This window comes from Vitis vinifera, chromosome 18, assembly GCF_030704535.1.
Source record: "Vitis vinifera cultivar Pinot Noir 40024 chromosome 18, ASM3070453v1".
NCBI classification, from domain to species: Eukaryota; Viridiplantae; Streptophyta; class Magnoliopsida; order Vitales; family Vitaceae; genus Vitis; species Vitis vinifera.
In genome coordinates this window covers 12422070-12494158 of record NC_081822.1, presented here as the reverse complement: position 1 = coordinate 12494158, position 72089 = coordinate 12422070, and the positions used below count along the sequence as shown (strand labels likewise).

General features: G+C 32.7%; 6 protein-coding genes across 9 annotated transcripts in view; 2 read left to right on the top strand and 4 right to left on the bottom strand.

Annotated features, from left to right (window-relative positions):
- LOC100255871 (DEAD-box ATP-dependent RNA helicase 28) overlaps positions 1 to 14006 on the bottom strand; it is a 20940-nt gene extending 6934 nt beyond the window's left edge. Inside the window, exons 1-12 of the mRNA XM_002273407.5 lie at positions 13578 to 14006; positions 13321 to 13500; positions 13179 to 13247; positions 12918 to 13024; positions 5447 to 5525; positions 4600 to 4773; positions 2161 to 2309; positions 1853 to 1948; positions 1120 to 1222; positions 913 to 975; positions 404 to 465; positions 52 to 148 (exon numbers count right to left, since the gene is read on the bottom strand). Of these exons, the coding sequence (XP_002273443.1) occupies positions 52 to 148; positions 404 to 465; positions 913 to 975; positions 1120 to 1222; positions 1853 to 1948; positions 2161 to 2309; positions 4600 to 4773; positions 5447 to 5525; positions 12918 to 13024; positions 13179 to 13247; positions 13321 to 13500; positions 13578 to 13853 (1455 nt within the window). The 5' untranslated portion in view covers positions 13854 to 14006. The remainder of the gene's footprint in view (positions 1 to 51; positions 149 to 403; positions 466 to 912; positions 976 to 1119; positions 1223 to 1852; positions 1949 to 2160; positions 2310 to 4599; positions 4774 to 5446; positions 5526 to 12917; positions 13025 to 13178; positions 13248 to 13320; positions 13501 to 13577) is intronic.
- Positions 14007 to 19196: 5190 nt separating this feature from the next.
- On the bottom strand, positions 19197 to 25770 carry LOC100250690 (E3 ubiquitin-protein ligase CIP8-like). 4 transcript variants are annotated; one of them, XM_010666532.3, is made up of 2 exons: positions 24468 to 25770; positions 19197 to 19213 (listed from the first exon to the last, which is right to left on the bottom strand). In XM_010666532.3, exon 1 carries the CDS (start codon positions 25479 to 25481, stop codon positions 24477 to 24479), a length of 1005 nt encoding a protein of 334 aa, XP_010664834.1. In that variant the 5' UTR covers positions 25482 to 25770; the 3' UTR covers positions 19197 to 19213; positions 24468 to 24476. The 4 variants fall into 4 exon arrangements, with proteins under 4 accessions (XP_010664834.1, XP_010664833.1, XP_010664835.1 ...); XM_010666531.3 differs by lacking the exon at positions 19197 to 19213 and adding an exon at positions 22410 to 22892; XM_010666533.3 differs by lacking the exon at positions 19197 to 19213 and adding an exon at positions 22410 to 22873.
- A 6492-nt stretch (positions 25771 to 32262) lies between these two features.
- LOC100245337 (uncharacterized) lies at positions 32263 to 33607 on the bottom strand. The gene has a single exon (XM_002273654.4). It carries the CDS (start codon positions 32765 to 32767, stop codon positions 32447 to 32449), a length of 321 nt encoding a protein of 106 aa, XP_002273690.1. The 5' UTR covers positions 32768 to 33607; the 3' UTR covers positions 32263 to 32446.
- A 12192-nt stretch (positions 33608 to 45799) lies between these two features.
- Positions 45800 to 49654, top strand: LOC100262488 (large ribosomal subunit protein bL28m). The gene is made up of 2 exons (XM_002273883.4): positions 45800 to 46221; positions 48831 to 49654. Exons 1-2 carry the CDS (start codon positions 46037 to 46039, stop codon positions 49294 to 49296), a joined length of 651 nt encoding a protein of 216 aa, XP_002273919.1. The 5' UTR covers positions 45800 to 46036; the 3' UTR covers positions 49297 to 49654.
- A 963-nt stretch (positions 49655 to 50617) lies between these two features.
- On the top strand, positions 50618 to 56863 carry LOC100267648 (endoplasmin homolog). Its single transcript, XM_002273749.5, has 15 exons — positions 50618 to 50997; positions 51507 to 51627; positions 51712 to 51865; positions 51942 to 52022; positions 52113 to 52224; positions 52327 to 52453; positions 52561 to 52699; positions 53544 to 53661; positions 53792 to 53976; positions 54093 to 54308; positions 54408 to 54573; positions 54754 to 54895; positions 55008 to 55158; positions 55284 to 55688; positions 56334 to 56863. The coding sequence occupies exons 1-15, from the start codon at positions 50931 to 50933 to the stop codon at positions 56604 to 56606; spliced, it is 2457 nt and encodes an 818-aa protein (XP_002273785.1). The 5' UTR covers positions 50618 to 50930; the 3' UTR covers positions 56607 to 56863.
- Positions 56864 to 67674: 10811 nt separating this feature from the next.
- Positions 67675 to 70225, bottom strand: LOC100242003 (thaumatin-like protein 1). Its single transcript, XM_010666529.3, has 3 exons — positions 69845 to 70225; positions 69088 to 69760; positions 67675 to 68159 (listed from the first exon to the last, which is right to left on the bottom strand). Exons 1-3 carry the CDS (start codon positions 69909 to 69911, stop codon positions 67952 to 67954), a joined length of 948 nt encoding a protein of 315 aa, XP_010664831.1. The 5' UTR covers positions 69912 to 70225; the 3' UTR covers positions 67675 to 67951.
- Between the last annotated feature and the right edge of the window lie 1864 nt (positions 70226 to 72089).

Here is a 72089-nt window from a genome sequence, read left to right as displayed (position 1 = left end):
GAAAGCCTAAGAAATAGATTTGTGGAGAAACTAAGAAAATATGATGCTTACTATAGATTTCAAGAGAGATCTATCATTATCAGTTACAAATGTAACAGCATATCCTTCTCTACCAGCCCTTGCTGTACGACCAACACGATGAACGTAACTGCAAAAATGAGAACAAAAGAAAAAAATAAAGAAATATAAGAACCACTCAAATGCACAGAGTATGACCATTGAACACTCTTATTATATAAGCTGAAAGCTAATAATGAAGCAACATCACTGAAAAAACTGGGTATGCATGCAAAATAGGGGTATGCACATCAACATAACGAATAAATGCAAACAAGTAAATCATTGTTTTAGCAACATATTTAAAAAAACGAAGGAAAAAGGGAAAAAAAGTTAATAAATTTACCTGGTAAGATCACGAGGACATGCATAGTTTATAACTGTTTGAACACCAATTATGTCAAGTCCCTACAGAGAGGCACCAAAAGGTGAGATCTCACCAAAAAAAAAAAAAACATGGTTTATTTTCATCCATTTTATACTGCTGAACTCCTTGTGTATGTCCATGAGAAAAAAAAAAAAAACTTTGATTGGTACTTGTGCCCTAGGCCCCCTCCCTGCAAACCCAAAGCGGAGATAGATACATGCATGGACAAAAACATAATTCTTTCTTCTTCTTCTTCTTTTCTTTCTTTCTTTCTTCTTCATTTTTTTTTTTTTTTTTTTTTTTTTTAAACCTTTTCCAGGTATGGGAAATGTGAGGATAGAAAGCAGGGTATAAATATTATTCATCTACAAACAATTCCCCTTTTTGTCCTCATATTTCATTTTGTTGAAGATTCATCAACAAACAAATTTGGAGAATGATGTACATATAGAAAAATATTCAGGGCATGAACTAAAGTATATCCTTACACGAGCGGCAACATCTGTTGCAATCAAAAAATCAACTTGCTGCTTCCTGAAAAGTTCCAAAGCCTAGCTCAATAAGAAAGGAAGGCAAAGCAAACTTCAATTAGCATTAAATTCACTTTTAGTACCAAATTATAGCACCAAATTTTGGAAAATAGGTATTGTTAAGAACCAAGCATCCAAGCCAAATGAAAGAGTCAAGAAACTCACATCAAGACGCTGGACTTGTGTAAGATTTCCATGAAGCTCAGCAGCCTTAAAGCCAGCCAATCCAAACAAAATCTTCAACCTATGTGCAGCTTGTTTGGTTCCACTGCCAACAAAATGCAAAATCAGTACACTGAAAGCCCAAAATCCATATCAGCAGAAAAGGACAGAATATTAATGATAAATAACCAAACAGAAGTACTTTGACTTAACAAACTTCCTTAAATCATACTTTAATTCTAATTTACAAGTTGCAGGTAGGTAGGTGCCCTCTTTATTAACTCAACTAGTCAAGACATGGCTTCTGATAGAATAGAAATGCAGAATGCTTGAAACTGAAGATGTGACTTCAATTTGATATTTGTGGATGGTAATTGATATTACAATCACAACCCTAGAAACCTCAGCTCCATGAAAATGTAAACAAAAAACACCACAGAAACAAGATGGAATAGAGATGTGGAGTGCAAAAGAAATCAAGATGTAATTTTTTATTGACAGTGATTATGGAAAGGTTTCATCTTCCTAAACAATTCTAACAACCCCAAACCACAAGTTTGAACAAACACCATCCCTTTAATATTCATCACATTGTTATATTCAGGTCAAAAGTGATCCACAATTCTAGATACCTCTTCATCTTTCAAAATAAATTTACATATCCCATAACACAAAAACCAAAAAGTTTCACCACTTCATGAAGCTAATAACTTTGACTTGTATTGAAATAAAAAACCTGAAGATAATCGCTTTTGCTGTGAAGGTCTTGGAGCACAACGCAAGAAGAACTGCCTCCTGATTTACTTCTCTCATTCGCCGTATCCGTACCACCCTACAATAGAGCAACTATAAGTCTGATAGTTGGATCAAAGCTGGTTAAGGTAAAAACTGGACATAAATATAAAAATGATTCACATTATATTTTTTAGAAAAAGGCAATTCAGATTAATGTGCATATTTAAGACAAAAGTAAATTACAACGTAATGAATATTGCTAAAACAAGTCTGAGTCACTAGTAAATGTGCAAGGTCAATTAGAATTACTCTTCTGTCAATGTTGCTGGCCGTTTCGTGGATGGATCAGCAGCAAGGCGCATTGGTTTGGTCATAGAAAGCTTGACTAGCTCATCAACTTCTTCAGTCATCGTAGCTGAAAATAGCATGGTCTGCCTCCGTTTAGGACATAAGCGAACCTGCAAAGTACCGAACCTTGCATTAAAACAAAGAAACAACCAGACACGTGTTTGTTCTTCTTCATTTCCTCTTCAGCTAGAAAAGCCCTGCAGTTAAAAATTATCTGGGCAGTGCACTCTGAAAATTTTGAAAGTGACATGATACAAAAATTCACACAAGAACCATTGATTCCCATGCCAAAATTTTACCATTCTTTTCCTTTTTACCCTGGCGTCTTATCTTATCTATATCTCAAGTCTTATGACTCAGCCAATGGGACACTTCAAAATGAATGAATTAACCATTTACATGGAACCTATCAAACAGGTGCACATGTCCCACACACCTATTCTTAAATAGGCATCCAATAATCAACTTTGACAACAAAAGAAGGAAAAGCATAGTTCACTAGAAGTTTTGTAGGACAACTTATTAATTTGTTCTTTGATCACAAACTATTAGAATAAGTGAAAATAGGCATGACCAGCACACTATAGTGAACACATGTAAATATCATCTTGTCCAAGGGTAAATACAACAAACTTATACATTTGATAATCTAACCATCTCATATATCCAAAAATCTGGAAATTTAGGCATTTGACACCAAGATACAAACTCAACATTTGTGCCTAGCCCATGTAACAGAGTTGTGCTCGCTTATATTTTAACCACAATTTCCCAAATGCAAACATTGTGGCTACACATGTGCATGTATTTGCAGATTTATTGTTAAAATATGCATATATCTTCAACCTTACCAATATCTAGAGACACCCATATAGAATGAAACACGTGAAAAATTTTGTTTTAAAAGGCTATTGAGGTTCGACTCAAGGCGAGACTATGCAAATTAGTCTCGAGGCCATAGCCTTAGTACAAGGTAATCAAGGCTTAAGCCTCAGCCTGTTGAAGCTTATAGCCTTAAGGCTATCGAGCCTTAAACCTCAAATATTCAAAAAGGTTTTAGTGGTTTTGGGGCCTTTATAGACATTTTGTATGGTTTTATAAGAGGTTTAAGCTTCAATATTTATTGGTTTTAATGATTTGCACTTTTACAAGGTTTAGGTGTGGATTTACAAGTTTTTTCATGTATCCAAGACTAGGGTTAAACCCTCTAAAATATAAGGGCTTATTTTATTTGGTTACCAATTAACCCTTTAAATGGAAAGGAAAGATGAGATTGAGAAGAAGAAATAAAGGGATTATTGGTCACTACAGCGGCTAAGCTTATATATAGTCATTATGTTATTATTAATAGAGAAAGGAAAAAAGATTCCTTAATAGAGCAATTGGATATAATTATACTTCATTGGAGGATCCTAATAGTGATGGCAATGGTAGTTTTAAAGATTATTTGATAAAGCCATGAGAGAGAATTGGATTTTAGACGAGACAAGAGAAATGAAAATATAAACTATAATGATAAACAAGTAATTTGATTATTATGAATTGTACAGTTTTCTTATTATTAAATTCTCCAATGACTTTTTTAGAATTTTCTGATTTCTGATATTTTTTTCTTTAGCATTATTATTATTGTTGTTGTTGTTGTTTAAGTTGAAGCTTACACCTTGTTCCACCTCAAGGCTAACACTTCGCCTCATTTGGATAAAACGCCTTAAGACTGCCTTTAGCTTTTAAAACATTGGTCATAGGTCAATACCAAAAGGGTGCAACATGCTTTTCTTCTAATACATTTTTTATGTAAATAAATGTATGCTCCACCCAACACATTGATGGACACAGGTGAAGTCACCATTCAGCCAAAAGATTGATTTTCAAAATTAATCCCAATCCTTAAACTTCACATTTCAAAATCAATCTAATCTTTGAAATATCTTCTATCTTTTGGATCCATGAGAAACTTGGGTGGTTAAGTTTTAGGTGGAGATCAGAAATAAGAGGAGGATGAAGAGGTTACAATTCCAAAGATGTGATCTTAGATCTCACAAAGAAGAAGAGAGGTTGGGAAAAGCAATGCCTGAAGTTAGAAGTAGACTGGGTTGAAGGTGAGTGAACATAGAAGTCAAGTGTATTGAAATGTGATAGGTATAAATAGCAACATCTCTAAGTCAACCATTAATGGGAATAAGAATCCAAAAATCCAATATGTCAAATCACTATTGCATGTTTACTAGTTAAACATGAAAAAGGGTAGTTACTCTGTATGTTAACTGAAACATGCCTTGGATGTGAACCCTTTGGCATAAATTGTTTATTTACCATTGCCTAGTGCATCTAATATATTAAAAAAAACCAAAGCAAAATAAAACAAAACAAAAACAAACAAATGGGGACAAAAGATACCAGTTCACGAATTTCAGCATTAAATCCAAGCTCCAGAAGGCGATCTGCCTCATCAAGGATTAGAACTGCAAGATCTTCCAAATCCACAGACATGGAATTGCGTAAATGATCTATCATCCGTCCCGGGGTAGCCACAACAACATCAGGCATTGATCTCAAAGCTGTCTCTTGCATCTAAAGTAAATGTGCCATCACCATAACAATTTTGATGCAAACAAAACAAGTAAAAAGGTTAATTATATGATGAAGAGGCAATCAACACTTTCAAAATAAATGAACCATCCGAGAAGCACTTTGCATTAGCAGCAATAAATTTCAGTAACTAAAATTCCATCTGCTTTTGCTCCACATTATGCCCTTTAAGAGAAAACAATTAGTACAGTAACTCAGGTTTTTTCTATGTAACAGTAACAGATTTTAGGCTTTTCCACCATGTCCATGTTGAGATGAAATGTAACTGAATAACAGCTGTGAAATATGCTTCTTAGCTCAAAGCTAATGCAAACATGTGTCTTCATTAATCCATCAGAACTTTTTTCTTGAATGTTCAGAATACTGGAATTTGTTAAATACTCACAAAAACAAAAGGTCAAAATGGGAAGATAGCTGAAATTTGCCATTCACAAATTATTCAGATCAAGTATTTCGTGAATGACAAATTTCAGCTATCTTCCCATTTTGACCTTTTGTTTTTATTCGGATCAAGGTGGTAGAGTAGATCAGTTTTTAACTGTAACAGAAAATAGGGAATTGCAAGGAGCATCATATCAAGAAAATGAGTGTAGCACAAAAACTGGGTGTATAACAAGTTAAGCAATTAAGAAAAAAAAACCTTTAAAAACCAAACCTTTGATGAAAGCCCTCCAACTATCAGGCAACATCGGATATCAGTAAATTGAGCGAGTTTTTCCATCATACTATGGACCCTGTAACATAATTGAAACATAAAATGAAATTTTTATCGGTCACTAAATAAAGGAATTAATAAAGGCAAGCCAAGTGGAAAACAAATGGTATATTGCGAACATAATCTCCAAAAAGGATTTCCTCCAAAAATGTATTTGGGGCCTTCCATGAATGAGAAGATGTAATGGGCCATTCTACAGCGCAAAAATAATAATTGATTTATTTCCCAATGAAGCACAAAAACATAAATGGAAAAATTGTTAACATACCTACATTGCATAACTTTGATTTTGTAAATTTCTGTTCCTTACATAATATGCTTTTCCGTCTAACTTATCCTAAGATCCTCACATTCTGAGCATTTCTTCACATGCCTAATTTAATTCACCCTTAGTCTAGACTTCCCATCCAACATTATGATTGACAACCAAGACTCTGAAAGCTACCTATGATTTTTAATCTCAAATCGATGTGCTTGTCCCATAAAAATTAGAAAGAACCAGTCAAATTGGCAACACTAGACATGGATTCCAATGTGTTGAAGCATCTTTCAAAGGATCAAGAGCTTATATTTTTCCTGACATGGTTGGACAGTAAATTACCAATCAGTTCTCCAAAAACAATGCATTAGCATGGCCAGCCCCTCTATTCTTCTTTCTTAAAATATCATTTCCCATCTATATTACATGGTTTCCGTATGGGTGAATGTGTGACAAGATGTTTGATCCTTCACATCTCAAATTCTACAATATAGGAACTCAACCAAAAAATGATACGAATGGTTCTTGGATGTGACAAAGTAAAGGAAAAAATCAATTAGAAGTAAAAAAGTAATATATCTTTCATATATATATATATATATATACACACACACACACATATAAAAAGAAAGAAAGAAAGAAAAATCACTTTCTTTTCTATTTTATCCTTAATTTAAAAAGAAAAAAATCAAAATAGTGAACATCCAAAGCAAAATAAGAACATCCGACAATAATCCCACACCCACCCCTACTTATATCATGTAAGCATGGATACATTGGAAGAAGTTGAAGAGTCCAGGTATCACAGTTCTCCACTACCAATGGTGTTAAATAGAATTATCTGTTTAAGGGAATCTGCCTAACTTGACATATAACTCCAATTGCACAAAAGCAAATGAAACATAACTTGCTTGTTGACCCTTATAAACTTATGAAAATTGACCAGTTTTAAAGTGTGTCAGTGATACTAAAACCTCATAGCATGAAAGTCATACACATGCAACCATATAGAAGTAATTTAAACGTCAAGCTCAATCCTTAAATAGTGTTTGGCAAGGAGATCATAAATGCATACAAGAAGAAACATGCCCTACAAATTCCAAGAAGATAAAAGGGAAGAACCATTTAGAAATATCACACACAAACATTATGCACAAAAGATCCAAATTTAAGAAATAAACTTAACTATAAACCATAAACTACATTTTTTTAAAATATATATAAAATATATATGTATATATATATACACGTTTTTTAAATTTTATCTAGTACCATTCATACAATATCAAGCATGAAAAGATATTTAGAAAAGATTTAACATAACTGAATAGAATAACTCCGATTTAGAAGGTTATGTTTTTTATAATTTATATACTATACTTTCCATCCTACTTATCCTAAGATCCTTACATTCTAAGCACAATTTCACACACCTAATTTAATTCACCCAAGTCTTCTTAGACAACATTACAATTTTTAATCTCACAAAGATGTACTTGTCCCATAACAATCAGAAAGACCCAACTGAATTGACAACCCAAAGATGAATTCCAATTTGTTGAAGCATTTCTCAAAGGGTTTAGAGTTTATATTTTTTCCTGACATGGTTAAATAGTCAATTACCAATAAAGTTTGAAATATCGGTAAACACGGATATATTGGTACTTGGATTTTACGAATATATCGGAAATATCGAAGAAATATTGGTGGATATTTTGACAAAAATATCAATTGAATAGAAATAGTTCAAAATTTATGAAAATGTTTAGAAAACTTTCAAAATATGATAAAATAAGGAAGAATACACACATTAAAATTATTTTGTAAGTGTAATTAACATAAGTATTATTAAAAATAATATTTATCAAATTTTTTTTAGAAAAAATTATCTTAAATTCCTTTGATATATTTATATTCATTTATTTTAAAAATCAAAAATTACTTTTATTAAAACATATTTTATTACATTTTAAATATAAAATTAAATCCCCTTTAAGATTTATATAAAATATTTTATTTAAGATTTGCTTTCTAAAATTTTATTATTTGTGGTGACAACTTTTTGCTATTGATATTAATTTATTAAAATAATTAAAAAATTATATTAATAATTTATCTTATCAAATTAATTTTAACTTATAAAATATCAGAACTTCATTATTAATTTTTTATATTTTAGTAATTTTTGAATAAATTTATATTTTTAATATTTTAAATAACTACATTTAAAATTAAATAAATTAAAAGGATAAATATAAAAAAAATTAAAAATGAAATGATACTAATTTTTTAAAAATAAGATTAATGAAATAAATGATGATAAATTTACTGTTAAAAATATAATTTATTTAATCCAAATGCATTCAATAATGTAAAATAAATGATGATTTTTTAAATATTTATATTTTTTATTTAATTATAAATGATATAAAAAATATTTGTTAAGAATATTTTTTTTTTTTTTTTTTTTTATAGATAAGCACAAATATATTAATGGGCAAAAGGCCACAAAACATACAGGGAGTATACATAGCAGCCTAGAACAAAAACGCAAAAAACAAGCAACCTCACCCAGCTTTAAGTGGTTGCTAGCCACTCCAAAAAGCCTAAGAGCGAAGAAGACTTCTCTCCAATATACACCCTAGCCCAACTTCACAAATTACATACAAAAGAATTTTTGAGTTTCTGTATAGCTAAAGATCCCCCCTAAAAGTTAATCTATTCCTTTCCTTCCATACCGTCCAAAAAATACACAACGGGATGGAATTTTAGATTTTTTTCCTTTTATTCCCCACAAAAGAGTCCCTCCACCCTAACAAGGGCAAGGACGATCTCCCAGAGGACCCTTACCACTATACAGTGTAAAAGAATGTGATTTACATTTTCCTATTCACAACCACACAAAAAACAGTAGTTAGGGAGCTGCCATCCCCGTTTTTTAAGCCTATCCAAAGTGAGAATCTTCCCCCACGTGGCTTCCCAAGCAAAAAAAGCAATTCTGGTTGGGACCTTATCCACCCAAATGCATTTAATCGGGAAGGCGCAGGCATTGGGAACAACCAGCAAATTATAAGCATCCTTAACCCCAAAAATGTCATGACCCCCTCCTTTCCATAACACTGAGTCCTCCTCTGAAGATATCCTGAAGTCCCACAACATATTAAGCAAGTTTCTTATCAAGTCCAGCTCCCAATCATTAAAATCTCTATAAAATCTGAGATTCCAACCTCCTTGACCAAGGCTTGAGTCCCACACTTCATTGACCGTTGCATTCCTATGGACTGCCAAGGCAAATAACTGGGGGAAAGTTTGGGACAGCGCCGCGTTGCCACACCACTGATCAGTCCAGAATTTAACTCTAGTCCCTTTCCCCACCTTAAACTTTATGCTATCCCAGCACCAGTTTGACTCCTTCATAATCTCCTTCCAAACCCCCACTACAAAGTCCCGCGGGCTTCCTTAGTCCTCCACCCAAAGCCTTCCTGACCATATTTCACCCCAATCACCATCTTCCAAAGATTGTCCTTTTCAAAGGCAAATCTCCAGATCTATTTACCCAGCAAGGCTTTGTTCAAGGGATCAATCTTCCAAATGCCTAGGTCACCCTTCTCCTTTTGTGTGCACACCACCTCCCAATTAATTAAGTGGACTTTCCTCTCCAATCTACCCCCTCCTCAAAGAAAGTCTCTTTGTAATTTTTCGAGCCTTTTTGCAACACTCTTGGGCATTCGAAAGAGGGACAGATTGTAAATAGGCATGCTGGCCAGTGTGCTCTTAATTAGGGTGATATGCCCACCCTTAGATATATATTGTCTTTTCCACTAGGCTAATCTTCTCCTCATTCTCTCTTCCACCCCATCCCACATAGAAATAGCTTTGTGATGGGCTCCAAGGGACAGCCCCAAGTAAACAGTGGGCAGAGACCCCACTTTGCACCCAAGCTCCACTGCCATTTCCTCAATCTCTTCAACCTCACCAACCGGAATTAAGACGCTCTTAGCTAGGTTAATTCTTAGATCGAAAGACGCCTCAAACCAAGCCAAAATCCAGCTTAAAGCGGTTAGTTGCTCTTTCCTAACTTCGTAAAAAATGACTGTATCATCAGCAAAAAGAAGGTGGGAGACAATCAGCTCCACTCCCCCTTTCCCCCGAAGTCTACAGCCAGACAAGAAGCCCCCATCAACCACCCTTCTTATAAGAGTGCTTAGCACTTCCATGCCCAAGACGAAGAGATACGGAGAAAGAGGATCTCTTTTTCACAGTCCCTTGGAATTCGGGAAGAAGCCTGCAGGCACCCCATTGACCAGGACTGAAAATTTGGTAGTTGAGATGCACCACCAAATCCACTCCATCCACCAAGACCCAAAGCCCATTTTAAGCAAAACCTTCATGAGAAATTCCAGTTGATGCTGTCATAGGTTTTTTCTATGTCCAATTTTCAAATTAGCCCTTTCTCTTTTCTTTTGTGCCAGAAGTCAATCACCTCATTGGCAATAAGCGAAGCATCCAAAATCTGTTTGCCCCTCACAAAGGCATTTTGGTCCCCAAAAACCACCTTTTCCAAAACCTTTGTCAGCCTATTTGCCAGCACTTTGGCCAAAAGCTTGTACAATCCCCCTAACAGACTGATTGGCTAGAAATCCCCTAGGTCTTCAGCACCTCCTTTCTTAGGGATGAGGACCAAGAAGGTAGTATTAAGGCTTTTGGAAAAAGATCTTTGATCATAAAACTCTTTAAACAAGTCCACAATCTCCTCCTTCACAAACTCCCAACATGTTTGCCAAAAGGCCACTGTGAACCCATCTGGGCCTGGAGCTTTATCACCATTCATTTCCATTAGGGCAGAGTGTATTTCCTCTTCAGTGAAAGGCAGCTCCAAGACTTCAGCTTCACGGGAGTTAGGGCGATTGAGCTGCAACCCCTCAATATCAGCTCTCCAGCCTAGCTCTTCTGAGAGCAAATGCTGAAAAGCATTCACAATCCCCTCCCTCACCTCCTGATCCTCAGTCATCCACACCTCATTAATTTTAATTCTATCCAGGGAATTATTCCTTTGGTGGGCATTTGTCATCCGATGAAAGAAGCTTGTGTTCCTATCCCCTTCCTTAAGCCATAGCTCCCTTGACAATTGTCTCCAGTGGATCTCTTCCATTAAAACCCACTTTTTAAATGATTCCTTGGCTTCTTTTTTCAGCTCTGTTTCTCCTTCAGAAAGACTCCTCTCACTTTCCACCCCATCCCAGTACTCAACTTGTTGAAGAGCTGAGTTTTTATTAGCTTCCAACTTACCAAACACCTCCCTATTCCACACTTTGATTTTTTGCTTCAGTTCCTTCATTTTAGTGGCTAATTTGAAACTAGCCCTCCTTCTCACCTCACACCCCTGCCACCATCCCCGAAGAAGGTCCTTGAAACCATCAACTTTAAGCCACATACTTTCAAACCTAAAAGTGGAAGGGCCCCGCCTTAACCCACCCCCCATCAACAAGATAGGAAAGTGATCTGAGGTAGGTCTGGGCAACCTGCTTTGGATGACCCCATTGAAATGATCAAGCCAATTCTGGGTCACTAGGAAGCTATTCAGTCTGGCCCAAGCCTGATTATTCCTCCCCCCATTCTAGGTAAGCACACCCCCTTGCAAAGGAAGATCAATGATCTCTAACTCGTCAACAATCTGGGCAAACCTTCTCATTGCACCAGTTAGCCTTCCCTGATTACTCCTTTCTCTCTGGGAGAGAATAACATTGAAGTCACCCCCTAAACACCAAGGATCATCCCAAATGCCTCTAATCGCCCCTAGCTCCTCCCACATACACTTATAATGATAGTTTTTATACTTTTAATAATCAATTAAATAAAGTTTAAAATAAAATGATTAGAATTAATTTATTAAAATATTCTTTTGATAGTAGACTTTAATATATTGAAGCTTATGCATATATATTAACGTAGGTGAAGTCATCCTAGTGGTAACTAGCCTTGAAGGCTTGGGTTCGAAGCTTTAACAATTTTAAGCATTAGCGTGGGTTGACCGTCTTCTTGCGCGTGTTGACTAGCCACAAGACATCTCTTGCGCATGTTGACTAGCCAAAAAATCAGGAAATTTCCCAAAAAATGAGCAAAAAAACCGATAAAAGCCAAAATATCGGCGGTATTTTTGATAAATGGATGAAATATCCCTCGTTTGATAATCGGTAGCAAATATCCTATCGAAGCTCGCCGATAACCGAAATATCGGCAAAATTTCGCCAAGTTATTCTGATATTTCAATCATTGATTACCAATCCATTCTCCAAATCCAATGCCTGGGCATGGCTGGCCCCTTTACTCTTTGTTCTTATGATATTATTCTCCATCTATTTTACATGGGTTCAGGTATGGATGCAAGTGGTTGACTAGGTGTTTGATCCTTCGCAGCACAAGTTTTAAGATATGAATGAAAAATGATCGTGAATGGTACTTGAACATGAAAAAAAACAATCAATTAGAAGTCACCTATAAGAAAAAAATAATAGATCTTTAATATCTATACGTAGAGAGAGAGAGAGAGAGAGAGAGAACTTTCTTCTCTATTTTATTCTTATTTCTGAAAAAGAAGAAAAAAATCAAAATAGTGAATATACAAAGCAAAATATGATGATCCAACAATGATCTAACACTCACAACTTTGTTACATTGTATAGTATGTCAGGCAAAGTTGAAAAGTCCAGGCATCAAAGTTCTCCATTAACAGTACTGTTAAATAGTATTGTCTGTTTAAAGGAATCTGAAAAACTGCACATACAACTCCAATTGCACAAAAGTAAATGAAACATAACTTGCTTGTTGGCCCTAATTAACTTATTAAAATCGACCGGTTTTAAAGTGTGACAGCAGCACTGTGATACCAAAATTACATAGCATGAAAATAAAATACATACAACCATACAGAAGTCATTCGAATTGTCAAGCCCAATTCTTAAATAGTGTCTGGCAAGGAGATCATACATGCATACAAGAAAAACATGTTCTACAAATTCCATAGCAGATAAAAGGTAATAACCATGTTGAAATACCACACACAAACAATATGCACAAGAGATCCACATTTATGAAATAAACTTAATTATAAACAAAAAAACTATAGTATAACTTGGACAAAATAACACTTACTGAACAGCCAACTCTCTGGTTGGAGTAAGAACAAGGACCCTGATTGCTTGCACACGTTTTGGACGGAACAATAACCTCTCTAATGTAGGTAAGGAAAAGGCAGCCGTCTGTGTAAAGGAGCAATCCCAAATCATTATTTTCACAGAACCGATAACTAGAGAAGGTTTCAGTTTTTCAGCTTGCCCATTAGTAAAATCAACTCGTTTTCATAGTAGTACATTATAGAGTCAATTACACAAGCACCCAAGACGCACAACATACCTTGCCAGAGCCAGTAATGGCGCTCCCACAAATATCTCGCCCAGTTAAAGCTATTGGTATGCAGGCTGCCTACAAATAAAACCCTAGAATTCAATAATTGCAAAATTAAGATACATGACTGAAATATAGGTGCAATGAATACCTGAATTGGGGTGGGTTTAGTGTATCCCAAAGCTTCGCAAGCTCGAAGCAACGGTCGAGAGAGGTTAAGCTCCAAGAACGAATTGGCATGAAAAGAAGCTCCATCAGCAGGAGCAAAGAAGGACTTGCGGTCACCGCCGACACTGGCCGCCTCGTCAGCGTCTTCGGGCGTATAATCCTCCTGAAGAATCAAACCGATAATAAAGTCCGTAAAGAAAGCGCAATCTGTACGATGAACGCAGAGAGAAAAAGGTTTACTTGGTGGTCAGATTCGGATTCGGAGCTATCGTCTTGGTTGGGGATTGGGAGACGACGTTGCTCAAGCGCTTTGGAGATCTTGAAATCGACTGAGGTTGTGCTTCGACGAGCGTGTTCTTCGGCAACAGTCTCGGAGTATGAAGCGAAGTCCCATGGAGATTGAGAGGCGGTCTGTGCTGCTCCTTCTCCTTCTCCTTCTTCTTCTTCTTCATCCTCGTCAGGTTCGTACTCGGGTTCTTCGTCGCTGGGGACTTCGAATACGAAACTTGAATCCATGGGATGAGAGAAACGGGAAAACCACGGACGCTGCTCCGAGGGAGGCAGAGAAAGGGTTTTAGAATTTGGTTTCAGGGTTTAAGACGGTTGTTTGCTTGTAACTCGGATGCGCAACTAGATGGTGGTGAAACCTAAACGACGCCGTCTTTCTCGCAACGCTGTCGTTTTGAAATAGATATTGTCATCACTTTCCTTGGAACAAATATTTGCGGAAAATTAAATCCAATAAATCAAAATAGAAAAAAATAATTGAATTAAATTCATTTTCTTTACCCTGTTTGAGGGGTTCAGTACAATTGTGGCTTCGGATACATCAAATCAGTATCTCAATGGGTTTACATTTACAAATTTAGGGTTTTGATTAAATATCATTTTAAATATTCTTAAGCAATGATAAGAAATCGTGTAACTCATTTACAAGGAATATTTTCAATTTCAATTTAAAAACATTTTTTATAATACTAAATATTTATAATAAATTAATATAATCTTATTTTGATTCCCCATCAAAGGTGATAATGGAACGATTTTTTTTTTTAAAACGATAATAAAAATAAAATAATTATAATTTTAAAGATAAATAAATAAATAATATTAATTATAATTGAATTTTCACATAGTCTTATTGATTACTACTCAAAAATTGCATATTTTAGATAATCAAATTGAAGAGAACAAATAAAGTTGATGATGATCCAAATGGACAATGAAAGAAGTAATGCAATTGGTTTGGATCGGGATTTGGAGGTAGTTGAAGTGGAATCAAGATAAAGAAATGGAAGAAATGACAAAAAGGAGTTAAAAACTATGTTTTTCAATTTCGCATGAACATGCGAAAAATTCACACAGTCGTGCGAATTGGACCAAATGGGAATTTGGCTGCAGCTCAAAGGGGAAAAGTGAAAACTGATTTTGCATGACCATGCAAAAAATTCGCACAGTCATGCAAAATGCTAGCTCCAAGAAGACGAAAATGGTGCTGATGAACTTTCCACTTTGCACGATCGTGCGAAATTGCATTTTTTCCAAATTTCTTGGTGAAAAAGCATCCGGAAGACCTCTTAGATGATGCCAAGTGTCCACTTGACCTTAGTCTACAAATAGAAACTTGATTTACTCATTTTGTGGGGAGATATATATTTTCTAATTGTAGAACTTTTTAGATTTTCTCTCTATAAAATTTTCCATTTTCCTTCATTTTCTCACTAGCCAAACATGTCTTGTGAGATCAAATCTCCAAGCATGAGTGGCTAAATCTCGTTTTTCTTGGAAGAGGGAGGATCTAGAGGCAAGATCCATGGTGAATTAGATAATTGAGTTTTAATTGCAAAAGTAATTTGATCCAAAATTTGGGGATTTTTCTCTTCAAATTGTCTTGGATGATTACTACAATGCAAGATAGATAGATTCATCAATTTTTTAATGTTATATTTGATGAGATTGAATAGTTTCATTGTGTGAATCATTGGAAGATAATTTAAAATGAATTGAATATATGATTTGAATTGATCTTTTGGATTAAATGACCTAATTTGAAGAGAAATTAGATCTAAACCTAAAGTTAAATCAAAAATCGGTTTAAATAAAAATTTAGATTTTCAATATAACTTAATGAAAATTAGATCTCAACATCTATTCGCCATGAAAATTGTTTTCTAGAAAATCCTAACTCCGAGAATTTCATCTCCTATTAATTTTCTTCTATTTTACATTTTATTTTTCTTATCAATTTGAGATCATTGTTACATTAATTTTTCACTATGAATTTTTAAATCAATTTCACTTTATCACAATCAGTTCTTATCCTTTCATTCAAGCCTTAATTACCGAGAATAATCTATTATAGTAGACGACACCTAAAAACCACTATATTACGGTAGTTTGTATTAAAACCATTTTTGATCGGATACAAGCTACTCTAAAATAATGAATTAAGTTATAAATTTTGTTTTTATCCAATAAACGACGAAAAATCAACCAATCACTTATTTATTGTTTCAATGAGATATATTTTATGCTTAAAAATTATTCTGCTTCGTTTGTTGTTTTTCCTTTCTTTACTAATCCATTGTTCATCATTTTAAGTCAAAACATTTATTTTTATTTTTATGAAAATTAATATTTGTAGAGTTAAGTAATCTACCTTTAAAATTGCTGGTAGTTTTGAGTCAAATTTTTTATTTTTATTTTTTCAAAAAATATGTGTAGAGTTTAAGTTTATGTGTTTGAATTTGATTAAGATTGGAAAACTCATTGGATTAATATTAGCCCATGAGGCTATAAATATATGGTTTTATGTAGGTTTTAAAGAAATAGTGTATATATATATAAAAAGAAAGAAGAAGAAGAGTGAAAAATGATTGGACAAATATTATATTGGATTTTAAATAGAGATTGATTGAGGATGTTGGAATATATAATTATGAAGTTTTTTAAAGAATTTTATCTCGATATTCCATGGACATAGACAGTTGCATTCAAATACTAAAAAAAATATCTAATTTTTACTTTATTTTCCCACTATATTTGGTTATTATGATTTTCTCAACAAATAGTATTAAAGTCATAGTAAACCAATGTGTATGAAAAATAAAAATGGGAAAGATATGGAAGGGATGGTAGATTTGTTTAAATCTAACCCCTAAAATAAAATATGTCTTAAATAAGATTTACTTCTAGGTTACATGAAAAGTTAAAGAAAGATTATATGTCGAAATCTCTAACAAATAGATTATTATTATCGAATAAGTAATTATATAAGTTAAAAATAAATGAAAAACCAATGTTAAAAATGATATGGATAAACTTAATTAATTCAATTATCGGGGGTTAAGGTCAAGATTGTGAGAAAATCAAACTATCATTTTAACAGCGTCTCTATTGAAGCCATATAAGACACTAATAACTATACTTTTAATTGAAAAGATGACGTTGATAGTGGTGGATGAGATATCAACTGTTTTTTTTTTTATAAACAAATAAGATTAAGCAACAAGAATTATATATCATGATACGAGTAAATTGTAAAGGAGACACCATGCTACAAGCCATAATCATTTTTAATTCTATTCTTGGAGGGATGTGGAGTGTTGCTACTACCACAAAAATGACATATCAATAGATAGTATGAATAATTGATGAAGCACCTAAAAACAAAGAGAAACTTGAATCTTTAGAGACTTTAGATTCTCTTTATGTTATTGATAAAAAGTTTGATAACTAATAAAAGTTTTTTAACTCTTAAATTTTGGATTTTGGATGTTTTTGTGTTTATATAAGGAGTGTTTTGATATTTACAAGAATGTAATACTAGTATATTCTAATGAGTAATTATTCTAAGCTTCAAAGTCATTGACATCAAAAGGGGGGTGTTTGTACATCGACTGATATCAAGTATATTCCTAAATCGAGGAAATTGATTTTTTTATAAGCTTTACACACTATGGGCTATGATTTCTTTTCTTTTTTTTTTTTTTTTTGGGTAAATGATGGTATTATGAATATTAATATAAAGACACCTTGGTAATTATGAAAGGAAAAAAGGTAATATATATATATATATAATTAGGAAGACAATTTCAAGTGGAACTACAACGGTGAAGCAATGGAACGAAGAGTCCTACAACGATGAAGAAGTTATCAAAGTAAAAGAGGACAACAAGATGTTGATATTAGATGAAAAATACTGCCTTGAGTTAAGGGGTGCTAATTTGACATAAGAATTGGAGGAATTACAAATGAATGAAATTATAAAAAAATACAAAGAAATCTCTTTTGAGTCAAATTCAACAAGAATTTGAACTTATGATAATGCTAAAGTTAATAAACTATTTTATAGAGTAGTTTTCAAATTGGAGGTGTTTTAAGATTTTTTTATAGATGATTTTGAAAAACAATTCAAAACATGAAAAATAATTTGTGATTTTTTTTCATTGAGAATAAGTTGAAAACCCTATTTTTTTATATTAAAGTTTTTAAATAAAATTTATTTTTTAGAAACAATTTATAACTATTTCCGAAAATGTTGTGAAACATATTCCTAGTTGATAAAGCTTGTAATTTAAGGTTTGGTGTGAAAGATTAATGTTGGAAAGAAAAAAAAAAGAAAAAGAAAAAAAAGAAGGGAATATAAAAAAGGATAAAGAAATTTATTGAGAATATTTGTAAAAAAAGAAAAAAAAAACGCACTTGGTGGCTTAATAGGCTTGTATAATATATAAAGCTCGTTTAAATTTGGAGAATCATTTCAAAAGAAATATTGAAAATATCTAGTAAAAAAAATATGTATAATAAAATACACAATATATGTAATGATAAAATTAGACTGATTAGTCAATAATAGATGTTTCAAACAACTTACATGAATAGCTGTTTTTTATTTCAAAATTTCAAAGTTCAAACTACCCTTTCATCATCCGCAATCAAGGTAACCAGTATTCATACGGACAACCAATTTCTGTTGCGTGGTGAAAGAGAGGTTGTTTGGGACTCTCAAGTCCTTGCACTACATTCTGACCCCACAATCCCACATGAAGCAGAACCACTACTTCAACCCAACACCTAACCTACCATTTCTCAACCAATGCCTGATGGATAATATTTTCGTGTTTTTTTCCTCTTGAGAACATGAAATTGAATCCCCACCCAAGGAAGGTCCGTTCCCAGAATCCAAGCCCCGAGAAAAACACTCCCTCGCACCACTGGGTTTGCTCTGTGTTTGGGTCCAAGTGTGAAAAGCTTTTTCTCTGGTCCTTTGGGGTACAGCATACCGCCCTATGAGCTCCATTGAAGATATATTCATTTATTCAATTTCATTGGGCTAACCGCAAGATTACAATTAGTCAGAGCCTTCCATAAAATTGGTGGAGAGTCCCAAATTAAGTTCAACTAATAAATGCACTGGTTAGAGACTGGGCATCATCCCTGTACCCATAATGAGTTTGACAATTAACCTTTCTAATATCTGAAATATAAAATTTTTTAAATATTAAAAAAAAAAAACTATAATCAATCAAATTCACTTTAATTATGTTAATTAATATTAATAAATTATTTTTAGTTGAATAACAGAAACCAAATTTTTAACTTTTCCTATTCCGCCAAAAACACAAACACCACGTGATTCTGTATCTAGATGAAGAACCGGATCACATTCACTATCACTTAAGTCCCAGCCAAATTTTCTGTATACTCCTGATTATCCAAAGCATCTCAGGAGCTGCGATATATTAGTGTCGCATTACAGACACGGCCATTGCATTTGGGTGAATGAACTACTGTCTTTTCAAAAATTATATATGTCCCACCACCACTATGAGCATCTTGCAACACTAACAAAATTGTATGATGTTCCCGCACTACTGAAAAGCAGACAAAAGGCTCTTTTCCCGGTCAAAATTATAGAAATCGGATACCAAAGACACCATAATGAGTAAGAAAGTTTGCCGAGGCTTGGACTAATTCACATTTAATAGCCCCATCATTTTTGTATCACTGTCATGTTAACAGTACATATACACAGAAAATTTAAAATAATGCCCATCCTTTAGCTTCAATGGCAATAGCTAGCAAATCAACCTGGACTATATTAATAAACTAATTCATAAAGACACATGGCAATAACCAACCACGCAGCATGCTGTGGTAGCCAAGCCACAATTATACCAACGAAGAAAATGATGTGTGAAATTAAGGTAAAAATGAGCCAGAAATTTAACATGCGAAACTACTAAAGCAGGATCCACCTAACATCATGCATGAAATAAGCTGGTGTCCACTAGGTACCGCTTATGAAATATTGCTAACAATTTGCCCCACCCATGGCCAGTTTTGAAGGAGTTCAAAATATCTTAAACTCTAGCTTTGGTTTTTTTTAGACCAGGATGTTGTAGTAACAATGCTGATCAAAGGCAGGATGGCTTTTGGTCATTACTTGGAAGTTGGAGAATAGCTAATTGAAATGGTTGCACATTTCATGCCATAACTAACGGATGGCACCATCTTCCTCAATCTTATGAGGGGAGAACTGAATTGAAGAAGATTGTGGCATGTGTGCAATCATACTCGTAATCTTTCCCCAACACGTGTCAATTATTACTAACCAGCAATTAAAAAAAAAAATTATTGACCAACTAAGAATATCTCATAAAAGATAAATTTCAAGTCTTAATCGGGATAAAGACCAGGCCATAGAGAGGTTGAAAAGCTCCAAGTGGTGGTTAGCAAACCAGATATCGAAAAGACTTAAGACAATGTTAGTTGGGGTTTTCTTTTGGTGTTCTAGCAAAGGTGAGCTTCGACCAAAGATGGATTGATGGATAAATAATTGCATTTCAATTGCAAGATTTTCCATGCTGGTGAACAGGTTCTCCTGACTTCTAAGTTCTAGAGGCTGTCCACTCTCCCCATATTCATTTGTGTTGGCAATGAAGACTCTCAATTGCTTTCTAAAAGGGCTAAGGAGGATGATTTCATTTCAAGCTTTCTCAAAGGACTAAGGAGGATAATCTCATTTCAAGCTTTTAACTGATCCTGATAAGGTTTTACATAGCAAATGGTGTTTGAGGTTTGCTTCAAAAAAGGAGCCTTTGAGTAGGTAGGTCATTGTTGAGAAGTTCAGGAAAAAAGTGAATGGTTGATGTTTTTATGGAGGATGTATTTGAGTAAGGGTTATAGAAAGCCATAAGAAAAGGATGGAAAGATTTTAAGAATTGATCCATTGTAGTTGTGAGTTATGGCAGGAAAGTGAAGTTCTCCAGTATTTCCTATAGGGATACACAACTGAATACTTCTGTCTCCTCTTTGTCTCCATTATCACTTCAAAAGATGCTTAGGTTGCAACTATATTAATTCAAGTTGAGTAGGGCATTGGAGCCCTTGCTTACTAAAACAATCCCATGATTGAGAATTGAAAAGGTTCAATGCTTTTCTCGAGAGGCTTCAAGAGAGACCAGTTACGAGGAATGGTAAGGATTGGTGGTGATTAGGAAGGATTCGAAAGATGGAAAGTTTTTAGTCAAACCTTCCTTCAATCGACAGTCTTTAGAGAAGTGGGGTTCTCTGTTTAGAAAGTAGTGTGAGAGAGGATTTTGACTCTAGATGAATTAAAAGAAGACAAATCATGACGAATCATTGCTATCTTTACAATAGTGAAAAGAATCAACTGACCATATTATCTTACACTGATAAAACAAGAACTTTGTTTCGTATATTATTCTCTTTGTTTGCAGTAAAGTAGATGTTGCCCTCTTCAATAAAAGGGGACTTTATTGAGTTGGCAAGAGTTTTATTGGGAAGAAGAGGCCACAAGTGAGTACTTATTTTGAACTATATGGAAAGAGAGAAATCACTTCAAATTCATTTATTTGTAAGAGTGCGTTTGACAATGATTCTAGGAAGTGTTTTTACCATTTCTAATACTTGAAATTTTTTATTTTTTAAGTATTAGAAAGATTAGAAACACTTCCTAAAATCACTACCATATGAGGAAACACTTCCAATATTTGTAACACTTCAAAAATTTTATCATTCAAGTGTTAGAATGATTAAAAATGCTTTTTAAAATCACTAGCAAACGCACTTTAAGTTTCTTTTCAAGCCTACATAATTCTTCAATTAGGCATCATTGTCCTAGTTAGATTCTATTGATTGGTTAACGTTCTAATAAAAAAAGGAGAGATGTCTAATTGTTTTTTCCTTCATTCTCTTCTTGTTTTGCATCCGTTGTAGACTGCCTGCATACTTTAGTTGTGCCTTATCCAAAAGATGCTTTTAATATAAGTTTTGTTTACCTATATATATATATATATATATATATATATATAAAGAGAGAGAGAGAGGGATAACCATGTACAATCCAATAAATAGGTATTTTCACTAAAGAAGAGAGGGAAAACTAGACTTTTGAAACCTTTGGAGAAAGTATATCAAATTTATTGGAGAAAGAAAGCTTCAACTAAAAAAACAGGAGGCATGAGACACAGTTAAGAGAGATCCTCATAAACCTCCAAACTCAAGTTAGTAACCCTTTTGCCATTGTCACCCTTGATACACTTTTCCCCATTGTTTCGCTTTTTCCCTAATTAAGTATTTTCATACACCCTATCATTTTATCATACAAGGGCTACAGCACCACTAAACACCAAATCATCACCTTGATACCGCACCCCAAAGATAATAGCCTCCACCACCTTAAAAAACTTAAGTCCAAAATAATCACTGCCAAAAAACACCAATACATACAGTGGCTTACAATGGGTTATCACAAGATCACAAGACTAGGAATCATCATAGTCCCAAAATTTTTAAAGATGTAGCCATTCTGCTTCAAAAATTGACTCTTCATCGAACTATCTTTTATGGTTTGCCTGCACCAAATTATATATCGCTATTGCTACTATTTCCTTTGCCATCCTTCATCCTAGCTAGAATATTTCTATTCATCTACTACTATTAAATGCTTTTCAACCATATCACCTTTACTACAAGAAATACCATATCAACAACTCTAAGAGTTAGTTTTGTCAAGAATGGTGAAAAAATAGTGCCATATTCCTATGAACATGAAAAATGAATAACGTGTTTTCAATTATCAACTGTTATAACAGTGTCCATAAAAGTATGCATGGATAAGGAAATAGGAGTTGAATGCCATATGCGTTGTGTTTGGGGGGGGGGGGGGGGGGGGTGGAATTAAAAGTAACATTTGTTGCAAACTTACATACAAAATAACCCATTTATGCCACATAGGCAAGCCCTGAATTTTTTTTTCAAGACAAAACAAAGAAGCCACGTTTTAGAAACGTGACTATAGGTTTCAAAGAAAAATGCTACAGTCATATCCCTAAGATGTGGGCTTTATATTTTACAAAGAAACTGCACCCATCTTTTTCATAGAAGCAACATCTTGAAGATGGACTTCCTAGTAAGACAAGGAGCCCAATCACAAAGGTGCAGTTTCGAAGTTGGCATCTCCAAGAACGCAACTTTGAATCGGCATCTCTGAGATGTAGCTTCAAAATCTGCACCCCCAAGATGCAGCTTCAAAATCAACAAATCCAAAATATTGTTTTCATCAGTGTTATCAACAACATTTAGAATAAAGCTTAAATAGGAGGCCTATAAAAAAAAATTTTAAAAAATCTTAAATAGTCCTTTTCAATTGATATAATTCATCCTTTTTCCTTGCAATATTAAAACTATTGTCCTCCTTTTTTAATGATAAAGACTTTTCACTTGCTAAATGAACTCTAGCAATACAGGGACAACAACAGTACTTTTTTAATTGCTTTTGTTAATGTACATTTTTATATTGAATCCTTCAAATAATTTTTTGAAGAGTTTGTTAAGAAGATAATGGTATTAAAATGAGATGCAAATATTTTTAAATTATGGAAACAAATATTTTGAAGTGGAAGAATGCAGCAGTGGGAAATCTTGATGACAACATTTCTGATTTTGAAACCATGTTATGGGGAATACCAAACCCACATCTTGAGGATGCGGCTTCCTTATAAAACGTAAAACTATATCTTGAGATGTGGCTTTTGGTTTCCATTTTTTGTATAAATACCTAAAGTTGCATTTCCAAAATGTGCTCATTTGTTTTTTCCCAAAAAAGAAAATTAAAGCTCATTCAAGTGGTGCAAACAGGCTATTTTGTATTTAGTTTCGCAACAAACATCGCTTTAATTTCCTCCCCACCCAGGATATAGAGGAAGAGGAAAACACTGAACATTTCACATAAATGGGCAAGGCTGAAAGACTAGTAAAGTAGGTGGATATGTTTCCAAAAGATTAGTCTCCTTTACTGTCCTTCAGCAATACTTGTATCATCAAGACAAAGGTCCTACTGACATGAAAAGAAGCACCAAATTGGTTAATTGGAACAGCAACTAAAATAATATCCTCCTCACGTGTTTTACTTTACTAGCATTCATCTATTCACTGATTTTTGTGTTCACCAAGTTACGTTAAGACTTTTCCATCACAATTATAACAAAAGCTTACTTCAAGGTCTAAGTTTTCACATAATAGAGAATGGACCAACCAATTTAATAAAACCCTCTTCCTACCTCCTCATCCCTCAACAAGATACACGTGCAAGTTAAGATACCGGCCAATGCACTGCAAGCATTCAGAGCAAACAATAATAACATGGATGACAAATTATGGAAGTACATAAGACCCTGAAAATAATGAGACATCTATATCCAGGTTCGTAATCTATTTTTCCCTCTATAAAAGTCTATGGATAAACATAAACAAATGAGTTAAAACAAAGTAGATCAAGCAAACCAATGCTAACATATCAGTGGTGATAAGAAACTCTAACAAAAAGATAGAAAGCCCTCCAATTACTCCACGTATAATTACAACAATGATATCCTCACAGTCTATATGCAGCATTTTTACCCTAAAAGTCTACTGGCCTACTTTACTTTTCAAGCCAATATTGCAGATTGAATTCCTCAGCAGCATACCCCAAATCCAAATTCAGTAATATTTACATTCAGAAGAAACAGAAAACAAATCTCAACTTCTTCATAATTCATCTAATTCACAAGTCATCAAACAACCAAAAGTACAAAATACAGTAAATAAATGCAAACTTACCAAACCAAGTCAACCAGAATCCGAATTCTCTCCACCTGAACCTGAAGCTCCTCCAGAAGTTGGGACCAATCTCTTCTTCCTCTCTTCTTCATACTCAGAATCATCTGTGGGTAATTCAAACCTACACACAGGGCAAGAATTCCTGGAATTCAACCAAGGGACGATGCAATCCCCATGGTATCCATGGCCACACGGCAATTTCCTAGCAATCTCGCAAATGGAGACCACATCTTTACAAATAGCGCAAGCTAAAACCTGCTCCTCCGACTTAATCTCAACACTCGGTAATGCGGAAATTGCAGATTTCGATGCCGGTGGAGCTCCTCTTCTCGCAGCTCCGTCGCTCTCGGCCAGGTTCTGCAACAACTCCTCGTATCCAGCTGCATCAACGTAATCTTCCGGATTTCCAGTATAACCTTCGGGTTCGGGCATCTGAAAATGAAATTCGATTGTGCTGTCCTCTGATGCCATCAAGATCGCCCAATCAAGGACTGCGTTCGGGTTGCCGGAGGCGGCAGCGAGGTTATGAATACGACGGCGTAACATCTCGCGACGCCTCCGGAGGTGATCTCGATCTATCTCTGGGCGATATACATTCCCTTCGTTCTCGTTATCAGATCGATCTTCTTCTTCTTCTTGTTCTTCTCCCTCTCCATCGTTCTCGCTCACGTCTTCATCCTCGTCATTGTCCCAACCGTCAAGATCGATTCTCAGAAAGTCGTCTTCAGATGCGTGATCTGGAGGCAGTGAAGGCGGATCTTCGTCGTCACTCGGCGGCTGAGCGATATGTCGGAGGCGTCGCGTAAACGCGTATACCAAAGAGCGCTCGTCGATCTGATCAGCGTTTCGAGGCTCCGGAGCTGTCGGCGCGACGCCGATTGTCTCGACGAAGCCGGTCTTACATTCGTTGCAGATGACGTCAGGCAGATCCGGTAGGGTTTCGATGGAGACGTGCTTGTCGCATTGGTAGCACCAGTAGTGCAAAGTATCGGACTGTATCGGCGATTCGTCCATGGCGTTCCGGTTGCAGCACCGCCTCAAGAAATTATGTTAAGACGAAATAGACGAGCTGAATTGGGAACGTCAGACTCTCGGGAATTTTCATATGCTCTAGGGGAGATGTTTCTGCCTTTTTTTTTTTTGAGGTGGATGTTGGCTCATAATTGGAACCGTCAGATGGAATCGAAGAACTGGATGTGGAAGCAGGTTTATCATCCAACGGTCAATAGTTAGGGTAGACGGAGGCAGTTACATAGATGCGTCCACAGCTGCCTGTATATCACCTCTAAACAAAGAAGGCCCTTTCTTGACCTAAATTACTGGAAGCCAATCAGTATATTTAATTTTTTTTATAAAGGTTAATTATTTCAAAATTCAGCACGCATCCAGGCGCTTTACAATTTTATTTAATATTTAAACATAATTTAAAAATTGATATTACTTCCAAAAAAAAAAAAAAGGAATTAAAACTTTTTATTTTGCTAGAAAAAACATATAAGATCGATGGATTTTCCTTTTTAAATAAAAAAGAAAATAAAGAAAATAAATTTTAATGTATTAACATTTTCCTAATATTTCTCATTATAAGAAATAATATGTATGATTGATGGATTTTCCTTTTAAGTGAAAAATAAAATGAAAGAAAATAAATTTGAATTTTGTACCATTTTCCTGATATTTCTCATTTAATTCACATTTCTATATGTGAAATGACAAATTTATTTATATCTGTCAAAAATAAAATAAAAGAAATCTTATTTTAATTTATTTAATTACTTTTTTTTTTTTCCTTTTTGACAATTTAAAATGTGAAAAAATTCAAATGTCATGGACAAAAAAAAAAATTAGTGAATTGAATTATCATTAAATAGATTTTTTTAAAAATGTGGCTTTCAATTTCAATAAAATTTTGATTTGATAAGTAATGAGTTACACACACATTTGATTCCTGACATATAATCAAAAGATGACATGTAATCAAATTTGGAAGATTGAGAAATTTAATCTTATAAATAAAATCAAATATTCTAAGTTTTTAAAAAATAAAGGAAACTAATGTCCTACTAATAAAAATAATAATATTATTATCTTGTTGATAAATCCTTCAAATGAGGTGGACAAAAAGGGTTAAAATTAATTAATTAAATAAGGAATTCAAAATTCAATTTTTTATTTTCACTGTGACTCAAAACAAACAATCGGGAGATCAAAAAATTCAAATTAAAGAGATAAAATCCACAAAATGACAAAACAAAAGAAAAAGTTGCATTTGTAAAGCGCTTTACAATAAAAGCAAAAGCAGCTTAATTGATATAAAAAAATGACAAAATTATTGTTCTGAATTTGAAAAAAAGTCGCTCTAAACACTCATCGATCTTCAAATGCAGGCCCTCGACTGAATCCAATAAAACACCTTCATCTTCATTTTTCAAATTATCATCAAAACCAAAAAATCAAAGGAAAAATATTATTTTATATATATCTAAGATTCTACCCTAAAATTATTAATTTTAAATCCACATTTTTATTCACATTATTTTTTTCTATTGTTTTGCTAATAGAGCAGGAATTCCAAGAAATTGGTGTGTAAAGTATGTGAAAGACATCACCCTAAATTTTCGATAAATTCCATTGATTATGAATAAATTTCAAAAGTTTTTTGCTACATAAAATGAAGCAATAATACCTACTTCCACTAAAAAGTTATAAATCAAGCCAATATTACTTTTACTTTTTAAAAAAATGCATTATTTTTCTTTGAATATTTTCCTTTTTAAAATCTCTGACAATCATGAGAATCACATCTCATCTCATCTCATCTCACCAAATGATAAAAATTGATAAAAGAGACTGTGATTTCACGAGGCAAGTGACAAAAAGACAAAAGAGAAAATATGTTAGGCCTTGTTTCACATGCGGTTGTTAGAACATTTGTTTGTTCCCAAAAACAAAAAAATATAAAAATACATTTGGTAAAGAGATAATAGAAAATAGTTTATATTTCTGATTATAGAAAATATAGTATTTTAAGATAATATTTTTTATTTTTTTATTTGTTTTTTAGGGATCATTCTAAAAAATAACTATACAAGTATTAAAGGCCATTAAAAATAAAGTATTATATATAAAAAATATTTTTAAAATATAAAAAAACATGTTAAGAATATTAATAATTTTCAAACAAATTTTTATTTTACAAAACATTATAAATTTGTTTTTAAAAATTATTTTTCAGGATTATTTTCTAAAATACTTTCCAAATATAATCTTAATTTTTAAGCTTTTTAGGTTTTTTTTTTTTTTAATTCTATTGTTAAAATAACATTTTCTAAACCCAGGCTGTGATTACATATCATTTACAACCAATTAATCTTCACTTCAAATAGGAATTTTTTATTAATGAGTTTATAACTTAGAATGTGTTTGAAAAATCAAATTAATGACTTAATAATTTAATCTAAGTCATTAAATATATTACTAATATTTAATAGAATAATTTAATATCATAATTTTAAATTTTAAATATTAAGTCAAATCAATTAACTTTTTTTTTTAAGTTCAATTGTTTTCGTCTTATTTGTGATATCTTATATCAAATAAAATATATGTATAAACTTTTTTTAACCTTGCAAATACATTTTAAAATTGTATACCGAATTTGAAACATACAATATCTACCTAAAAAGAGCAAAACATACAATATCTACCTAAAAAGAGCAAACCGTTATATATAGTATAAAATCTAATAAGTGCCAAGTTTGTTTAGCCTTACAAAACGGGTTTGTCCGGTTACTTTTGTAATTTTATGAGATACAAATGTTATATTTTACATAAGGGCTTATTGTAATATCTCATATGAATAAGAAAAAAATGATCTTAACACTATGGAATAAGAAACAAGGGTAAATGTGTCAATTTAGAGTACATTTTTTAGTGATTATAGAAAACATTTTTAGTATTTTTTAATACTAAAATGATAAAAAAAATTTAAGTGTTAGACAAATTAAAAGTGTTTTTTTTTAAATTATTATCAAACGGGCTCTTAATAGTATAAAATAAATAAAAAATTAATTTTATCAAATAACCTTAATACTTAGGCTATGTTTGATTTATGAAAAATTTGAAAAAAAAAATATTAGGGAAAAAAATACAAAGAAAAAAGTAGAATAAAAAAAATGAAGAAAAAAATAGAATTAAAGTCAATAAATTATGTTTATATGGTTATTTAAATTCATTTAACTTATTTTCCTTTCATATATAAAAAAAATAAATAAATAAATGTAACGACTCGCACCCAATCATATAGATACTGTCCGCTTTGGGCCCAAGGAGACCCTCACGGCTTTGACCCTGGTGTGGGGGTTTGTTTGGCTCCATAAGGGGTGTTTATCTGTTTGGCCCCGCAATTCCATGGGACACAACGAGGACGTTGTGTCTATATGGGGGGTATTTATGATGTCCCACATCGGATAGGGGAGCAAATTCCTAGCGCTATATATGTAGAGGCTCCTCTTAACCAAGTAGACACGTTTTAAAGCCGTGAGGGCCCCCTTGGGCCCAAAGCGGACAATATCTACATGGTTAGGTGCGGGTGTGATGTCCCACATTGGATAGGGGAGAATGTTCATAGCGCTATATATGTAGAGACTCCTCTTAACCAAGTAGACGACTTTTAAAGCCGTGAGGGCCCCCTTGAGCTCGTTACAAATGGTATCAGAGCCGATCCTCGACCCTGGTGTGGGGGTTTGTTTGGCCCCATAAGGGGTGTTTGTTTGGCCGTTTGGCCCCGCAATCCCATGGGGGACAACGAGGACGTTGTGTCTGCATGGAGGGGTGTTTGTGATGTCCCACATCGGATAGGGGAGAATGTTCCTAGCGCTATATATGTAGAGGCTCCTCTTAACCAAGTAGACGCGTTTTAAAGCCGTGAGGGCCCCCTTGGGCCCAAAGCGGGCAATATCTACATGATTGGGTATAGGTCGTTACATTAAATTTATAAATTCATAACTGATTTTAATTATATTTGATTTTCTTTCATATTTTTTATAAAGAAGCCAAATATAAAAAAAAACTCAATATTTTTCCTTTCCTTAGTTCTTTCCATCAACTAAATATAACCTTAAAGTAAAAAAAAAAAAAAAGTAATGAACTTTAACTTAATAACTTAACAACAATTTAGCTTTAAACCAACTTAAATCAAGTGGATGTTTGGTAAACCAATTTAATAAGTTAAAAACTTAATTTAAATCATTAAATAAATAAATTAAGTATGTTTGGTAAAATAATTTAAGGGTATAACTTAAAGTAAAAAACAATTTTAAGTAATAAGTAAAAATAATTAACTTATTTTTAAGTTTACATATTTATTTTACATTTTTACCTCATTTGCCCTAATTACCTTCATTGTCTCTTTTACTACTCCACAACCTTCATTGTTACTCGACTTCATTTGCTTTAATTATAATTTATGAAGATAAATATATTAATTTAATGATTTATAATGAATTTTTAGTTAATTTTATTAAACAACCTTAATACTTAAAAGTAAAAATTAAGTAATAAGTTTAAACTAATAACTTAATAATATTTTAACTTAAAGTTAATTTAAATCATTAAGTAATAAGTATTAAGTTTTACCAAACACCTCCCAAATAATATGTGTTGAGTTTTACAAAACACTCACTAAATCCATTGCTTAAAATTAACGAGAGTAAGGTCGAGTTTGTATTTTTTATCTTTTTGCTTTGATATTTCAAATTATTTGTTTTTTCATTTTTTATCGACTTATTACTTATTTATTTATTTATTTATTTTTATTGAATAGAAAATTTCAAAATATTTGATTTTTTCTAAGTACTAAAAATAACATATTGATTTTTTTTTACTTCTTAATATATAATATAAATAAATAAAAATATCAAAAGACCAAACAACTTTATATTTAATACTATTAAATACTATTTAATTCGGAGTTTTATTTAGAATTAAGTAAAAAAAAACAAACATGACCTATGATTATAAAAATATTAATTCAATAATTTACAATATATTTTAAGTCTACTTTATCAAAACTTTAATACTTAAAATAAAAATAAATATTATGTTTTAAGTCAATAGTTTAAAAATAATTTAATTTAAAATCAATTTAACTAATTAAATAATAAATATTAAGTTTTATCAAACACTCCCTTACTAATTATTTGGATATACTTCATATTTATATCTTCTGAAAACTTTTTATTTTTAAAATAAAAAATAGTATTAACTTTTATATAAAATAAAAGAGCTCTTAAAGGCTTCCAATAAAAAAATAACAATTTTTAAAGTCGATTAAAAAAATTAAGGTATTAACATATTTTTAATACCTTAAATTTATTATTTTTTAAATATATAAAATAAATTTATACCTGGAATTAAAGGTTATATTTTTACATAAAATTTATTAATATTTCTATTTTTTTTTATTTTGCATTTTAAAAGATTTGTATCAAGTCAACACTCGCTAATAAAGGGAGTTCATTGGTTTTTCCAACGAAAAAAAAAAATATTAACTACATTTTCATTAGAATTGGAAATTTGTTTCATCAAGATGACAAAGGTGACCACATTCATTTTAAAATACATCTTTAGTAAATAAATATATGAGATAAGTATTTGGTCACCTTGCATCATTCAAATCATTATAGATGTTTTTTTTTTTTTTTCCAACCACCCATCATTTTCATTCTCACAAATCCAATCTTATTTTATACTTCAATTACCTTCCTATTCCTTTTCACCAATCTAATCTTATTTTATACTTTCAATCCACGCATTGATTTATCATCGTAATCATATATATATTTTTTTTCCCATATCACATGTATCACCTAACTCAACCTTAATTTCAACTCCAATTTGTCCAATAAGTTATCTTAATCCACATCCATTAATAATAACTTCCAAAATTAAGAATTAATAATAATTTTTGGAAGCTTTTGTAACCCTTAAGACATTTATAAGATTGAAAAAGACTTGTACTTATGTAGTACTAACAATTTTCTCCCCTCACATTACAAATACTTCTTATGAGATCGGATGGGGTAAACAGAATCTTATATCAGGATTGATAACTAGTTTTGATATCATTTATAACAACGTGTACCTAATTATGTAAATATTGTTTAATTTAAATTTAAGAGACACTCCCAATTTTAAAAAACATTTACAAGATTAAAAGAATTTGTAAAAAAAAAAAACTTTTTAAAATTATCATCAAATAAGTTCTAAACTTCTACATATTTGGCTGTTCTCAACCTCAAGTCGTTCCACAACTCAATCCCAACCTCAAGTCATTCAACATCTCATTCATCTATTCATCCTAATAGAAAGTAGATTTGGAGGATTTAAAAAGGAATATGATAATTTAAAAAATTTATTTTTAAATTTTATAGCAATAGGAATTGAATAGAAAATATCTCCTTGAAACACTATTGACCACCTGTGAATTCGCATGAACTCGCTTGAATAGGCTGGCAAGGTACTCAATACTTTAATGCCTCTTTATGCAATTAAGGACTCCACTTTATATCAACACTTCAAAACTTATCTTAAATTTGTAAATATTTTTTAAATTATCATATTTTGAAAAAGATTGTTTTTTTGGTTTTCAAAATAAAATTTTTTAGGTCACATTCATGTACAAAATTCTAAGCACAAATCCACATATCATCGTAAATTTTAATTTTATGAACCACATGCTTGAAATTTGAATAACTATAATGGTAAAAATTCACTCAATTTCTGCACAAAGGAGTAGAACACACAGTTTCGGTGTATTATTTATACACAGTATGATTTCAGTTCTCCGGATCAAAAAGGGCAAAAATTTCACAGGGAAAGAGAGGGAGAGAGGGAGAGGAAGCGAGATTGCGTATATTACAGGGTCTGGAAAATTAACCTTAGCAGTTGGGTGTAGGATTCAATATTTTGATATCATTTTACGGGCGTAGGTTGGGAGGTTGCTGTGGAAGTCGAAAGCGGACCTGAGAAGCCGACGATTTGACAGCGACGCCGTGCCAACAGATGCCGCCGCGGCACATCTCGTGCACGTGATCGCGTGACAGAGCATACGTGGCCTTCCGAGACACGTCCCACGCCAGCGTCCCAATCAAGATGAGAACCACCGCGGCGGTGGACGTCACCAGAACAAACCCTCCGCTGAAGCTCCGGCCTGTGGCCAATCCGTACGCCTTGATCGCCGCTATGGCCACCAAGTAGATCGTCGTCAAGTTCGCAACCACCGCATCGGAGATTGCCATCCCTCTGCGTCTCGCCGACGATGATTCCGTCACAGACTAGAGAGTGAAGCGAATGAGGGCGCGAGTGAGTGCAACCATGAGATAGAGAATAGATGCTTCTCCTTGGGAATGTCGGGGGGCTCTTAATTACCGTCTTGAAATTACGAAAATGAAGTCCTAAAAATGGCTCCCCTGAGTCCCTGACCTTCGAGCTTATCTTCGCTTTCTCTGTCTCTTTGGGAAAGTGGTAGGTGTCCACCAGTTGTTGTGCATCCGCCGATTTTTGATCTTTCAAAGAGACTCTGACACCTGCCCCATCTCACCATCCTCTATATTAATCATGCATACGTGGCACATCGTGCGTAGTCCGTTACCTTTACCATACCATACCATACCATTTCTATCCAATGACATGGTTTTTTATTCCTACATATTTCGTTGTTTGTACCAGCTGTATTGCTCCAGAATTTTGTGGCTTAGTGGATGTCCTGCGCTACACTCTACGACTAGGTCATGCGTACGCAAGTACCAACCAATGAACATTCCTTCTTATTATTATTATTATTTTGGGATCTTCTTTTTGGACTTCTGATGACAATAAGCAATCACTATAATTGAGAATTCGGATGCCACCAAAATCTGTTAGAACTGACCCTCCAGTCCCAAAAGATTTTGCCAGTGCGTGAAGTTTCCACTTTGTGGTGGTTGTGTGAAGGGTTGGTGGTTGTATCATGTGTGAAGGGTGGTGGTAAGTGCTAAGTGGTAACACCGTAGTGCGCGATCCTCTGTGTTGTGTGCATACCATGTACGGCCCACCATTTTGAGTGGCATGATTCTAATTTTTATTTATGAGGTCAGCGTTGCGGCCCTTTTCAGATAAGCCGCTAAGGTTTGACCCAAAATAGTGCATTTTAAAAAAGAATTCCAAAAAATAAAATTGTTTTGAAAATAATGTCCGATCTAATACGTCTGTGCCACATAAGTTGCCACGTCATAAAACCGTAGTTGGTGACTACGGTTTTATTTTTCTAAAGTGGTTAGAAACCGTAGTTACCAACTACGGTTTTAACTTTAAGTTTAAAGCCGTAGTTGGTGACTACGATTTTGACTTTTTTTTTAAATAGTCAAAGCCGTAGTCACCAACTGCGGTTTTAACTTTATATATATTCATATATAACTTTAATTTTTTTTAATAAAAATATTATATTATTTTGATTTTAAATATACTTATTTCATTATTTTAAAAATAATAATATACGAAATTAAATAATTGATATTTTTAATTTGATATAAAAATATATTTTTAAATTTTATTAAAACAATAGGCACTATATTTAATATAAATATAATTAATTAATTAAAATAAAATATAATAAATTATATTTATTTAAAATAAATAAATTATAAATGTCTATTTAGAAAAATAAAAAAGTAATATAAATTATCATATTAATTAATAATTTTTTATATATTATATATAAGTGGTATATAATACCTCACACACACATATATATATATATATATATAAAAGTTTAATTTAAGTTTAAAATTTATCACATTTTTATTTAAATATATAAATAAATTTTATTAAAACAATTGACACTATATTTAATATAAATATAATTATTTAATTAAAATTAAATATAAATAAAATATAAATAAAATATAATAAATTATGTTTATTTAAAATAAATAAATTATAAATGCCTATTTGGAGAAAAAAAAATATAAATTATTATATTAATTAATAATTTTTTTATATATTATATGTAAATAGTATATAATATCACACACACACACACACATATATATATATATATATATATATATATATATATAAAAGTTTAATTTAAGTTTAAAATTTAACATATTTATTTAAATATATAAATAAATTATTATCATATCGATATAATATTATGAACTTAAATTAAAATATGATAAATTTTAAACTTAATTGAACTTATATACATGTGCCATTATATACCACATACATATAGTATATAAAAAATTATTAATTAATATAATAATTTATATTATTTGTTTTTTAATAGGCTTTCATAATTTATTATATTTTATTTATATTTAAATATAATTAACTAAATATATTTATATTAAATATAGAGTAGATTATTTTAATAAAATTTAAAAATATATTTATATCAAATTAAAAATATCAATTATTTAATTTCATATATTATTATTTTTAAAATAATGAAATAAGTATATTTAAAATCAAAATAATATAATATTTTTATTAAAAAAATTAAAGTTATATATAAATATATATAAAGTTAAAACCGCAGTTGGTGACTACGACTTTGACCATTTTAAAAAAAAGTCAAAGCCGTAGTCACCAACTACGGCTTTAAACTTAAAGTTAAAACCGTAGTTAGTAACTACGGTTTCTAACCACTTTAGAAAAATAAAACCGTAGTCACCAACTACGGTTTTATGACGTGGCAGCTTATGTGGCATAGACGCATTACATCGGGCATTATTTTCAAAACAACTTTATTTTTTGGAATTTTTTTTTAAAACACACTATTTTGGGTCAAAGCTCCTGCTCGGATGCAAACTTTGTCCATCCATTGTTAAAAAAAAAAAAGAATTTAAATGTAAACTTAATTCTTTATAAATTCCAATATCTTAACTATCATGATTTTTACTGTCATAAATAACATACTGGAATCCGTAGTAATTTATTTAGTCAATTTTTAATATGAAAATGTAGAATTCTCCACGAGATAGGTTTCTCTCTCTTAACTCTTCTCTTAAACGAAAAATTATATTTCACACACAAAAATGATTGGAATCGTACAATACTACATAAATGAGTAGAGAGAGAACCTATTTCCTTTTGGTATTCCACTTCCCATCAAAGTAATGAGTAAAAATAGGAAAATACTTCTCTAATTGCATAACCAATATTTTAGATATTAGATCAAATAACTTCATTTTAATAAAAAACTAAAGTCACACTCGGTGTCATGTGGGACATTAAAAAAATATCTAACATCCATAATTCAGAATTTTCAAGTATTGAGTATTTACTACAATTTTTTTTTCTTATTTCTTTTGTGTGATTGATGAATTGACAAACTGATTACTTGCCATCGTCGAAAATTAATATTTGATGTTTGTGGGAATGAGTGCCTATGCTCGAATCCTGGATCATGGGAATGGTGGCAGCGTGGATAAGATTTTAATGATGGAGCTCTGGCTTTGTTGAGGATGGGAGATATTTGTTCAATCCTTAATAGCCATCTCTGCACATGGATAAGGTATATTTTTTGCTCATTTTCAAAGAAAATAGGCTGAAAACCATAAACAAAATGGATGACATTGGGAGTTGAAAGACAGGCTTTTGAGCTGTAGAATTTGATACCGGCTAAATTTTCGAAAATTTGGAAAATTACAAAAGCACTTTATAAGTGCTGCTTTCAAGCATTTTTTTTTTCTGTTTACGCTAAAGGATTGAAATATTTCATTCATGGTGAAAAATAATTTGAAGATATTTTTAGAAATTTATCTAAGATTATAGTGAAGTTGAGAAAACATTCCATCTTTTAACCTTTGAGTATTCTTTTACTTGTTTTCTTTCTCTCTTTTTCTTTATCTTATATGATAATTTCCATTTTAAGCTATTTTTTTACAAGCATTTCACAACCATTCATCACTAAACATTAATAAGATAACTAAAATAATAATTACTTAAAAATAACCCTATTATTAAAACCCGAGCAATAATAAAAAATAAGGTGATGATCGGATTTAGGAAAAATATATTTTCATACACTTATATGAAAAAACTCATATAATAGGAACTCGATTTATAATATGCAAATTTCAAACAATTATCTAAATATAATTAATATTTCATATATTTTTTTATCAAACGTGATATTATAGATTTGTATTTTTCACGTAGTCTCTATAAAATGAGAAGACTCTTTTATCAATGAAAATTTTGAATTTTTTTAATAAAAAACAAGTATAGTTGTTTGCGTCGGGACTTATAATAAAAATGCAGATACACAAATATTTCTTTTATAATCATCCATCCAACTAAAGTTCATAAGTATGATTTACGCTCCAATCCTTTCTATTTTTTTTTTCCTTTTATTCCTTTTTCCTAATAAGAAGATAAACATACCTAAAGTGAAAGATTTTTTTTTTTTTTATAATTCTTATCCTTATTTATTTATTTTAAATTTTTTGCCACACAAAAATTATTCTCCTTTTCAATTATCAATAAAATCATTTACACTTTTTGCTACAGGGATAGAAAATGCGTGTCCACGTGTTCAACAATTCTCTAACAAATGGCATCTCATTTTCCATTGGCATGAATATTCGAGGCCATGATAAATCAAAATAGGGAAATAAAATTCATAAATGGAAATAGAGAAATAAAATACATTGCAACCAACAAAAATATCGCCATTGAAAATGACTTCTCTCCCAGAATAAAAGTTGTGGCCAACAAATTATGGAAAACTTTTTATATAACATATTCTAAAAGTGATTTTTTTATTTATTAGAAACTTGATCATAGCAAATAAATATCGTGACAAATTATTAAGTATAAGTGTATTATGGTTAAATGTGACAATAAACAAATAATTCATAATTAAAAAACTATTTTACTATAAAAAAATATCATTTCAAAAAATCTTTAATACTATCTAAATATTTTTAAACTGAAAGTGTAAACATATAGGACTAAGTGAATGTCGGGTATAATTTAACTTATTAAATAAAGTATATTTAGTAAAATAATTTAATGATATCACTTAAAGTAGAAAACAACTTTATGATGATATTTGTTTTTTTAATTTTATGTTGAAAATAATTTATTTTTTTATTTTTTCATGATTTATTATAAAATTTTGACTTAATAGAAAAAATAATATGTTAATTTTTCTTTATTTTTAATGTTTAATAAAAATAAAATATTATAAAAATAGATAACTTATACTTAACATTATTAAGTACTATTTAATTTTAAATTCTATTAAAAATTAATTAAAAAATAAATATCAAAAAATTATTTTGTTCTTAAATCAACATCTTTATTTTACTTTTTTTTTTTTAAATCTCATTACCTTCATAATCTTCTTTATTACTCCATAACCTTCATTGTTATTTAACTTATCTTATCTTAATTATAAGTCATGAGAATAGATATTTCAATTTAATGATTTATAATAATTTATAAATTATTTTTATCAAATAATTTTAAGTGAAAATTGGGTAATAAATTTTAAGTCAACAACTTAAATATAATTTAACTTAAAGTCAATTTCAATCATTAACTAATAAGTATTAAATTTTATCAAACACTTTAGATGCAATTTTTTTTTTTGTGCCCGAGACAAATAATTAATAATTAAAAAATCTCTATTTCCATGGAAAAAAAAACATTGTTGTGAACAACCCTTCTTTACTATGAACATTTTTATAGCTGAAAGTATGACTGCAAATAGATAAATTTGTTACAGTGAATATAGTTCAAGAAGTTTGAAGTTAAGAAATCTAATAAGAAGAGGCTGGTGGCACGAGGCACGGGGTTTGGACCGATGTCTCTTCTCAAAAAAATGAGAAGCAACATGGCAACATGGCATCATGAACATTAAATAAGTATAAATTTAAGTTTTAATATAAAATATGAAAATTTAATTGCTCGTTGACCTTTTTTTTTTATTCATGATTATTTTATTTACTTCAAAAACATAAAATAAAAAAGAAGATTTTTTCTCACTGCGTACAAGTGAAGAAAGTAAATAGATAAGCACAGATTACACACCCTGCATACGTGTGAGTGCATTAATTTATTTGGTTAGTTAATTTTTTTAATTTTCTTTTGTTACGGGCCATTCAACCTTTATAGGAGAGTCCTGTTGGAATCTGCCTATATAAAGGTCGTGATGTTTTGTTTCTGCTTCCCATTTCTTCTCCCTGCCAACCCACTCCAATAGAGCAGTCTTTCCAGAGATCAGAGCATTCTAGTCCTTCCAGATATTAATGCTTTCATTGAGGTTCATCTTTGAAGAGAACGAATCTACTTTAAGGGCAGTGTCTTTTCACACTTTAGTATTTATATCCAATAAGTACCCTATTCTAGTCTTTTTGTTTATTGTTTATTTGGTTTAAGTTTAGTCAAGTGCTTTAATTTATTTTTGGGAAAATCATATAACCATTCACCAACTATAAAAAAATATGAGATTTTAAAACTTTATACATCAATTTAATACCACCTGTGTAATTTATTTTTATTATTTCTCTCACATCAATGTATCTCCCTTACCACTTGCCACGTTTCCACTTTTTTTTTTTTTCCTCTCCTACCACCATAATCCATTGTCACCTATTATAGTTTTTATTATTTTTTTTCTTTTTTTTTCTTTATATTCTTTTTAATATACTTGTGCATTTTCTCATAAAACTTCTTTAATTTTAATTTTTTTACTCTTTAATTTCTCCACATTTATTGATTTTAATTATTTTTTGACATATTAAACTTAAAATGATAATATATAATAAATAGTTAATATAAAAAAATAAATAAAAACAAAATATATAATGGACAAAAATGAAAATATTATCCCACAAATAATATATTATGTGATTTTAAATATTAATTATAATAATACATTTTATAAATTAAGGTTTAAATTTAAAAATTCTATTTTATTATTTAGAAGTTTATGATATAAGATATTTTATATTAATACTAAATAAAAGATTTATTTATTTTGTAAATTATATCACATGTAAAAGTAAAAATATCTTTGTAATACTATTTTATTATTTATATTATTTTTCTTTTAATTTTCATTTTAAATTTATCATATCAAAATCACAATAATTGATGACGCTTTTATCATTTTTCTTATGATTTTAACTTGATTGTGGATCTAACTTTTTTTTTTTTGGTTAAAATATTTAATTTTTAATTAAAATAAAATATATAAGAAAATATATTTTTCATAAAAAAAATGTATGTAACCTTTTATATTAATTTCATAAAAAATAGGTACATCCTTAAAAGAAATAGGTAAATTAATGCTCAGGGGAACCGGAAACACTATCATACTTATCATGGTGTATATATTCCTTTAGAACCCTCGATAAGAAATTAGAGATCCTCGCCCACCCCAAAAGGAACTTTGGAACCTTAAGTATATCCATTCTTAGAGGAATCAAGACCCCTATCTCCATTCTCATGGTTCATGTATTCCTTTGGGACCCTCGAGAAGGAATTGGAGGTTATTCCCTACCCTGGAATGGACATTAGAACCCAAGGTACATCCTAAAGACAATTTAGTACATCTTTTACAAAATTTGGTATATATTTCATAAAATCTGGCACATCCTTAAAACAATTTGATACATCCAATCCATGAGCTACCGGGACCTCTATATTATTACCCATGGTTTGTTTATTTCTTTAAGGATCTTTAGGAAGTAATTAGAGGTCGTTCCCTACTCCGAAACGAACTTTAGAACCATAGGTACATCCTTAAGGAAATTTGGTACATCGTTAAAATTTTTTGGTACATCCAATTCTCGGGCTATCGAGACCCTTATCTATTTTCTCATGGTCCATATTATCCTTTGAGAACCCTTAGGTAGTGATTGTAGGTCATTCTCCACCTCGAAACAAAGTTTGGCACTCTTGACACATCCTTTACAAAATTTGGTACATTCTTCACAAAATTTGGTACATCATTTAAAAAATTTGGTACATCTTTAAAAATATTTGATACATTCAATCCTTGAACTATCGAAATCTCTATCTTATTACCCATGGTCCATTTATTCCTTTAGGGATCTTTGGGAAGTGATTGGAGATTGTTCCCTACTCCGAAATGGACTTTGGAACCCTAGGTATATCATTGAGAAAATTTGGTACATCTAATCCTTTAGCAAACGGGACACTTATCTCCATTTCCATAGTCAATTTCTTCCTTTGGAGATCCTCGGGAAGTTATTGAAGGTTGCTCCTGGCCTCATAACGGACTTTGGCAATATTGGTACATTCTTTATAAAATTTGGAACATTCTTCACAAAATTTGGTACATTATGAAGGATGTACCAAATTTTGTGAAGAATGTACCAAGGGTTCCAAAGTGCGTTTCGAGGCAGGGATCGACCCAAAATCACTTCCTTATGGGTTCCAAAATGAAATCATGTACCATCCATATTTAGATGGGGGACCCGAAAATAATATGATCGGATCTGCCAAATTTAATGAAGGATGTACCAAATTTTGTGAAGGATGTACCAAGCGTTTCAAAGTGCGTTATGAGGTGGGGATCGACCTCCAATGACTTCCTTGTGGGTTCCAAAATGAAATCATAGTCCATCTATGTTCAGATGGAAGTTTGGTAAATAATAGGATCAGATGTACCAAATTTACTGAATGATATATCAAATTTTGTAAAAGATGTACCAAAGGTTCCAAAGTGCATTCCGAGGTGGGGATCAACCCCCAATCACTTCCTTATGGGTTCCAAAATAAAATCATGGGTCATCCATATTAAGATGGGGGACCTGGAAGTAATAGAATCGGATGTACCAAATTTAATGAAGGATATATCAAATTTTGTGAAGGATGTACCAAGGGTTCCAAACTGCGTTCCAAGGTGGGGATCGGCCCCCAATAACTTCCTTATTGGGTACTAAAGGAAATCATGGACCATCCATGTTCAGATGGGGGTCCCGAAAGTAATAGGATTTGATGTACCAAATTTAATGAAGGATGTACCAAATTTTGTGAAAGATGTACCCTATTTTGTGAAGGATGTACCAAGTGTTCCAAAGTGCGTTTTGAGGTGGGGATCGGTCCCCAATCACTTCCTTATGGGTTCCAAAAAGAAATCATGGACCATCCAAATTTAATGAAGGATGTACCAAATTTTGTGAAGGATGTATCATGAATGGTCCATGATTTCATTTTGAAACCCATAAGGAAGTAATTAGGGCCCGATCCCAACATCACAACACACTTTGGAACCCTTGGTACATCCTTCACAAAATTTGGTAAATTCTTCGTTAAATTTGGTACATCTGATTCTATTATTTTTGGGACCCCCATCTGAACATAGTTGGTCCATGATTTCATTTTGGAACCCATAAGGAAGTGATTGGGGGTCGATCCCCACCTTAGAACGCACTTTGGAACCCTTGGTATATCCTTCACAAAATTTGGTACATCCTTCATTAAATTTAGTACATTCGATCGTATTGCTTCCGAGTCTCCCATCTGAATATGGATGGTCCATGATTTCATTTTGGAACCCATAAGGAAGTGATTGGGGGTCGATCCCTACCTCGAAACTCACTTTTGAACGCTTGGTACATCCTTTACAAAGTTTGGTACATCATTCATTAAATTTGATACATCCGATCCTATTGCTTCCGAGTCTCCTATCCGAACATGGATGGTCCATGATTTCATTTTGGAAGCCATAAGGAAGTGATTGTAGGTCGATCCCCACCTTGGAAAGCACTTTGGAACGCTTGGTACATTCTTCACAAATTTTGGTACATTCTTCATTAAATTTGGTACATTTGATCCTATTGTTTCCGGGTCTCTCATCTGAACATGGATGATACATGATTTCATTTTGGAACCCATAAGGAAGTGATTAAGGGTCGATCCCCACTTAGAAATGCACTTTAGAACCCTTGGTACATCCTTCACAAAATTTGGTACATCCTTCATTAAATTTTGTACATCCTATTCTATTGCTACCGAGACCTCCATCTAAACATGGATGATCCATGATTTCATTTTGGAAGCCATAAGGAAGTGATTGGGGGTCGATCCCCACATCGGAACGCACTTTGGAATCCTTGGTACATTCTTCATAAAATTTGGTACATCTTTCACAAAATTTGGTACATCCTTCATTAAATTTGGTACATCCAATCCTATTACTTCTAGGACCCCCATTTGAACATGGATGGTCCATGATTTCATTTTGGAACCCATAAGAAAGTGATTGGAGTCCGATCCCCACCTCGAAACACACTTTGGAACCCATGGTACATCCTTCACAAAATTTGGTACATTCAATCCTATTGTTTCCAAGTCCCCCATTTGAACATGGATGGTATATGATTTCATTTTGGAACCCATAAGGAAGTGATTGGGGGTCGATCCTCACCTCAGAACGCACTTTGAAACCCTTGGTATATCATTCACAAAATTTGGTACATCCTTCATAATGTACTAATTTTTGTGAAGGATTTACCAAATTTTGTAAATAATGTACCAAATTTTGTAAAGGATGTATCAATGTTGCCAAAGCCCGTTATGAGGTGGGGAACGACCTTCAATAACTTCCCGAGAGTCTCCATAGGAAGAAATGGATTATGGAAATGGAGATAAGTGTCCCGTTACCTCAAGAATTGGATGTATCAAATTTTCTTAATGATATACCTAGGGTTCCAAAGTCCATTTCGAAGTATGGAACGATTTCCAATCACTTCCCAAAGATCCCTAAAGGAATAAACGGACCATGGGTAATAATATAGAGGTTTTAATAGCTCAAGGATTGTATGTATCAAATATTTTTAAGGATGAACCAAATTTTGTAAAGGATGTACCAAAAGTTCCAATGTTCGTTTCGATGTGGGGAATGACCTTCAATCACTACCTAAGGGTCCTAAAAAAATAATATGGACCATGGGAAGATAGATAGGGGTCTTGATAGCCCGAGGATTTGATGTACCAAAATTTCTTTACGATGTACCAAATTTCCTTAAGGATGTACCTAGGGTTCCAAAGTTCGTTTCGGAGTAGGGAACGACCTCTAATTACTTCCTAAAGATCCCTAAAGAAATAAACGAACCACGGGTAATAATATAGAGTTCTTGGTAGCTCATGGATTTGATGCACAAATTTTTTTTAAGGATATGCCAAATTTTATGAAATATGTACCAAATTGTCTTTATGATGTACCTTGGATTCCAATGTCCGTGTTAAAGTAGGGAATAACCTCTAATTCCTTCTCAAGGGTCCCTAATGGAACATATGAACCATGAAAATGAAAATAGGGGGTCTTGGTTTCTCTAAGAATGGATATATCTAGGATCCTAAAGTTCTTTTTGGGGTAGACAAAGACCTCCAATTACTTATTGAGGGCCCCAAATGAATATATACACCGTGATAAGTATGATAGTGTTTTCGGTTCTCCTAAACATTAATTTACCTTTTTTTTTTTTAAGGATGTACCTATTTTTTATGAAATTAATATAAAAGGTTAAATACAATTTTTTTTTATGAAAAATATATTTTCTTTTATATTTTATTTTAATTAAAAATTAAAGATTTTAACCAAAAAAAAGTTAGATCCACAATCAATTTAGAATCATGAGAAAAATGATAAAAGTACTATCACTTATTGTGATTTTGATATGATAAATTTAAAATAAAAATTAAAAGAAAAATAATGTAAATAATAAAATAGTATTATAATGGTATTTTTACTTTTACATGCGATAGAATTTACAAAATAAATAAATCTTTTGTTTAGTATTAATATAAAAAATCTTATATCATAAACTTCTAAATAATAAAATGGAAATTTTAAATTTAAATCTTAATTTATAAAATGTATTATTATAATTAAGATTTAAAATCATTATTATTTGTGGGATAATATTTTCATTTTTGTCCATTATATATTTTGTTTTTTTAAAAAATTTTTATATTAATTATTTACTATATATATATTATCATTTTAAGTTTAATATGTCAAAAAAATTAATTAAAATCAATAAATATAGAGAAATTAGAGAGTAAAAATAAATTAAAATTAAAGAAGTTTTATGTGAAAATACACGAGCATATTAAAAAGAATTTAAAAGAAAAAGAGAAATATAATTATAAAAACTATAATAGGTGATAATAGATTATGATGGCAGGAGAGGAAAAAATAAATGGGAACGTGGCACGCGATAAAGGAAATATATTGATATGAGAGAAATAATAAAAATAAATGACATATGTACTTGTAATAGATGATATTAAATTGGTGTATACTTTGTCCTTTACTTTTGAGGGTAATTATGGAACAAATTTGAAAGTACTATTAGAGACAATATTTTTTCCCATTTTACATCAAAATTAAGAAGTAAAAAGTAATGTTTTAAAATCTTATATTTTTTGTAATTAGTGTATGGTTATATGATTTCACCTTTATTTTTTGAAGACTTATTGAACCAACAACCTTAAAATAGGTTCTTTAAATGGAAACTTCCCTAGTTCACACTCGTCCTGATACCTTTAAAATTGATCTCTTTATTGAGATGTTCTTTAAGAGATGACAAAAAAAGGTTTTTTCTATAATTGATGTTGTGAACATGGAACATGTTTTGACTAACCTAAAACTTAAGGATAACTCTGAGTTTTTGTCTACCTGGGACACTATTAATATACAAGTTAAACATATCATTCTTAGCACTCTTACAAATGAATTGTTTGATATTTATTTTTAATACAAAGTAGCTAAGGACATTTGGGATGCATTGAATAAAAATATCTTCGAAAATACAAGAACATGTCAAAAATTATTTTAATATATAATTTAAAATAAAAATATTAAAAAATATTTTTTAGATGATTTTAATATAATTTTTATATATAATAATAATAATAATAATAATATATCATATAAAAATTCTAAAATATATATAAAATTATAAATTTTTTTTTTGTCAGAGCTCCCTTTCAAACATATGAAAAATTACATTTTAAAATACTATTATAAATATTAAATTTAATGAAAGTAAATTACTTAAAATGTTATATTATTAATAATAAAAAATAAAACTAAGAATAAAAATTTAACTTTTTCAATTATAAAATATAAAAACAAAAATAAATTAAAAAATTAAAAAGATATGACTAAAACTATATGTTTATTATCTTTTCCTTTCTATAATTTTTTTTTATGAAAAGGAAAATGGAAAAATATTAAAAAATAAATATAAAAGGAAATTAAAGATGAACAAAGAAATGAGAAACTTGGATTTTTTTTTAATCACTCATAATTTAAAAGTAATTTATATATATATATTTTAATCGGCGAGGATCCGAGACCCTAAAAACGAGTAGTACAGGATTTGGCCAAGCGTTTGCAACTCGTTTGTTCTCGCTTCTCACCGTTCTCATTTGAGTTTGGCTGAGTGCTTCAATTTCCTATACTGTCGCGTGTATGTTAGACGGACTCAAACCCTAGCACAAGAACTGTACACAGAACACTAGAAGGCCAATCAATGGCGTTCAGATCTAGGGAGATGATGAAGAAGATCGTGAAAAAAATGGGAGACAACAAATTGGAGGAATCGCTGAAGAAATATGTTCCTGACAGCAAGGTGGTGATGGGTAGAGCCAAGCGTGGAATCTATGCTGGTCGCCACATCCAGTTCGGCAACCGCGTCAGCGAAGACGGCGGTAACAAGTTAGTCCCTCTCATTCTCCTTTTATTTCAATTAGTAGCTCAATATACTGATTTTTTAGGTTTTATTTTTTATTTTTTGGAATTTGCCTATGTTTGGTTGCTGATAAAACTGAAGATCTCGAAAAACATCAGTCTATATTCTGCCTCTTCAATTGAGTGAAGGTGAAAATCGTGGATGTTTTTATTGCCTCTGGATATTGTGATCTGTATGGGATGATGAAGTGCTGAATGAGGAAATTTTTACTTCGGATTTTGGTTTTAGTAGAAATTAGTGGATTTTTGGTTTTGTGCTGATTGGTGCATAGAGTATAGAAATTGAGTGTGAAATGCTGCTTTACGAAGCTTGAAACTGGGAAATGAGGGGCTTTTGTTCTCAAATGGAGATGCTATGAGTAGGATTATTATTCGACCTAGCATAAAATGAAGGTTCAATAATTTGGAGCGGCAAGGATTCCTTCTAAAGGGTGCTTTGGACGTGGTTTAGCTGTGTAGATTTCTGTTAAGCAAACGCAGGAGATTCCATATCCGTGATATCTCATTTCTTGTAACTGCTTTTTTAATAGTCTATTATTTGGACAGCTTGAGAAGATTGTTTTTATGGAGGCATTCATTCTTAAAATTCTCTGCTTGTCCAGTAAGATTATTATTTTTTTGATAGGTAAAAAAGTATACATATTAAAAGGAGGCATCAAAAGAGCAACCCGAATTGTACAGGAAATATACACCGAGGGTCAAAAGGCACAACCAAGAAAAACGAAGAGCTACAAAAAAAAGAGGGGCTACCAAAAACACCACCTGTCCATAATGACAATCAAAGAAGCTAATTAGAGACTAAAGATCATCTTCTATAATATCTTAGTCCATAATTATGTTCCTTTCCTTCCAAACTGTCCAAAAGAAGCATAAGGGTGCTACTCTCCAAGCCTTCTTATGCTTTTTGCCCACGAAAGAACCATGCTCTACTTGTCCAGTAACATTATGGCACTTCTCATCTTCATTAGAGGTTGCCCAATTCCTGAAATGGTTGACGGTTCCCATGCCCTCCCATGTGCTCCCCAAATGGTGCCTGCTGGCTTTATTGTTGACACTTTTGACAATCACCAAAATTGTTTTAATTCACTATGTGAAGTCTTTCCCTGGCATTTCTTAATGATCACTTCAACATCATTTGCTCCTTGTCAGATGTTGGGCCATTCCTAGTATGCCTAATGTCCTCAAAAACAGTAAAACAATATCCTTGGATGCTTCATAGCATTGGTGGTGATGGGCATTGTCCGGGGTTCGTAGATGTATGAGCCAGAGGTTGGTGGTTCATGGTAGGAAAGTCTTGGTGAATTAAGGGTTGTGGTATGACCAGCACTCTCTTTGCCACTCTGCTCATTTATAGTTCCATTTATCATTCACAATCTCAGCCATCTTAACTGTGAATGCATATCATCAGGTCCAATAATGCCTATATGAGGTTTCTATATTGTGTGTCACTAGGGTTGTGGTATGCACATAAACATAGAGATGACAAAAGATAACTCATCTATATGTTTATGTGCATGATATGGTTCTTCAGAACTTTGTCATGTATCACTTGGTAGCTTGTGCAGAAGGAAATTTTCCTTTGGATTGCCTAATTCATTGGAAATGAATTATAGCAAGGACATATCCTTACTGCTCGGATGAGGCATTGATAAAATCATAACTATTTTTTACTTTTTCTCAGTTTTTCTGGGCAAACTTGTAGATGTTTTATCCAAGAGCTTGTAGAGTTGGTGCTTGATTGCTGTATGTAATTGGTGTTTTGTACGAGTTGATTAATCTTGCTGGTCAGCCTGGGTTTTTTTTACCACAAGTTGCTATATTTTGATTGTTATCTCATTAATCACATGGTCCATTTAGATTGTTCTGATGATGATCGCAACCTTCCATGCCATGGTTCAAGATATATTGTTCTTTTTCCCTTTCAGATTATAGGACTTGATTTATTTGGATCAAATGCTAAATTTGGAAGCTTAACACAAATGTTCTAGATAGACTGAGAACATTACATGATATAAAAAGAGGGAAGAAAAGAAACCATAAATTCAGATCAAAACACCATTATTTAATCTTAGGATCATCTTGTTTGATGAGTTAACCGACTGAAACATCAAATTACTGATAGGAAATGACTTCAATTGAAACAAGAAGAACTTCGGTTCTGGAGAAGAGAGGAAACGGGGAGGATTGGAAAAGTGATTAAAAATGAAATGCTGGGGCTCATTGTTAATTGACACTCAGCTAAGTTTTGTACGGCATATTATATTGTTGGCTCCATGATACCATGAGTGTCATTTGATTTGGGCTATACCAGGTAAGTATTAGATGATAACCATTGGTTGCATAATTTTGTGCATTGTGGTTAACTTGGATGGGACCTTTACAACTACAGTAGCAATGGCAGTCTTTTCCTCATCCATTTATGTATCTTGTGATTCTGCCAGCATTCCCCCCCCCCCCCCCCCCCCCCCTCCCCCCCCAAAAAAAAAAAACACACACAAATGTGTTTCATAAAACAAGAAAGAGTACATCATGCATCATGCTCATCATTTTTTTTTTTGTTTAATGGTGGTAAATAGGACAAGGAGGAGTTGGAAGCCAAATGTCCAGGAGAAGCGGCTCTTCAGTTACATCCTGGACCGCCACATTCGAGTTAAGGTCACTACGCATGCACTCAGATGCATAGACAAAGCAGGTGGGATTGATGAATACCTGTTGAAGACGCCCTACCACAAGATGGACACAGAAATGGGCCTCTTCTGGAAAGCAAAGATCGAGAAGATGTACGAAGAGCTTGGGGAGATGGATGTAGTTTTCTTTTCACCTGAGGATGAAGTAAAATTTGAACAGGGCTTTAAAGAACTGAAACTAGCTGAGAGAGCAGCTCGCAGAGAAGCCAGAAGACATATATATGGTGGGTCTGGCAAACAGGTGCAGCTTGAGGAAGGAGGTGCAGACATTCAAGAAACCAATGAGGTCGCAGCAAGAGTTCTGGAAGGGAGCTCACATGTTGATGCTCCTGAGCGGTTGGTGGCAAACTCTTGAGTTGGTGCTTGTCACCAGGGAGGGATGTTGGCATTTCTGTTAGAAGTAACTGCAGTTTTAGAATTTTTAATTTTGGCTCTAATCTCAACAATTTTTGGCCCGAGATCCAGAAGTTTTTTTTTTTTATCTTACATGTATTGCATGATATCTCCTATGCCATCCATTCAGCTTGTTGTTGGGTTACCGTGGTTTGATGATGAGCCCTAGCGGTAAGCTATTCACTTTGGCACAGGTAACAATGGCTGAAAATCAGCAGACTAAGTAAACAGGGAGTGGGTTGGACAGCCTTTTAAGGAAATGAGAGCATCGGTTGAAACCAAATCCATTCTGTTCTTGCTTCATGTTGTTTGAAGCACGATCTCTGTTCTGTCTGGTTCTTTTGTTCAATTCCTAATTCATAAAACAATTAGGATTAAAGGTTCTAATAGCTTTTGAGGTCATTGCTTCACCATTTTCTGCCATAACTGCACCATTTATCTCAAATAGGGTAATGGAAATTTTGTGGTTTTTCTCCTTTCAAGAATACAATTAATAATTTCCTTTATTCTGATTGATTATTAAGTAAATGTTGAAAAATTTTAAATTAGATTTTTCATTGCCAGGAAAACCTAATAAAATGGCAATTGGTTTTGGTTTTAATTATAAAGGTAAGTTAAAATCTTGATTTTTTGAAAGGGTAATTTTGATATCATGAAAATATATTTTGCGTGAGAAATAAAATATTCTTACTTATAATCTATAAATTCTTATCACAGATGATGACTTTTGGCTTAATTGCCATTTCAAAAAGAGCTTTAGGCTAGAAAAAATAGATAATTTTTGGTACTTTCCGATAACCAAATGTAACTTTAAGATTTTTTCCTTTTCTCTTAACTTCATTTTTGGTCTGTTGACTTTTAGCAATAAATTAGACATCATTTTAACAGATTTGAGAGCACATTTATTTTCCTTTATAATGAATGATTGGGTTTGGTTATCTCTAAAAAATAACCCGAACAATATACTTTGCCGTGAGGATCAGTCACACTATCGATTAACACCAATAAGAAATGAAAAGTAAATTGAATAACTGAAATCAAATTATCAATCAATATTTTTCTATATCCAGATTGTTGAGTAAATCCGAATTAATTTCTAGTTCAGACAAGTAAATTGTATAATTGAAATCATATAATCCATTAATATTTTTTAATTATCCAGAATGTTAAATTAAATCCGATTTAATTATGAATTAGGTAACTTTTTGAACTTAAACCACACGTCTTTATTAAAAAAAATCGAAATTCTTAGAAATTTCTGAACTATTGAAAATTTGAAACTTGATGGATGACCATCGAGTCTTTCCTCGGGTCCTCGACAATACTGGTTCCTCCACGTCAAAGAGGAAAACGTTTTCCAATAGAAGTAAGCCACCTGTCTCCAAAAGAAAGCGGAGCCGTCAGATCATACACGCTGGAAACATTAAGCCAATCGGAGGAGTTATCTCGGACTGCAGCGACGTGGCAACCCTGTTCTTTCTTCTTAACAATAATCTAGTCATATAAATTAAGAGCAGTACTGAAGCCTTAATCCATCATCCTTCGGTGAGGCGATCATTTTACAGAGCGAAGCTACAAGAAATCGTTGAGAGAGCAATGAGGAAGTGGACGATCCCTTCCGCTCTGCTTTTGCTATGCCTTCTCTGCCTTCTTCCAGATCAAGGTATGCAATGTTACTCGCTATCAATGTCTTCTCCAAATTTTAGGGTTTCCCGGACAATGAAATTAGGTTTATGTTCGATCGAGGGTATTTTTTTTTCCATATATTTGGAGGTTTAGTGAGTGCAGTTTGTGATGGATCTTGTTGTACTGTTGTGTGTTTTTCTTGTTTGTGGATCTTTAATCTTGCCTTTCGGATCTTGCATCGCGCTGTTAGCCGATCTATTTTACCTTGTATTTCTCTTCGGAAAATGAGGGTCAAGAAATGAAGGTCGATGAAAATTGTTAGCCTTTACTTCTCCAAAACAGTGAGCAAAAAGAAAAGCGAATGCTAGTAATATTATTTAATGCATTTGTTCTCTTTATTCGTGAAACATCGTTGCCTTCATATATGATTTAGGTCGAGATTTGAGTTTCCTGTATGTGGTATGTTGATTTACATTACTAATATGTTGATATTTGATAATTTTTGTTTTGTTCTGAATTCACTGGTCGTGATCTTGGCTTCTTTAGGGCGGAAGATACACGCCAATGCAGAAGCTGATTCTGAAGAGTTGGTGAATCCACCAAAGGTTGAAGAGAAAATTGGAGCTGTTCCAAATGGTTTATCCACTGATTCTGATGTCGCAAAGAGGTTTTTACTTTTCTAGTGAATCATTTTTTTTCTTCCGTTTGTTTTTGTTTTACATATCTCAAGTGCTTTTCTGTTTTGATTTAGGGAAGCTGAGTCTATCTCCAAAAGAAATCTCCGTGCCAATGCGGAGAAGTTTGAGTTTCAGGCTGAGGTGTCTCGGCTCATGGATATCATTATCAACTCTCTTTATAGCAACAAAGACATTTTCTTAAGGGAGTTGATCTCCAATGCTTCTGATGTAAGTATTATTTTGTTTGTTTCTAGGAACTTTCTTTCTGAAGTTGTTACTTAATGGTAATTCTGCTTGATTTCAGGCACTGGATAAGATTAGGTTCCTTTCCCTCACAGATAAGGAGATTTTAGGTGAAGGTGATACTGCAAAGCTTGATATCCAGGTTAGTTAATATTACTGTTGTAAAAATTTTGTATTTTCTTGTTTATAATTTTTCTGACAGTTTGAATTCTTATAATATGATAAAATGCAGATTAAATTAGACAAGGAAAAGAAAATCCTGTCAATTCGTGATAGAGGTATAGGTATGACAAAGGATGATTTAATCAAGAACTTAGGAACAATCGCAAAATCTGGAACGTCAGGTATCTTTATTTTGCAATGTCTAATATCTTGTTCTGAAATGAATTCTGAAGTTTGGGGTTTAATGAATTATTGAATATTAATTTATATTTTCTTTTATATAGCTTTTGTGGAGAAAATGCAAACCAGTGGGGATCTTAATCTCATTGGACAATTTGGAGTTGGGTTCTACTCTGTATATCTTGTTGCAGACTATGTTGAAGTCATTAGCAAACACAATGATGACAAACAGTGAGCCTCTTGAAGATTTTATTTTATTTTATTTTTATTATTATTTTTTTTTTTTGTGAACCAGAGGTTTATGAAATGGATTGATGATCATTCAAATTTCCATTCAGGTATGTATGGGAGTCTAAAGCTGATGGAGCTTTTGCAATTTCTGAGGATGTATGGAATGAACCACTCGGACGTGGAACTGAGATCAGATTGCATCTCAGAGAAGAAGCTGGGGAATACTTGGAGGAGGCCAAATTAAAGGTATGCATATTTAAGTCTTTGATTGGTAAATGAATTTTGGTTGTATCACGCTTGATCCTCGATGCTTTGGCATACATTTTCTGCGCTGGTTTTTTATGATACATATTGTTGCAATGTTGAAAGGGAGACTATCATGCACTTATCCGCATATGGAAAACACTGATGCATCATTTACCTTACATTGATTATCTGCTGCTTGAGTTAACAACATTTCTTGATGTTGGTGGGCTCTCCTCACATGAATATGGAATTGCTCTTGCCATTTTAGAATTGATCTAATTTCTAATTTGGGTCATTCAATATTGAAGTTTATCTTCCCTCTTTCCGCCCTGGTGGGTAATTAGGTACCATTATGGTTGTTAGAAAAGCCTAAAGAGTGCAGAATTTTATGAACTTTTAATGCATTTAAGGATTTTTATCTTCTAGTTAATGAGCTTTTTTCATTGACTGATAATCAGTCTGAGATATGACTCTTTTCTCTCCTTTAGTGTTTGTCTCAGATTTGTTTTGTTAAATGTTGCAAACTTGAAAATTTATGGTTGGATTATGATTAATCTTTTTTATTACATATTATTAAAAATTGAATGTAACAAGCTCAGTTATTAATTTGTTTAAATTTGTTCTGTTAATTGTTGTGCTTTTTAAGCCTCTGTTGCTTAGAAGCTCTTGATTTTACATGTATCAGATTTACTGGATGCTAAAGCTGCTAAACAGTCCATTTCTGAATTGTTGACATAATCAGAGAGTTAATTTTTGCTTTTTATTTTTCCAATGAATATGGGAGCATTCTTGTGATGTAAATATCTGGTTTAGGTTTTTAATTTTGCTACCTTGATAATTGTAGGAGTTAGTGAAAAGATATTCTGAATTCATCAACTTTCCCATATACCTCTGGGCAAGCAAAGAGGTTGATGTAGAGGTACCTGCAGATGAAGATGAGTCAAGTGATGAAGAAGAAACATGTAATTGTCAATTTTTTTTTTAATTTTTAATTTTTTTAGCGATGTTATGAAAATCTCATGCTTTCAAAATTGCATATAATCTCATCACCTTTTCCTGGTCTCCTTCTGATTATTTCAATTCCTGCAACAGCTGACAGCAGCTCTTCTGAGGAAGAAGTGGAAGATGAAGATGCTGAGAAAAAACCCAAATCAAAAACAGTGAAGGAAACCACTTATGAGTGGGAGCTTTTGAATGATGTGAAGGCTATATGGTTACGGAATCCAAAGGAGGTGACGGAGGAAGAGTACACAAAATTCTACCAGTCTCTAGCTAAGGCAAATTCCAATTCCCTTGGTTTCATTACATTTCAAAATACTCTGATTGTTTTTTTTGGCTTCCCAAGTATCACTCTTTCCATCAGTTGGATAACATATTTTATCTTGTTCAACAGGATTTTAGTGAAGAGAAGCCTCTATCATGGAGTCACTTCACCGCTGAAGGTGATGTGGAGTTCAAGGCTGTTTTGTTTGTGCCTCCTAAGGCTCCTCAGGATCTATATGAGAGTTACTATAACACCAAGAAATCCAACTTGAAGTTGTATGTTAGACGTGTATTCATTTCTGAAGAATTTGATGAGCTTTTGCCCAAGTATCTGAACTTTTTGAAGGTTATAAATCAATTTATAAATTCCTATTGGGTTCTTGTAAACTGGAGAATTTATGAATTAGGTTTAGAAGTGATTCTAAATGGGTGACGTTTTGAGCAGGGTCTTGTAGATTCCGACACGTTACCTCTTAATGTTTCACGAGAAATGCTTCAACAACACAGCAGTTTGAAAACAATTAAGAAGAAGCTTATCCGCAAGGCCCTTGATATGATTCGTAAGATCGCCGATGAGGATCCTGATGAGTCTAATGATAAAGACAAGAAAGGTATGGTGTCGTTAATGTCACAATCTTGTTCTAACTTCCAGAAAATATTTTTCTCCCAGAAGCAATTTGCTTTTAAATTTTAATTGATTGCTGCCTATCTTGCAATGGATTCTAGTAACTGTTGCTGCTCTCTCATTTCTCTTGCCATCTTTATTGATGTTGAGTTCCAATATATTGCAGATGTTGAAAAGTCCAGTGATGATGATGAGAAGAAAGGTCAGTATGCAAAGTTCTGGAATGAGTTTGGCAAGTCCATAAAACTTGGTATTATTGAAGATGCATCCAACAGAAACCGCTTGGCCAAGCTTCTCAGATTTGAAAGGTACTTTTTTTTTTTGCATTCAGCATATTCTGTTTTAGTTTTCTAGCTGTTCTTTGATTCACTTGCATCTCCCTGAACGTGCTTTATTTGGTATTTTGCTCTATTTTTACAGCACAAAGTCAGGTGGCAAATTGGCTTCACTTGATCAATATATCTCAAGAATGAAACCAGGACAGAAGGATATCTTCTACATCACGGGTAACAGCAAGGAGCAATTGGAGAAGTCTCCATTCCTTGAGAGGCTTACAAAGAAGAATTATGAGGTATGATTGGAAAAGATAACTACTTGCTTTTCAACCGTCCTTGATTAGTCTGGTCTTATTCTTTTCCTAAGGTACTATCCTTGGTTTTTAACAACTTGTTTTCTTTCTGAATCATTCTATTGCAGGTTATTTTCTTTACTGACCCAGTGGATGAGTACCTGATGCAATACCTGATGGACTATGAAGACAAAAAATTCCAGAATGTGTCAAAGGAAGGCCTGAAACTTGGGAAGGACTCAAAAGATAAGGATCTTAAAGAGTCATTCAAAGATCTGACTAAATGGTGGAAGAGTGCTCTTGCCAGTGAGAATGTTGATGATGTGAAAATAAGCAACCGTCTGGCTGACACTCCTTGTGTGGTTGTTACATCAAAATATGGATGGAGTGCAAACATGGAGAGAATCATGCAATCACAGACTCTTTCAGATGCCAGCAAGCAAGCATATATGCGTGGCAAGAGGGTGCTTGAGATAAACCCAAGGCATCCGATCATCAAGGAGCTTCAGGAAAGAGTAGTAAAGGACAGTGAGGTATGTTTTAGAGACTTTTTTGTCATTTACTTAATTGTCTATGCATTTCTTATAACCTGGTTATGTAGGAGCATGGCACACTTAAAATGTATCTTTATGAATACATGATGCACAGTCAATGAAAAAAGCTGTTTCAATCTAATGCATCTTTCTAATAAATTGATCTTTGTCCACATTTGGTTGTTATTTATAATAACTGGAAAGTTATGTTCTTTATTTGGTTGGTGTATCATGAAATTCTGATATTTTACCTTGGTCTGAACTATGTTCTTTATCCTCTTGATGCTTAGAATGGTTAATAATGTGATATTTTCAATAGCAAGGTAGAATAAATTTGTCTTAATACTTTCTAGGGAGAAACTTCAGATGCACAGGGTGATTTTGGGTCTTTTACTAGGTTTTGGATTTGGATCTATGAAGGTGGTGGATTCATCGAGTGCCGCCTTATTTTTCTAATGTTAGGATATTGGAAAAAGAATTTAATTGTGACTGTTCTTAGGCTTTGTAAATGATGACTTGCATCATTGTTCTTCTGCATGCTATGGTGTATAGCAGAGTCCTATATGCATTACTTAAAAAAACTAATTAAACATGCAATATATCTTTAGTCTGCTACTCACAACGATTTACTTGCCTTCCCTTCAGGATGAGGGCGTAAAGAAAACAGCACAGCTCATGTACCAAACAGCACTCATGGAGAGTGGTTTCCTGCTCAGTGACCCCAAGCATTTTGCCTCTAATATCTATGATTCAGTGAAGTCAAGCCTAAACATCAGCCCTGATGCAGCAGTGGAAGAGGAAGATGAAGCAGAGGAGGCTGAGGCTGAGGCTGAGGCTGAGGCAGAATCGAAAGAAGCTTCCACTTCCAAGGGTGATGATGCTGCTGCTGATGCAGACACACTCAAGGATGAGTTGTAGATAGCTTGAATGATGGATGGCACTTCCACCTCTTGTGAGAGGGATTTCTGTAATCGAGTCGAATGAGAGAATCTGAGACATAAATGTTGCATTTAGGTTTTGTGTTTTGTGGGGTCCGGTGAGGATGCTAAATTATAGGATCAATGTAAACATTAGTTGACAAGAATTTTGCCTCTAGCATTTAGTTCAACGGAAGGTGCAGACAAGTGGCTGCTGTCTTTGTTTTTCTTTCTATGCAAAATAGTCTTGTTCCTCAATTTTCTCATTTCATTCCACTCTTAAATGCCTAAAGAAATAGCTTCAAATGATATTACACTTTCTGGTGCAAATGAAGAAGGAAATTGGACTCAAGCCTCTTTTGTTGGAAATTGGACTCAAACCTCTTTAGTTGGAAAAAGGCCAACTAATTTAAGACACGATCAAAAACCCATCAGACAAAAAATGGAAATTCGTTTAGTATTCCTTACTTCCAAAAACGAATACTCTTTGCACAAGGGCCTGAGTATATAGAGCTTCTAAATCCTATTCATTTGTATATAGAGCTTAGCTAGGTCTAGGAAGTTGCAGGGCTTATGCATGAACTTCTATACAGATAGTTGAAATTGAGACTATCGGGGTTGAAAGTCCATAATAATCCTGATGCCTAAAATAGCAAATAAAATTAATGGGATACAAACTCTAATAATAGCAATATACTCTAGGCCTCATTAATAGATTAAGCAATATATATGGTAGTTGAGAATGCCATGAAACTATCCTTCCTTAATGTAATCAAGTACTCCAATATGGACTTTCTAGAATCAACATGACTAACCTCATTGTATCTATAAAACCATCTAATGCATGTTTTCCATTTCTAAAACATAAACATACTTCAGAAGTAGCTCTTGATACATGAGAATCTATTCCATTGTTGCCTAATGTTCTTTGTCTAAATTAGAGATAACCACTACCTATGAATACTAACTGTGACATCCCACATCAGATAGGGGGGAAAGTTCCTGACGCTATATAAGTATGAACTCCTCGTAACCCTGTAGACGCGTTTTAAAGTCGTGAGAGCTTATTGGGCCCAAAATGGACAATATCTACATGGTTGGGAGCGGGTCATTACAAATGGTATCAGAGCCGATCCCCGACCTCAATGTGGGGTTTGTTTGGCCCCGTAAGGGTGTTTGTCTATTTGGCCCCACAATCCCGTGGGACACAACGAAGACGTTGTGTTGGGAAAGTTCTTGACACTATATAAGTATGGACTTCTCGTACTCCTCGTAACCCTGTAGACGCGTTTTAAAGAAGTGAGAACCCCCTTGGGCTCAAAGCGGACAATATCTACACGATTGGGAGCTCTTATACATACCATAACATACATCAAGCTACCAATTATGTATTCATAAGGCATATTATTCATTTCTTCATTCTCTTTGTCATTTGGAGGGCATTGCTTGGAACAAGTTTAAATGATCTGCAAGTAGATATACAACTGGTTTTACTTGCTTATGTTGAAGCCTTTCATAACTTTTTCCATGTACCTTTCCCACCAGAACCAAAGTTTTTCATACTTTGTGGAAAAAAATTTACCGTGTTCTTTTTTCTAACTTTAGCAGCATTTTGATTACCAGTTAGCAGATCATCCACATAAAGTAAGAGTGTAATGTCCCAAACCCAATTTAGGGGTAAAATTATAATTTAAAAATTATTAATTAATTAAAGTAATTTAATAAGGGTAAAAATATCTTTTCGTATTTAAAACCCCTAGATATAAATTAGATTTTTCATACCTTGTCTATTCACAAAATCTTTTTTTACAAAGAGATCAGAAAGAGATCATATGGCTGAAGATTTGGAGGTTTAGGGTTTGAAAATCAATTTTTCAGGTAAGATTTTTTTTAATCCTTAAATTAATATTTTATATTCATTAATTAGTTTTGAACACTTTAGTTATTCTTTGGAATATCTCAATTTTGATTAGAGTTCTTTTAATAAATTTATGGGTTAAAAAGATTAAAAATTTATGAATATAGTTTGATTTATTAAAGAAGATCTGTGAAACCAAGGTTTGGTTAATCTTGATTTTGATGATAACAAAATAAGGTTTAGAACTAATGATCATATTTCAAGTGTGATTAGGCAAGACGATTTCCAAAGTGGCAATCACAAAGACAAATCATGCCAAGGAGAAATCATGAAGAAGAAGACCACCTCAAAGAGAAGAGTTTTTCAAGATTCAAACTTCATAAGATCTCTTTGTAAGGTTGTTAGTGCACTAGGACTTTCATGCATTTTATTTTTTATTTATGCACCAAAATCATCCAAGAGTAATGTTGTTTTAAATATCTTTAGAATTGGATGATTTCATGTTTTCAACTAAAACCTTGTGTTAAATGTTTTTCAAACTTGTGTTAAAAGGTTTTAAGTTGGAAAAGGTTGGGTGTTGAGCTAAAAAATGGCTTAACCGGTTGAGGAACCGGTCGACCGGTTGTGCTCGTTTGGTCGAGGACCGGTTAAGGGAGGCCAAAAAGTTTCTCTCTCTCCCAGTGGCCTTCTCTTCCCGGTCGAGGTCTGGTCGAGGTCCGATTGAGGTCCGATTGAGGTTAACGGTCACCTGCCAAGCATTAAATGCTAACGGCTAGTCAACTGGTTGACCCTTAGCTCGATCGGTCGAATCCCCAAACGGTTAGTTTGACTTTTTTCTTCTATAAAAAGGCTCTAATCTTCATTGTTTAAGAAACTTAACCTTCCTAAATCTTTCTTGATCATATTTGAGCCTTGGAAGAGTATTTTTGAGTGCACCATTATTTCAAAACTTGCATATCTTTAGTGCACTATTCAATCCTAGTTTTTCTTGTATCATTTGAGCTTAAAGTTCTTGTGCTAGGATTTTTGTGATATCTTTTATTTGTAAATCCTTGAGAGAAAGTTGTTCAAAAGAGGGATATCTCTTGAGAAGTGTAGAGGGTGCTTGGAGCCAAAAGTCCAAGAGGGTGAATTGGAACCATAATCCAATTGTATTGATTGAAGGCTTGGTTTGGAAGCTTTGGATTAGTGGAACCTCAAGTTCGGGATTGAAGCTAGAGGAGAGTGGATGTAGGCCAGGTTGCGCCGAACCACTATAAACTCTTGTGTTTGCATTATCTCTTACCTACTCTTTAATTTATATGCAATTGTCTATATATTGATTATTATATACTTGCATGTAATTGTCTCTTGCATTCACTTGTTTAAATTTGCGAAAAGAGACCATCACCCTATTCACCCCTTTTCTAAGGTGATTATCATTGGTTGGATTAACCTAAAAATCCTTACAAGATCGATAACTTTTAATTACTCAAATGAATAGATCTAGAAATAAAATAAAATAAAATAAAAGTAGAGTGATTTTCTGGAATGGTGAAAAGAAAATAATAATAATAATAATGTAGATGTGTGTCGTGTAGCAGAGGGTTTAAAAAAAAAAAACAAGGATGCGTGTGGATGTCCAGAAAGGAAAAAACAAAAGAAGAAAAAAAAAAGATTTATTATTATAATAATAATAATGGGTGTAGTTGGTGGCTTGAAGTGATGGTGTTGTAGATATATATATAATGAGGTGTCAGGGTGGAATTGTGGTTAAGTGACAGTTGGATTATGAAAATAATAATAATAATAATAATAATAATAATAGTTTCCTGTATATGTTTTAATTTAATTTAAATATATAAAGAAATAAATAGTAAGGGTAAGATTAGGAAAGAAAATGAATTTTACAATAATTTGTAAACTTACTAAATTAATTTTTTATTGTTTAGTAAGTTGAAAAATAATATTGGATAGTAATAATATTAGCATGAGAAATTAATTAAAATCCTTAATACTAAGTAAAATATTTTTTGGATTTTCAAATTTATATATTTAGATAAATAATTAATAATCAATATTGTGTATGATATTATGTTAGGCGATGAGGAAATTCTTCAGAGTTAAACATTTCAAGTTTTTGAGCGCTTCTTTTAAGGTAAGGAAAATTAATGCAGATTTTTATAAAAGAAAATAATTTGCTTTTTATATTGTATTTTAAAATGTGTAAAAATATTATTTTTATCTTTTCGCATGGATCAAATAGTGTTTTGTATGGAAAGTATATTTGAGAATTTTCTTTGTCTATGAAAAATGAAAAATTGAGGAGATATGATATTTTGTTTTGTAAGTTTGAATTAATGAAATAAAGTGTTTGACTTTGGATTATATGACCCTAGTCAACGGGTTATAATTGTTGACATTTTCGGCCCTAGTCAACGGGTTATAATAGTTTATATTATATGACCCTTGTTAATGTGTTATAATAGTTGACCTTGTGAAACCAATGTTTGGTTAATCTTGATTTTGATGATAACAAAATAAGATTTAGAATTAATGATTATATTTCAAGTGTGATTAGGCAAGATGATTTCCAAAGTGGCAATCATAAAGATAAATCAAGCCAAGGAGAAATCATGAAGAAGAAGACCACCTCAAAGTGAAGTGTTTTTCAAAACCCAAGCTTCATAAGATCTTTTTGTAAGGTTGTTGGTGCACTAGGATTTTCATGCATTACATTATTTACTTATGCACCAAAATCATTTAAGAGTTATTTGTTTTAAATATTTTCAAATTGGATGATTTCATGTTTTCAACTAAAACCTTGTGTTAAATGTTTTTTAAACTTGTTTTAAAAGGTTTTAAGTTGAAAAAGTTGGTTGTTGAGCCAAAAACGGCTCAACTGGTTGAACCGGATGAGGAACCGGTCGACCGCCAGCTCAACCAGTCTAGGTCGGGGTCGACCCCCAGCTCAACCGGTTGAGGTCCGAGTCAACCCCCAACTCAATCGGTCGAGGGTGCAAAAAACTTTCTCTTTCTTTCAGAATGGTCATTCAACCTGTCAAGGTTGAACCTTAACCGGTTGAGGTCCGATCGAGGTCCAATAGTCACCTGCCAAGCATTAAATGCTAACGGCTAGTCAATCGGTCGACCTCCAGCTCGACCGGTAGAACCCCTAACGATTAGTTTGACTTTTTTCTTCTATAAAAAGACTTCACTCTTCATTGTTTCATAAACTTAAGCTTCCCAAACCTTTCTTGAATATATTTGAGCCTTGGAAGAATGTTTTTTAGTGCACCATTGGTCTAAAACTTGCATATCCTTAGTGCACATTTCAATCTTAGTTTTCTTGTATCATTTGAATTTAAAGTTTCTGTATTAGAATTTGGTGAGACCATTTATTTGTAAATATTTGAGAGGAAGTTTCTCAAGTGTGGGGTATCACTTGAGGGGTTGTTCAAGAGTGGGATATCTCTTGAGAAGTGTAAAGGGTGCTTGTAGCCAAAAGTCCAAGAGGGTGAATTGGAACCATAATCCAATTGTATTGCTTGAAGACTTGGTTTGGAAGTCTTGAATTAGTGGAACCTCAAACTTGGGATTGAAGCTAGAGGAGAGTGGATGTAGGTTGGATTGTGCCGAACCACTATAAAATATTGTGTTTGCATTTTCTCTTCCTTAATCTTTTTATTTATATGCAATTGTTTTTATATTGTTTATTATATACTTGCATATAATTGTCTCTTACATTCACATAGTTTAAATTTGTAAAAAGAGACCATCATCCTATTCACCCCCCCTCTAGGGTGATTACCATAGGTTGGATTAACCTAATTTTTCTAACAGACCTTATCATCCTAAGTCAATGGGTTATAATTGTTGACATTTGGTTTTGTTCACCTTAACTAGAACAAATTTGAAACTAGTCACTCATTTGTGAAGTTCCACCTAAGTGGACACCATTTGTTATTTAATAATCAGAGTAAAGATATTTTGAATGTATTTGATTTGGTTTTGATGAGAAATTGTTTTGGAATGGATATGAAAAAGTTTTCTTGAAAAGTTTGATTGTATTAGCATTTTGTACTTAAGTTTTTATGAAAATAAGTATATGCTATACCTTTTATTTGTAAGCATGATTGAAAATGTTTGATCCATGAAACTGTATTAATGTTCCTTATTGGGTTTTGAGTTCATTCCTCTTTGTTGATAATTTTTCAGATAACCTCAGTTCGGGTAAGGAGTGATCGTTAAGAGAGAAATTTGGCTTTATTATGACATTTGTTTAAACTCTCTTTATTTTGGACATTGTTTAGATGTTAAAAGTTAATTCTCGTTTGAATTATTTTGAATTTGGAGTTATTTGGACAATAATACTTTGGTTGATGTATTAGTTTTTTTTTTTTTTTTAAGTTGATACTTGGAGATTTTAGAATTTTGTCATACTACTCTAAATAGGAATTTTGTAATTGGTAAATTTTCGGTTATAATACGAATGTTTATATTGTTTTCACTTTGAGCCTTTGAGTTTGAGGTGTGAAATGACCGTAATGCCCTTGGAGTGGGTTTTGGGGTGTGACAAAGAGATTAACAAAAATCATTACTAAAAAAAAATTCTTTTCAAACACACTAGTCGAGAGTAGTCTTATTGTACCATTAGCTTCCATAAAAGGAGTTGAATTTTTTTTTTGTACCATTCCCCACATGCTTTCTTGAGCCCATGTAGGCTCTTTCTCAGCTTTCAAACAAGATTTTCTTTTATTTAGCTTTATAGCCTTTAGGTTGCTCCATGTAGCTTTCCTCATCTAGGTTACTACAGAGACATTCAGTCTTTACATCAAGTTGTTTAACTTCCATATCCAAATTGACAGTTAATCCTAGAACAATTATGATGAAGTCATCTTCACAATAGATGAAAATGTTTTTTCACAGTCGATACTCTTTATATGATAATCCCTTCACAACCAATCTTGATTTGTTCCATGGATATTGTGAGCTACTTTCTTTATATCTTCAATACAAATACCCTTTGTTTTTCCAATATCCCTTACCTTTTAAGTAATTTTACTAAAGTGTTATTTCTTTGTTTGTTTTTAGCTTTTTACTAATAGTAACTTGTTTTCAAATTTCAAATAATTTATTTTTTAATTTATTTATTTATTACTTTTTTAAATTTTCTTTTACCAAATAGAATAAATTAAAATATTTGGATTTCTCTAAATGCTAAAAATAAATCACCATAACTAAAGTAAACATAATTGCTTTTTTATTTCTTAATACTTAATAAAAATAAAATATTAAAAAAATAACATAATACTTAACACTGTTAAGCTCTAGTTAGTTTTAAGTTCCATTTAAAATTAAAAGAAAAAAACAAACAAACAAATATCATCTAAGTTATAAAATGAGATTCTCATTTAAGGACTTCATCTCTTCTTAAATGACATTTAGGTGGTGTTTATTTTTTTACTTAATTCTAAATAGAACGTTAATGCTTAATAGTATTAAATATTATGTTGTTTGTTTTTATAATATTTTATTTCTATTAAGTATTAAAAAGTAAAGAAAAACCAATATGTTATTTTTCCCATTTAGAAAAAGCTACATATTTTGGTTTTTTCTATTTAGTAAAAAATTTATAATAAATCATGAAAAAATAGAAAAACAAATAACGTAAATTCTGAAAACAAATTGTTTTAAGCAAAAAAACAAAAAAAACAAACACCACATAAATCTCTCTCTCCATTTCAATTGCATTTAATCAACAAGACCTTCTAGTAAGTCTTTGTTTCTTGTCCCTTATTAATAATCACATACTAAGGTGGTGTTTGTTTTTTTTACTTAATTCTAAATAGAACCTTAATACTTAATAGTATTAAATATTAGGTTGTTTGTTTTTGTAGTATTTTATTTCTATTAAGTATTAAAAAGTAAAAAAAAACCATTGTGTTATTTTTTCTATTTAGAAAAAGCCACATATTTTGGCTTTTTCTATTTAGTAAAAAGTTTATAATAAGTCATAAAAAAGTAAAAAAACAAACAACTTAAATTCTAAAACTAAATAGTTTTCAGCAAAAAACCAAAAAAACAAACACCACCTAAGTATCTCATGATTCTTGTCCCAGTGGATCTTCTCAACTGAGGTTGAATCGATGGTTTTATAGGATTCTCATTAACTCGTTTATCTTCATCTACAAGTTTCAAACATCATTTTGGCATCATTTTTATCTTTGCCTACAACTTTTATTGGGATTGTGCGCCTAAAACAAATACTCTATAGACATTTATCTTGATAATGCGTTGGTAGATGATGAGAATCATTGCAAAATATGGACCAATTTATTTATTTTAGTACATGATCAATAGTCTACTAATGCATCTAGGGTTTGGATTATAGATGAATTAGTGTATAGAGTTGGGCTTGCACAAAAGTTTATAGTTGTCAGTTCCTTCCAAGCTAAAATTATTTTTTCATGATGCTACACAAATAGTATGACTTGACTTGGTCATAGGGCTAGGGTGAACACACATCTAATGTGTTAAATGAGAATTGGAAAGTAAGTGCATTTGTTGTGATGGGTCTTACGCTTGAACACCATCATTACTCAGGCCCGTTAACATTTGGGCCTGAATGCAGGCCACATTTCAACACCATCGTTACACAGGCCCATTAACATTTTAAACACCATGGATGGCACCCATATTAATACCTTTTTTCTTTTTCTTTTTTTTTCAATGAAAAGAGACTACGATGCAGAATATCTATAAATTGGATTGACAAATGAGTTATAATAATCTTCAAATCCAAACTTCATAATATTTTTAGAAAAATTTAACCACCAAATGATCAACTTTATATTATAAATATATTTCTTAACTAAACACTCTGTCATTCTATTTACTCTCCTATAAATATGACCATAATCATAAATATTTAGATCCTGAAATAACTTCTAAATATTCATAATTAATAATATAATAAAATTAGGAATATTACTTTTTTTTATTATTTCTAAGGTGGTGTTTGTTTTTTTACTTAATTCTAAATAGAACCTTAATGCTTAATAATGTTAAATATTAGGTTGTTTGTTTTTGTATTATTTTATTTCTATTAAGTATTAAAAAGCAAAAAAAAGCAATATGTTATTTTTTCTATTTAGAAAAAGCTACATGTTTTAGATTTTTCTATTTAGTAAAAAATTTATAATAAGTTATGAAAAGATAGAAAAACAAATAACCTAAATTCTGAAAACAAATTACTTTTAGTAAAAAGCTAAAAAAACAAACGCTACCTAAGTCACCTTCAATCTTTAGGCTTAAGAACTTATTGTTCTTGATAGTTAACACAACATTTCTTTTTTGAAGTTATATATTGAAGTATCATCATCAATATGTATACTTTTTGTCATTTTTATTGTTCCACTAAAGTCTCTAATAACCCATCTTATATGCTTTTATTCTTTATCATTGGAACCATCAAAATTTAATTTAAATCTTCAATTAATTGGAGGAATCTAGGAATTGATTTTTCAACAATTTGAGGTACATTGTCTACTTCATCTCGAAGATACGAGTTAATCATATAATCTTGAAGATGCTTTCTAAATACTTTAAACACCATCATTACTAGACCCTAGTCTTGCTTATATTATAAACGCTAATAGAGCGCATTGGAACTTTGGACAAAATCGAAGATTCGTTAGCTTTTATTCGGGCACTAAACCCACACATTCAAGCATATTTAAATGCAGCCGGCCATGAATAAACAAAGACCCATTTCCAAGCTGCCTACTCCCAAAAGAAGCTGATATGATTCTCTGCAGATAATGCCACTCTTAATTATTTCACCATTGTTAACAAAGAGTATCTCTTCTTGCTTTTTAAAATTTTACCTATAGTTTATCTAAGCCATTGCCGTTGCTTTAGTTCAGATTCCTCATTTTCCCTTTGTTCCTTTTCCTTGGTTTTCCTCACGCCCAAACAGAGCACTGACATGAAAGTATTTAATTTTCCTGTCTTCCATTTCTACGTGCTAATTCTATGAACCGATACAAATCTGCATTAGGAAACCATAACATGTAAAACCATATTCATAAAAATTAAAAATGTTTTACATATTAGTGTGATGTGATTATGGTTAGTGACTAAAAATTCAAGTTGTCGTTGTCTTACCTAAATCTTAGGGAATGGATCTACTACTGTTGTCTTTGTTTAGTTCAACTGCCTACCATGATTTATAAATTCAACTAATTTACTTTAAAAATGAAAAATCTAATATGTGAAAATGAAGGAAACGCAAGCCATTGGAGGATGAGGTTCCGGTAGCACAAAAGACAATACGCATATTGCACCCACCTCGCAACGAACTTAGAATTAATTCAACTATAGGCTTTAGACTTTGAGGGAGATTGTCCACCATGCATTTCAATCAAAGTGAATATGGGCAGCATTCAAGTTTTATATGCACGCAACTACCATTTACGGAGAACCGCAAGTTTCTCCCCCGTCTGCTCTCCCATCTTCTCATGTTTGTTAGATATTTTCATATATTTGTGTATAAAATTATCAATTGTTAAGAATATGATATGCACATCGAAATCCTTCCTAGGATTAAGTTTTTAAGAACATTGATAATTCAACATGATATCAAACATTGGTTGAATGTAAGATTATCATTTACATGTTTGTGGTCCAAAAGGGTTAATTGCATTTATTTGTCTCTTTTCTTTCCTCTTCTCTTTAAGTTGTCTTCACGTGTGTTTAAGAGCATGATATCCATATTAAACTCAAATTTTATGGGTTTAAGTTTTTAGAAAAATGGGTAGTTGAATAAGTTATATGTTAAAAAATTTAAAATATTTGGATTTAACTTTTTCATTACAGATTCCCTTAACCCATTTTATTGGCATCATCACATGGCAAGCCAAAATGATTAGAGGCCGGCGGGTGGTGGATCGAAGTCAGCGCAAAGCTTAAGGCAGGTTGGTAGTTATTGGGATTTTAAAAATGAGGACGATGAAGGTCGGTGTCGATTGTTGTATGTGTATTCTTGAGGAAAAAGAAACCAGACGCCTAGAAATTAATGGAGAAATTTAATATAAAGAAAAAAAAGGGGAAGACATGATGGAGTATGGGGCTTGATTCATTATGAAGCCAAAAAAATCACAGCACTACCAGCCTTGCAATTCCAGCAAAGTAGGTTTTCTTCATGCAGCCATTGATCATTATACTCGGATTCACAGTAAAGCAAACACTTTCTCTCTTTCCTCTAAATTTAATATCATATAAGCTTTACCCTTTTGATTCTTGGCTTCACACTAAACTAAAGAGAAAAAACAACGAACATTAACATATATATATATATATATATATATATATTTCAGTGTTTTCTGAATGAAAATTATTCAATCGTCTATACATGTGGCACATGGAAAATTGGGGTCTAAAATGATGTTGCAGATCCCAACCCACCAATGCTAAAGGCTAAAGCTGGATATGAATGGACAGAGAAACTATAAAGAAAGAAAAAAGAGAAGGAGAGAGGAAGTTGCAGAAGCAATCAATGTAGAATGCAGTGCAAAAGAAGAAAGGGTCCTGGAGGAGTCCCCGGTGATGAAGTTTGATAACCATGGAGCATTGAGCACCGTCGGGTCCTCCGCTGATGACCCAGCAGCCGGAGTTCCTGTGGTCACCGGGGATGAATCCCTTGAAGACTTTTGACTGTACACACGAGAGTTGAAAAAGGATTCAAATGTTAGCATCGTAGACTTATTATTTAGTGAAAGCATCTGTCCGAATATTGATATCATTCTAAACCATTTTCTCAAGAGATCAAATTACTCGTGCATTTGAAATTCAAGAAATTAATATAAAAAAAATAAAAAATTGAATAACAGTCCTTTGGAGTTTGATTAGGCAAGCAAATCATCTGTTGCAAGGTTGTAGTCATGGCGCCCACAAGAGCTTGTGTTTTGATGAAGAAACATGGATGGATTTCCAAAGCCAGTAATTAGAATGGCACAGGATCTATCAAACCCTGTCTTCGTGTGCCTTACACAAGCCTGACATTAAGTCACTTTAATTACTGACATCACATGAAAGGCCTTTTATTTATTTGAGATGAGGGAATGCATACCTAAGATGCACCCTCACATTTTATTTTATTTTTCCTAGATTTATATTTTTATCTCAAATATAATATAGATAAAGTTGGTCCAATTTATCTATCAGAGTATCCTTCTAAAAGATAATTTATACATCATGTTTGAGTTTAATTAGTTGTACCAATCTAATACAAAACCTATCATTATCTTCTCTAATAATGATTAGAATTTTGGTACTAAGTACATGAATATTCTCCTTCAAGTACATTTTTTGTCAATTTACTTTCCAAAACCTACGGTTGAGTCGGTGATTTAGCTATCTTAGTCAAACCCTTGTTTGGCAAAGAAAGGGCCAATTAATAATTTATTTCCTAAAAATGTGTTGATTGGTGGGTTTAAACAAACAAGTGGAGTCTTTTAAGAGGCACAGCAGGAAGCATAGAATTTTGCAATTTACACGTAGGATTCGGATTCTAAATGTGGAAAGATGCTGATAATGAATAAGCTGGAAAGGCACACAGTAAGGGAAAGATTAGAATCCTTACCTTGTCAATGAAGGGCAGAATGTAATCATATAATTTGCTCCGCTACACGTAAATGTACTCGTAGCGTCGTCGTAAGCGTAGCTATACGACTTGGGGCATGCCGTTTTGAATATCTCTGAGTACACCGACGGCTTACAAGTCGTCGGTGATCCATACGCACCGCTACAACAGTACTCCGGTTTCGCAAATGCCCCACATGCACTATTACACGCCTGGCCCTCGTTGGCCTTCAGCTCCGCCGGACACTGCTGGTTCAAGTCGTTGACGCAGCCCGTCGACGCGCATGAGCCGGTGCCACCACTCGCTTCCACGATCATGGGTAGGTTGTAGCCATCTACCAAGCTGACGTCGTAGAAGTCTTGCTGGCTCCCGGAGCCGATTGTGAACTCGGCTAGAGTCGCCGGAGGGATTGCGCCAGCACCGTTGCACTCCACCTGCCCTGAGCCGCAGTCCCCGGTTGTGCAGTTCCCGTGGCCGGTGGCGTCGAATGTGCAACCGCTTCTGCCCCAGAACCTCCCTGACCAGCCTACTGGAACTTCAAGGGAACGAGACCCGCCGGAAGAGAGTTCGAATCCGGTAGTTTCCAATCTGGAGCTTCCCGCATTGGATAGTATTCCAGGCCATACCGTGAAATCACATCTATTTGTGATCGCAAACGTGGTCCCCGAAACACCTGTTCAACAGTAAAAGCTTCACTACATCAAAATGGTGTCATACAAACCAAGATTGTAAAGTCAAAATCTTTTCGCATTTTTACCTCTCAAGAGTAGAGTCAAGACGAGAGCCGAGCACCGAGAGAAGAAACAGGAGAAGATGGGATTCATTTGAAGAGATGCTTGCAAATATGATGGATATACCGTCTAGCTAGCTATCTATCTGATATAGATTCTGTTGAAGGTGAATGTTAAATCTTGCTTGGATGGAAGAAGGGTTGGTGCATTGAAGAGGTGATTGCAGTGAAGGAAGAGGAATGGAGAAATGCATTGGGCTTTCCGACTTATAAGATCACCAAATTATGACTTTTTATGAGAGGAATGGAGAAGGAAGGTGGGGGTTGATAGGGAAAAAGATATAACTACTTGGGGCAGCTTCTTTGTACCGTTTACAATGTGGGGGGAGGTGGAATAGAATAAAATCTACTGTAGTACCATACTAAATGTTAGGGGGTACCAAAGCTTGGAAAGTTGAGGTTATATGCCCCGCCGGACCCAACCTTGCGTGTTAGGCAAACGTTTTTTTAAGTTAATTTTTACTCTTGGACTAGACTCACCCACAGTCTCACTTTGGGTTCCTAATTCAAATGAGGTAATGAAATTCAGAACACATGCTTAACATATACGACACCATTCAGAACTTTGACTGAAACTATGAGAAATATACTACGTTAAAACTTTAAAATCTGACATTCCCATCAGCACACACAAATCAAAAGTGGAGAAAAAAGTGTTCAACAGACTGAGTTTTAAATACCAATAATTTCCAACCAGACAAACCAAGCTTGATTAATTTCATGTCTTTAAGGAGGTTGGGATTTGTTGTCCTGATTAAGGTCAAAGCATCTTGGCTTCTTTGGTGTAGCATCGTAGATTTCCACCAAACAAAACGTGTACTGAAGTATTTGTTGAAGATTCTTGGCTTTCCAATGTTTGTCTGGACAGCTGGCTTTTTTGATGGAATTAGATTCCAAAAAATCTGATAATAAATTAGACACTTTGATGTCCGACCAATTATACATAATCACATAAGAAAGTTGGTCCAGAGAAAAGAGAGATCCCTGAGAAGGTGACAAGTTGATCAAAATGTCAAAAGGTTCGGTACAAATGACAGATTCTGGCCTCATGTGTTAATCAAATGGGCCTTTGGTTGAAAAAGCAGGCTATCTAAATGTGATTTTCAGAGAGCAACCGTCTTCACCGTCCCATGATTCCTAATTACTCAAAACCTGATCAACACACCCGGAGGCCGGTGGCCTTGGTATCATTGCCAGTAGTTTGGTCGGCAACGTGCAAGTAAAATAAGAAGTGTTCATAATATTTTCTCTCAGCCACTTCTCAGGAACAAACACATGGACCTGGGAACCAATTGGAAATGCAGATATTGGATTATTGATGGCCCAGTATCAGATCTTTTGCAAATGGAAAAAGATATTTGGATTGGATGCCACCCTTTCTTCAAATATCAAAACCATGATGGAATTCTTGCTATATGGAAAGAAAAAAGGACAAAAAAAAAAAACATTATCATTTCAATGCACTCCCAAAGCAAATCATAATCATTCCGAATGATTAACTAAAGAACAAAATGGAGAACCATGTGTCCCCATGCGTGGTTTTATTGCAATGAAAACGTCTAACATTTTGATAAAAGGGAATGCCAATGAGAAGGATACAAGTTTCAAATTTGCATTTCTATTACCTTTTCATGATTAGTTTTAATTTTCTGTGTTGATTGCTTAAACTTTTTGAAATTCAAATTGAAGGCCATGCATGTTGGCTTGCATGATGGCAGCATTGGATGTACGTAAAGAACTTAACTAGGAATAACGTACAGGGGTTTAAGATGATTAATAGTAGTGTGCACTGGGAACTTGTTTTATGTTATGATAGAGATCTTACTCTTTCAAGTGCTCATTGTCATACTAAAGAGATGGTTTAGCCCTTAATGCAAATTAAATTTATTTATGGCTACTTTGTGCATAACTTCAAGTCAATCAAACTTTGTTTCATAAAATTTAAAATCAATGGTATAAAAAAATTTCATATATAAATTATGTGATATTTATATTGGGTAATTATTAAAGTTTTATTATATATGTGTGAATTTGTTTTTAACCATGTAAATATATTTTAAAGTCAATGTCTATCAGGGATATTTGTTTATTTGATCTTATAATTTTATGAAACATTGTACGTTGGTGTCCTTCCAATAGGACATAATGAAGACATCGTTGTTTGCATGATAAATAATTGTAATATATTACATCAAATATGAGAAAAAAAATT

Excerpts from the sequence above, each read along its gene's own strand:
- LOC100250690 (XM_010666532.3), bottom strand. The coding sequence starts at position 25,481 with ATGGACGAATCGCCGATACAGTCCGATACTTTGCACTACTGGTGCTAC.
- LOC100245337 (XM_002273654.4), bottom strand. The coding sequence starts at position 32,767 with ATGGCAATCTCCGATGCGGTGGTTGCGAACTTGACGACGATCTACTTG.
- LOC100262488 (XM_002273883.4), top strand. The coding sequence starts at position 46,037 with ATGGCGTTCAGATCTAGGGAGATGATGAAGAAGATCGTGAAAAAAATG. Across the intron at positions 46,222-48,830 it reads AGCGAAGACGGCGGTAACAA|GACAAGGAGGAGTTGGAAGC; the intron begins GTTAGTCCCTCT and ends GGTGGTAAATAG.
- LOC100267648 (XM_002273749.5), top strand. The coding sequence starts at position 50,931 with ATGAGGAAGTGGACGATCCCTTCCGCTCTGCTTTTGCTATGCCTTCTC. Across the intron at positions 54,309-54,407 it reads AGTATCTGAACTTTTTGAAG|GGTCTTGTAGATTCCGACAC; the intron begins GTTATAAATCAA and ends CGTTTTGAGCAG. Across the intron at positions 54,574-54,753 it reads TAATGATAAAGACAAGAAAG|ATGTTGAAAAGTCCAGTGAT; the intron begins GTATGGTGTCGT and ends AATATATTGCAG.
- LOC100242003 (XM_010666529.3), bottom strand. The coding sequence starts at position 69,911 with ATGAATCCCATCTTCTCCTGTTTCTTCTCTCGGTGCTCGGCTCTCGTC. Across the intron at positions 69,761-69,844 it reads CTTGACTCTACTCTTGAGAG|GTGTTTCGGGGACCACGTTT; the intron begins GTAAAAATGCGA and ends ACTGTTGAACAG. Across the intron at positions 68,160-69,087 it reads TTCTGCCCTTCATTGACAAG|TCAAAAGTCTTCAAGGGATT; the intron begins GTAAGGATTCTA and ends TCGTGTGTACAG.